The sequence below is a fragment of the Dufourea novaeangliae genome, unplaced genomic scaffold (assembly GCF_001272555.1).
Source record: "Dufourea novaeangliae isolate 0120121106 unplaced genomic scaffold, ASM127255v1 scaffold8, whole genome shotgun sequence".
NCBI classification, from domain to species: Eukaryota; Metazoa; Arthropoda; class Insecta; order Hymenoptera; family Halictidae; genus Dufourea; species Dufourea novaeangliae.
Genome location: NW_015373923.1, coordinates 904303 through 975835, shown reverse-complemented (window position 1 = coordinate 975835; position 71533 = coordinate 904303). Strand labels below are relative to the sequence as shown.

The 71533-nt window shown below is 45.6% G+C and overlaps 6 protein-coding genes across 6 annotated transcripts in view; 3 read left to right on the top strand and 3 right to left on the bottom strand.

Moving 5' to 3' along the window:
* Window positions 1–10788: 10788 nt before the first annotated feature.
* On the bottom strand, window positions 10789–13189 carry LOC107194797 (tubulin--tyrosine ligase-like protein 12). The gene has a single exon (XM_015584497.1). It carries the CDS (start codon window positions 13187–13189, stop codon window positions 11333–11335), a length of 1857 nt encoding a protein of 618 aa, XP_015439983.1. The 3' UTR covers window positions 10789–11332.
* Window positions 13190–13719: 530 nt separating this feature from the next.
* On the top strand, window positions 13720–16112 carry LOC107194810 (nucleolar protein 12-like). Its single transcript, XM_015584513.1, has 4 exons — window positions 13720–13787; window positions 14012–15430; window positions 15510–15802; window positions 15877–16112. Exons 2-4 carry the CDS (start codon window positions 14050–14052, stop codon window positions 16078–16080), a joined length of 1878 nt encoding a protein of 625 aa, XP_015439999.1. The 5' UTR covers window positions 13720–13787; window positions 14012–14049; the 3' UTR covers window positions 16081–16112.
* A 759-nt stretch (window positions 16113–16871) lies between these two features.
* LOC107194532 (putative transferase CAF17 homolog, mitochondrial) lies at window positions 16872–17990 on the bottom strand. The gene has a single exon (XM_015584174.1). It carries the CDS (start codon window positions 17988–17990, stop codon window positions 16872–16874), a length of 1119 nt encoding a protein of 372 aa, XP_015439660.1.
* A 40443-nt stretch (window positions 17991–58433) lies between these two features.
* LOC107194687 (unc-112-related protein-like) lies at window positions 58434–64321 on the top strand. The gene is made up of 7 exons (XM_015584347.1): window positions 58434–58662; window positions 59546–59814; window positions 60603–61022; window positions 61931–62359; window positions 62566–62778; window positions 62857–63093; window positions 63164–64321. Exons 1-7 carry the CDS (start codon window positions 58437–58439, stop codon window positions 63362–63364), a joined length of 1995 nt encoding a protein of 664 aa, XP_015439833.1. The 5' UTR covers window positions 58434–58436; the 3' UTR covers window positions 63365–64321.
* Window positions 64322–64613: 292 nt separating this feature from the next.
* Window positions 64614–66367, bottom strand: LOC107194950 (testis-specific serine/threonine-protein kinase 1). The gene is made up of 4 exons (XM_015584660.1): window positions 66284–66367; window positions 65718–65891; window positions 64891–65556; window positions 64614–64787 (listed from the first exon to the last, which is right to left on the bottom strand). Exons 1-4 carry the CDS (start codon window positions 66365–66367, stop codon window positions 64614–64616), a joined length of 1098 nt encoding a protein of 365 aa, XP_015440146.1.
* A 3625-nt stretch (window positions 66368–69992) lies between these two features.
* LOC107194531 (probable cysteine--tRNA ligase, mitochondrial) overlaps window positions 69993–71533 on the top strand; it is a 2156-nt gene continuing 615 nt past the window's right edge. Inside the window, exons 1-5 of the mRNA XM_015584173.1 lie at window positions 69993–70237; window positions 70309–70604; window positions 70685–70883; window positions 70988–71250; window positions 71319–71455. Of these exons, the coding sequence (XP_015439659.1) occupies window positions 69993–70237; window positions 70309–70604; window positions 70685–70883; window positions 70988–71250; window positions 71319–71455 (1140 nt within the window). The remainder of the gene's footprint in view (window positions 70238–70308; window positions 70605–70684; window positions 70884–70987; window positions 71251–71318; window positions 71456–71533) is intronic.

Here is a 71533-nt window from a genome sequence, read left to right as displayed (position 1 = left end):
TTCGTCCCGCGCGCACGTTCCCCCATTAGTCATCGATCGGATTGTAAACTAGCACCTGAATACGTTCTTATGCACCTAGCGACTCACCGTAAAATCGTAGCGAAACACACACACATAGAAACACATATTCAAAGACATGAACACTCACGCGCGCGAGTACACAGGGTAGTTTCACCCGAGTATATGTAATAAGCACCACGCGTATCAAGCAGCAATTTTTCCTTCGTCAATTACAAACGGTAAGTATCGTTGGCACGGATAGCATAACAAGCAAGGCAACAAGCTCTCGAACGCGAGCGCTCAAAGGCGGTGCTCCTATTTTTTGCAATACGAGGTCGGGGGTGGGGGCGCGTTTGAATAAGAAAAACCATCAAGGTGAAAGAAGGAGAGGGTTGGTGGAGGTGGGGTTACGCGAAAGTCTTGCCGCTTTTGCAAACAGAATGCATAGTGTTCCTTCTGCGAGCCTTTTTCCCGCGCTCCAGTCCTACATTCTGAAAGCTTCTTCCCGGCGGATGGTTACCTGGAAGCTGCGGAACAACGATTCGCCCGCGTATCACGAAGGAATCAAGCAACGCGTGCCCCGTCGTTTCTCTTTGAATACACGAAACGATTTCTTCGACGAGATCGCCTTTCCGAGATCCGCGTTCGCAGATGGACGAAGACGCGTGCTGGATGACGCGAACAATACTTCCGGTAGGACTTGCGTCATTGCACTTTCGACGATTTCGCGAAGAATCACCGTGCCTCACGACCGACGCGTGTTATAGGTCGCGATAAGATCATTTCTTTCCAATCATTTGGTAGTCGCACGGTTTTCCACTCGCGAGACGTCTCGATTCATGCTGCCCAGATAGACCAAGGAGTGGAGGATAATCAAGAAAACAGTGTGTTCTTACTATAGTTGGAATAGAATCAGTTGGTCGATCAAGGTTGCCCCCCCCCCCACACGTCGTGAATCAAGCCGCTCGTTGTGTACACTCGTAGTTTTACGCAAAGGCAGCTTACCTCTCTGATCAATGGAGACGAAGCGGCTGATCGAGGAACGTAGGGGGGCGGACAGGTGTAGCCTTGAACAGTCAATTCATTTTGCTGCAACTACGGGGCTGTACAGGCACGCGCTGATACATATACATACAATATACAGAAGCAAACCATTACTTATACATATAACTGTAAGTGTAAGAAAATGGAGAACTATTCGCGAGCGACCCCGTGTAAATACGAAGCAGGAAGCGAAGGGAGAGGTCCAGAGTGTATGTGAGAGAAAGAGAGAGTGAATGGGAGAGAAAGGGAGACAATGAGAGAATTCGGATTCTTCCGGTGTAGTATAGCTGTATCATATCGTTATCAAACTTTCTCGTGTGTGAATGGACGTTGTGACGTGTGGGACGTGTGAGGGAACAGAAATTGAATTTAATATATAATAAAGACAAAGTATATAATTTTTAAATTATTTATAATGGGCTACGCGATCTGCAGCGACTACCCGTGTACAAGGGAGCGCGAGAGAAAGAGGGAAGAACGTTTGAGAAACTGGCCAGAGAGAAAGAGAGAGAATGATGATTGCATTATTTAAACGGGCTGTCTGGATTGTTCTGGATTTCGCCCCCCCCCCCTACCCCATGGCACCTGCTCCCTTCAGCTTCTTGGTACTGTACACTCTTTAGATGCATGTAGAGCGAATACCTCACGACAAAGAAGAAAAAAAAAAAGATCACTCTGTTGTAAATATAATTTTATATGTACGACCCGGGGAATGAGGTGTGTGTAGTAGCGGAACACACTACCAGACACGTGCTCGCTGAACCTTGCCCTCTCGATCACCACCCCCTCTACATTAAACGATACTTCCCTCTTGTAACCGTGTACTCGACAAAATTTGGGATCGTCTTTCAAATCTTAATCTCGGTGAAAATAATTCGTGGGAAAAATCAAACTACCCCCCGAACGATTCAAAATTTCAATCGATAGTTTCGAACAAAGTTCAACGAGTCGCAAAACTACGTATCAGATAATTCCTAGTTCCGGGGCATCCGGAACGTCCATGTTTTCCGCGAAATGCGACGCGTTATCGATTCACAGGAGGGGGTAAGGGTGCTCGAGAGGGAGCGAATTCGCGGGCGAAAACTAAAGGTGAACCGTAGGTGGTGTTACACGTACTTATATCGCGGGGAACGAAAGCGCACGACCAGTCACGTTATGATCAAAGACGCGTACAATCAAAGAGTGCGAGAGCAGAAACGAGAGAGAGAGACAGAGTGTGAGAGAATGAGAGCACGCGGAAACGCTCGCTCGTAACACGGAGTAATCATGGAAAAACGCACGACGGAATTCGAAGAAGGACAAAACGCTTTTTGTACGATTTTACGTCCATGTTAGTCAAACACCGTTTTTCATGATCGTTTTTTATATATATATATATATTATATGCGGCATATATGAATATGTATACACGAGATTATACATACGCGTGTACAGTAGGTACGAGTGGAACCTAATTTATTATTATTGTTCTTATTTAACGAGAAATGGGGACGTCGTTGTATCCTACCGGCGGTCTAAAATTTATATTCGCCTACCACCGTACTCTTTGTCGCGATCGAAGAATTGTTATATATCGACGCTAATGCGATACGCGTGTAACGTATTAAGTATTATTATTATTATTATTATTATTATTGTGTCGCGACCGAGGAAGGAACGGAAGAATTTCGATATCCTTTCGTCGTTTTTTCGTTCGTTTCTGTCAACTTTTTTATTTCCGTTAGCTCCGAGAACGTGTGGAAACGAAGGTAATGGAACACGTTAACGTTAAGAAGGAGAGAGAGAGAGACGGAACGAACGAACGGGGAATGGGAGGATTTCTTTCTCCACCCCCGCTTTGGAACGCGTATACGAGTCGCGAAAATTCTTATTTATTGTTGGGTTCGATCGGGAGAACAGGGGTGTCGCGTTCCTCCCCTTCAGTCTCTGCTAATTTTAGCTGCGATTTAGCGATATAGGCAGAAAATAAAAACCAGAGGACAGAAAATAAACATAGGCACTAGAGTACCTCGGAAGAATAACAAGTAGCACTCTTGAAAGTTAGCTTGCACGGGCGTTCTCCTTTTCCATCGTGCCGCGTTGCAATCTAATCGTGGATAATCGGGGTGGGACGGGGGGTGAGAAGGGGGCTGGGTGAATCGAAGGGTGAATAGAAAAAAGAAGGGTGAAGATCGATCGTCTAAGAGAGGAGAAAGGGGGGGGGGAGAGAGAAGATAAAAGTCGGTGAATCGTTAACGTGATCGTAAAAAAGGAGCACGTGAAATCGGCCCGATCGATGGGGAGAACACCAGCTCGCAGAACAGGGTAACTAGCTCTAACATCTATCTCTTACATCACTTAAGAAACGGAAAAAAAAAACTACCAAGTCTATCACACTCGTTCACCTTATGGTATCACAGGTTCACTCTAATCACGAATGTCGGCCAAGGCTAACTCGAGACACTATCACACCTTCGTACTAATAAACGATTTACTATTCAATTTCACAGAAATGTCTACCGTCATTTCGTCACCCTTATCACCCTATTTCCCTCACAGCTCTCTCGAACGCTTCGTGAATCAGGAAACGAGCCTGTTGTTCAGCTGTCGGACGTATCCTGTCGCGATTTCGATATTTAAATCGTAATCGAACAGTTTCATCGGGGCAATAATTTAAAAATAAGAAACATCCGCGGGATCGATGTTTAAATATTCATTAATCGGTAGAAACAAAACGAGCGTGAGTAATCTGTGACAACAGGGAGGGAGGGGAATAACTGGATCGCGGGTTGCAATTTCGCGCGCATGTTTTCCATTAGCCATGCATCGGTTGGCACGAATGCAAATTTCATTGCGAAATCGTTTGTCACAGGAATAAACTTTTCATCGTTACGAATGCGTTTACGAAATTTCAGCGCGAGCAGGTGGCCACGTCGCCCGGCGAAAGTCCGATCGAAATTGCATCGTTACGGGACGCGAGATCGTGTTTCGAACGGTAGGTATGTATATCGAAAATCATTGTCGTCCAGCGATGTACAGGATCTCTGAATTTCCACGAGAAAAAGAGAAAAACGAAACATTGAAAATCGAATTATCCTGTGATTGCGCCGAACAGGAGCGTCGATCATAATACTCGTGATACCGATTCGTTCGATTCAACGGAATCGCATGAATTCGCCATCGACAAGAGCCACGGCGAAAGATCGTGGATAGTGCAGAACAAAATTAATTAGTCGCAGATACGACCTAACTTGATAAACGAATCAACCACTTCGCCCGTTGATTCCGCTAATTTCTTTTTTAAGGTAGCTTAGTCCCCGTAGATGAAAGCGAGAATTTTCTCCTAGCTCCGTGAAAGAACCGTGGCTCTGTCCTCTCGGTGAATTTTCATTACGATTCATGGTAGGCGACTTCGAAGCAACGGAAGATTATTAATTAAGGTAAGAGGAGAAAGAAATTAATTATCGTTCCTTAAGACAACACGGACGTCGGGAACGGTTCGCGCCCCCGGAATGAAAGGTCCGAAGCCCGGTAAAAGGTGCGTGAAACGGGCAGCTGGATGCAAACAAAAACCGCATGACTGAGCAGCAACCGACGGCGCGATGATCAATATTAATGAAAATCAGACGCAACGGGCGAACGCCAGCTACTCGCGCATAAAATTCCAGGGCCTCGGTTGCCTTCTTTCAGCCCCCGGGATTAACCGTAACACACCCCCCCTGCCCGCCACGCAATATTTCGGTTTAAATTAAATTTCGCGAACGACACCGTGGGCCGTTTTATTCGGTAGCTAAGTTTCCGTTTAATTAAATAGTTTGTAGTACCTTGTGAAACGTTTCTATTTAAATTAAACGCACGGCCAATTTTCGTAGCCTGATGTATAAACAGCGAGTGGCGCGAGCGCGGCAGCTTCCGTTTCCCGAGGTTTTCCTGAATTTTCTTCCCTTAATCAAATCAACCCCCGGCGAGAGGACAGATTTCTACCCCTGTAAATAGATTATATAGCCGGGGCAGTTTGTGCGCCTTTAACGAGCGAGGAATTACGTGGAATTAAAGGCGCTGTATTACATTCACCGTGCTAAGGGGAAATATAATTTCATTCGAGGAAAGAAAGGAACACCGAAACTTATGACGACTAGAAGAGATTCTTCGGCGTAAGAAATTACAAGAACCGGAGAGAAATGGTGAACAGAGTATCGAGCAGAAAGCGGACGAGGAATAGAGATAGAGAAGAAATATACACCGCCACCGGCTTGACGGTAGATGGAGGTGAAATTAAGAGGTCGCGAGATCCTTCCCTGAAGAAGAAAGATAAAGATTAAAGGGAAGAAATCTCAGGATTCAGCCGTATCTGCCACGGGCTTTCAGGAGCGAATAGCTCGATCTCCTCGGCCACGGATTGGAGTGCCGCGTTGGGACAAGTTTTTTTTCGTATGCAAAGCTTCTACATTTTTGAAAACCACCAGGGTGGCCTAGTTCTTTTCGTATTTTTTTTTTTGTCGTCGGTTCACCTTCACCCGCTCGGAAGATTAGAGCCCCGACGGCCGAGAGAGAGAGGGTTGGCCTGCAATTAACGCGCTCCTACCCTAGATGTGTGTGTACTAGCGAATGAATGCGCGCATCTCCACATGTGGCCGTTGGCTAAAAGCGAGGCCAAGACGAATGCGAGAGAACCCGGGTAGGAAGAAAGAAGAAAAAAAAAAAAGAAAAAGCCAGCGGCGCCGCTAATTGCGCAATGGACGAGTGGACCCGACCCCTTCAGAGAGGAGGCCTTCTCGCGTTCTAAGGAGAGCGTACGCAGAAAAGGAAGGTGACGGCCGCGCGGCTAGACGCCTTACGGTCCACCTTGCGGCCCGGTGTGCTCGTTCCGGCTGTTTCAAGTGCCGTGCATAATGTAACCGCGCCGGTGTAATGAAGCTTTCGGTACGTTTTCCCGCGATAATCACTACTCCAGGGAGCTCTCGTCCGTAGACGAGATGGAACGGGGAACCACGGGCTGGTTCTCTTTGTTCAGGGTGAAATGGATCCACCGACGACGACAGGGTGAATCGCCGAGGAATCCCAAAACGGCGAGAATCTCTGGCTGATGGGAGCAGACGATAAAGTTCGCTTTCACCGAGCCGTATGATCGTCTTTTATCAAAATGTAGGACAGCTGACGCAGAAGATACGTAAATGAAACGGTGTCTATGTCTCTGTGGAAATAATTTTAACCTTGAAAAGCCAATCGATTCCATCGTCCCGTTCTGCAACGACGTTCGTTGCATTTCCCATCGTTTATGCAAGTCGATACCGAGCGGGAAGAGTCGACGAAAAGGGATTTCGATGAAACGCAGCGCGAACGTGGTTTAATCCGGCGGATTTCGGGACGTTTTAAATTTCAATTATAGAGGGACAGCGAACGGGGGTGCGCACGTCCCTCGTACGTGTAAATATGCCAACCGATTGTCCCGAGTCGGTCAATAAAATGCCGCGTATTCTGAATATACATCCCAGCAACCGAGCCACGGTGAGCGCCAGGTGGGAAAATGTGCCGACCCCACTGCCGCCCCTCTGCTAATAATTAAATGCCGGACCGGAATGGTTCGAACGTTGTTTTAATCCTGTCATTACCCACAATGACGACAGTACCACCGGTGCCGAGGTCATTCATCGAGGCGAGTCAATTACGGAAAAGCATTAACGAGTTTCGAAGGGTGTAAAACGGAGAATAATGATATTTTGATCGGTGACTATCCTCTCGTCGCGGTTTCGATCGAGTTCCACCTATGCGAACCAGCCCGCCTTTGTCAAAGTGACGAAGTAACAGAGAACCGTGTGCAAACGGCCGAACGCGTAGCAGTTGATTTATGCACGGCGACAAGTGTTCCGAACGCAATTCCCGGCGACCGAATGACTCGAACGATTCGACGAGAATTTCACCCCAACCACCCGAGAACAAAATAAAGCCCTACGCTTTCGAACAGAATCGATGTGGTAAATTTGGTAAATAAATCCCTCGATCGAGTTCGATTAACACGGAAATTGAAAGAACACATTGGTATCAGGGTTTCGACAACATTCTGGTATAGATTCTCTGCTGGTTCAGTACGTCTTCCACACGAGCTACGTTTTTATTGGCATCTCGTGGTGGTAATTAATAACTGCGCGATGCCTACCGGTGGTCCGATGCGTACACCGTACATTGGTCGTGATTTATGGGGGCGTAATGAAGCCTGTTCCCCGCAGAAGTACCGGGAAACCGGTAGGATGTATGCGGTTGAAGGTCTAGGACGCAGGAGAAACACTGAAAGTTCCCCCCTTTCCTTTCGGTGCAATAACGCGTGTCTAACTAAGGAGGGAGATCAGGAGTCTGCTAAAGATGTCTAACACTGTAGGGTGCGTGCCGCCGGTCTAAAACTACCCCCGTCTATTTCACCCAACAAGAAGAGGGTGTCACCCTGGTAAGAAACTTCGTGCTACCAAGTCGATCCCTCCTTCCATAGTGTCTGCATAAATTACGACGAATGGAGCACCGACGTTGAACTTAAAATCGCGAATAATCAAACACCACCAGGACGATGTCTCTCTAGGCGATCAAAATTTGCATTCTTATCGGTCCCCGTGAAACAGACAAGACGTCGAACTTACGTAACCACGGACAGTAGGATGTCGGTGACGAGACCGCGCGACCACGAAGGCTTTAGAGAAAAATTCCCCTTGCAACAGGGGGAGCAGTCGGATGAAATTGGTCTGACGAAAATTTATGCAGGGTCGACTGCTCGGACACCACGTCCACCAGGACAAGACCGCATCGTGGCTTGTTTTATATTCTGTGGCTGAAAAACGCGCACAGTCCACCTCGTTCTGTTCACCTCCGGACGACTCTTTTTAATAATTCACTGGACCGACGTACACAATCGACGGTACCCTTCCGATCGAATGATAGCAAGATGATACGGGTACTGGTCCCGAACGGTGTTAAAACTTTCAACTTGGTGTGCGCGCCGTTTGTGAATTTCTCTTCCAGCGGGAATCGAGCGAACGTGTAAAAGAAACAACGGGGAGGATTTCGAAGCAGCTCTCCCGAGCGAGCCACGTCGAACATTAACGACAGGATCCCGCGCAAAACGTTCCGTGGAAGTTGAAATTACGAGCCTCCGACTCAGCCGCGTCGTTAAGTAACGCGGTTCTTCCTTCGAGGGGCCGGGCCGCAAGAAAATTTACATCCTCGAAAAACCGAGGCGAACGCGCGATGGGCGTTCTCAACGTCCGCTAGAGGGGGGAGGGGACTCAATAAAAAAGCCATTTCTCGCGGCGTGCTCCCCGGACGAGTTCCACCGGTTCCGTACACAGAGAGAGAGAAAGAGATACTTTTTACAGAGTTGTCCCGCAATTTCCTCCAGACAAACTTGCCCGTAATGGACTGTATACATCATACTTACCGCGCATGAAATAACAATTAAGCGCATTAATTAACAATAAACGAGGATTTCGGGTAGGGCGGAGGGCGTACGGTTTCGAGAACGGCCGTTCCGCCGTTGCGTTGCTCGAGGCGTAAAACGCGAAACAACATCCCTCCCTGGCTCCCGTTTGGCCGTCGAAAAAACCGAACCACAGAAACAAACGGTTGCTCGAGCACCTTGCAATCCGACCTGGGTCACTTTTAATACCGTGTCAGACAGGCTGCGGCGAGCCTCCGCAACGAGACAATGACTTTTATCGCGGCACGACGCGAAATTCGTGCGACCACCCCAAGCTCCCCGGTTCTCCTCTAATTGCGCGTACTTTTATTTCTACGTTTTTATCCCACGGCGGCTTTTCCGTGTCGCTCCTTCCCGCGCAATCCCTTCCGGGGGGGGGGGGGTGGAACGAAGAGAAGAAACGACCCGATGCAGGGTGCCCAGGCATCCCGGACTAATTTTGCGGTGCGCCGTTTTAACGGCCCTCTCGAACGACGACTCGAAATGGCATTTAGGTAAAACGGAGAATTGCTCGCGTTCTTCGCGCCCCGACGATTATTCCTTTTTATTTTCCCTCCGGAGAAGAGGCCGGAAACCTTCGAAGGGTTCGACAAGGGTGTTCGCGAATAATTGCTGGACGCTGGCCGGGCGAATTCTTTCCGGGACCCGGCGCTAAAGGTCGAAAGAAAATTACCAAATTACCCCTCGAGTCGCCGGGGCAAGGAGCACACGGAATTACCCAGCCGGAGAAGGGAGAGCCGATCGACGCTCGGCGACGAGATAAATAACAGGCTCGACGGTGGTTCGATGGAAATAAAAGGGCGAACGCGCGACTGCTATTCCAACTTCTCGATATCAATCTTCGAGGGGCAGGGGGGGTTGTAATATCGCGGTGTCGGTATCAACCACGAACCCCCGTCGGCGTCGGTCAGGCTGTCGTTACTGACGAAAACGAAAGAAAAAGACGATAGGGAAGAGGCAAAGGTGTAGAGGGGGGGTTGAGTCGCGACCGCGAGTCCTCACCCCCTCTACATTTGTCTCGAGCCCCGTGACGCCCTCGTTATCGACGTCCCTATACGCGGAACTCATTTGCTTAATTGCCGTGATTACCAGCTATGCCGACGTCGCATAAACCCGCCAGGAATTGAAGGTGGTTGCACGACGACGGCCACCTTTTCAAACGAGACGACACGTAACTCGCGGTGGCGGGAGGGGGCGGCGAATAGTCGCGACGTGCAGAAGCGAATGCGCGACTACCCCCGCGGAAAGTAACATTCGGGAATGCACGTTGCACAATGGAACGAGGCCGACTACCTGGAGCCGCACGCACACCTTCTACGACCGTCAGGGGGGAGGGTGGATTCAGGTTGAAAAATAATCGGTCTATCGTACAGTGGGCAAAAAAAACGAAACATGCATCACGGCATAGCATTGCTCTCGCAATGAGTCATTCGCCGTACCGATTGATGCATCGGGCACGAGGTTCTTTTTATTTTTTTTTTTTTTTTTTTTTTTGTAAATTCTCTGCCGTGGAACAAATGAATTCCGTGTGTATAGCGTTAAAATGGAAATGACGCTGCTGTACGGGATAATTCAGTGGAAACGGAAGGAACTGGTTTAAATGTTTAGCTGCGTAGAGTGGCTCTCGCGCAATTGTATAACAATTAAAATTCCGGTAACATCCGCTTTTCGGGTCATGAATAATTATTATCGTAAGTAAATAATTGAATAGCTTTTACCGTGATACGGTATTAACGTTTAAATTGCTCAGCGAACTCGCGACCTGTAATATTGTATCGATTTTTCAATCACGAATCGCGATTTCTTCACAACATAATTGCTCTTTTAACAGCGGTTAGATCGTTATTGAACGTAACACTTTCAGCGATGTGATATTAATCGGGCGGTAAAATAGCGTTAAACTCGTTCCATTCGAACATTCGATACGTTTGCATAATTGCATACGGTCGAACACTGCGTCGGGAAGTACAACGACAAACGGTTTTTAGAACAAGAACAAACCAGCATCGAATTCATGGCGATATAACATATAACCGACTAACGAACGCGACGGAGGTTAACGAAATACGGTGGCACGGTGTCATTGTTATCGCAAGTGATTGTCAGCTATGCGCGTGATTCAATCCGATGGGGGCGCGAAACAAAGAAACGACTGTTCCTGATTGATTATGGTATCGCTGGCGGAGCAAAATCGTGAATTACGAACCGATACGTACAATCTTCTACGCCAGCTCGATAGCGTTTAACGAGTCAGCAATTAAATAAAAAACAAATGAGAGAAACTACGGTACACGCTTCGTTCGTATGGATCTTTATTAGGAAATTCATTGGAACTTTCTCGAAGGATGTGACGTAACGCTATTAAATGATCGTAGAATGGAATTTCCATTATAGCCAGGTTCATGACCGTATTAGTTCGTATAATGGAGGACTTACTACATCGTCGTTCCCATCGTCACACGCTTCTTTTTGCATTAAGCATACGGCTGTACATTAGAAGCGAACATTACGCGGTGACCGAAGTGGCCCGACGTCATGAAACTGTTCCAATTGCTCCCTCGTTTATTATTCCATTAGGTAGCACGGTAGTCTTCCCGTTGCAGCGTCAAGTTATGGCAGGCGCGAATTATTTACGGAGCAAACGTACCCTTAACGTTCGGGCATGCAGATTTAGTGGAGCTACTTCTGCTCATTACCGCATACGAAATGCGGGATCCGACGGTTCTGAATAAATAAATACGTTTTTGGTCACCGTACTGACCACGGAACGATCGTTAATAGTTTCTCGATGTTTACGGCCCGTTCGGGCACTCCAAGCCGTCCGTAATTTTCTGTTCCCGGTCGAATTTAATCGCAACCGGAACATAGATCGTGAACCGTTTCCGGATTATTCTCGTCCAGGAAAAGGCATCGGAAGACGTCGTTGTAAAAATTCGGATAGTACTCGCAGGCCCGTTTACAATCGGGCGAGAAATTAATCTCCAACAGAACCGGCTGCACATCCCCTTTCTTCCATTCGAGCATAAGATCGACGGCGTATACTGCTCTGCTCTGAGGACTATCCGCGATACCCGTCGGTGGCTCTTCCGCCGTCGCCCCCTCGAAAACTTCCCGGAACATGCGCATGATTTTTGGGTCCACCTGTTCACTCCACGAGAACTCCGGATACTGTCTCTCCCATTCCAAGATAAAGTCCGCGCACTTGAGGTGACAAAGCGGCGTGTCCTCTGAATAATTCATAACCGTGAAATGTTGTTCGTACACGTCGAAATTATTTAAAGCGAACTCCTTATTTGCAAATCTTAGAAAGAAGTTTTTGTACGCGAACACCCGGAGGGGCTTCACGGACTTCAACAGTAACACGTATCGCACGTCAAATTTAACTTTGCCAATTTCTGGTCTCTCGTACAAGATCGGGTTGGCAATATACTTCTGAGCGATCTTTGGTCCCGTGCTAGGTAAGCGTAAAATATGGAATAAATTCTTAGTGACATGAGTATCTAATCCTCTGGCGAGATTCCAAGGTTTGCAAATCCAATGATTGTCCAGGCCCATCGATTCTCTTTGCTCGAAATACGCAACGAATTCCACCAGTTCTGTACTCAAATTGTAAGTAGTTGGTAACCACTCCGGATATGTTTCAAGAGTATCAGGATTGTACGATTTTTCACCCGATTTTCTTCTAGATACGATGGACAATAAATCTTTTACAGTCACAACGTATTCGAATGGAAACTGATTCACGAAAATGTGCGGCGACCGATCTCTTAGTTCTTTATACTCTTTGAAATGGGAAGTATACCATAAAATGTCTGCTTGCTCTTCATTGTCTACAATTTCAAATGCTGGATCGTTTAAATAATCATTTACGTATGAATATTGCGAAAAAACTTTCAGCTTTGAACTTCTGTCCTTCTGTAGTACTTGTGTACTTAAATTTTCAGGTAGACTCTCTCGAATGTGACCAGCCAGAAAGTAATTTTCATCAGGCTCTTTTTGTATAAAACTTTCACCAAAAAATGACGTGTCTAGCCATGGTAGTAATAGAGCTTGTCTTTTCTTTGGGTCAACTGTTTGACCTTCGACAAAATCTCTGGTAATTTCTTCTTCGCAATCAACATCTTTTATAGGGAATAACAAAGTGTAAGTAACACCTTCCGGTAGGTATAAGAAAGGGACTGTTCTAAAATTTGGATCATCACTGTGATTTATAGCTGAACCTACTTCATCCATGATATACCATATTGGCATTCTATCCTCTATAGACCCGCTACTAAGAGAGAATGACTGACTATACCTCCACAATTCATTCATTATAAATTCTACTTTTTCATTATCTTCTTCTTCAATGTCAAAACCCATTAAGGTACACATACGATTCAAAAGTCCTGGTATGCTTGATAAATTTTGTCTAATACTGCTGGTATTGAATGTCCATGCGTGATCTATTAAATAAATGTTACTAGGATCTTGAGCAGAAATATCTTTCTCAGCAGAAACAAACAGCTTCCAAACAGGATCTTTTGGACCTCTAGGTGCATCATCATAATCAATTTTTATCAATTGAAATGCGAGACCAGAATCAAAAGTTTGATACTGAAGTTTCTTAAATAGAACTTCCCAAAACAATCTTGGTACTCCAGATGATTCTAGCTGAGGTTGATGAATTTGAAGAAAAGTATTGAACAATCCAACTCCATCCATTGTACAAAAGAGTAAATGCAAGCTGAAAAATTAAAAATATACATATATGTATTTAGTCACATGGTTTTGACAATTGTTATTTACAGTGTTAAATGATTAATTCCATACAAAGTTATTGTTATTGTATGATATAATATCAATAAACAGTTACCTAAATTTGTTTCAGTATTCAATATATTAAATTTTACAATAATTCACTTGAATCCAGTAGGTGGAAGTACTTCAAAACATAACCTTCTTTTTGTTATTAAAGATTCAAATATAACAACAAATATTGTTGCATTGTTTATTGTCATGCCTCAGTCTATGAATTTGTTTTACATTATTGTTTATTCTTTTACTGCAATTTAAAATAATTTTTGAATTATTGCAATTTAGTTTCCTATCATAGGGAAATTGTACTACATTTCTAGGGAAGTGACATAGGAAGTTTCATTTTAAACTGGAGTATTGAGCTACAGGAAAAGTACAAACGCTTATGGCTGATTTTATCCTTCCTGTTGGCGCTTAAAGCGTTTTTTTGTTACGAGCCGGCATCGCCGGCATTTTAAAAGACAAAGTGAACTGAGACGGTTTGATTTGTGCAGTTCGACTTGTGGTAAGTAACTTAATTACATGTTTAAATAAACCGTACGCAATAACTAAAGTTTATTAAAATGTCATATCCTAATCATTAACACTGATTAACTGTTTATTTATCCGCTATATAAAGAATATCACCTAGAATATTAATTTCGTAATACCACGAGATTTGAATTATTTGGAACGTCCTTAAAAGTATCGTATATACAAATCATAAATTCTTTGCTTCTTTTGCGATAGTGTAGTTTTCGTAAGGTGATAGAAAAGATTCCAAGAAGATGGTTAAAGTAGTATCAGACGAGAACAAAGATCAAACTAACAATCTCCTGCGTACACCTAAAGATGGATTCATACACAAGAAAAAAAACGAGAAGTTTAAACAAACCCCAACAGGCAAAGTTATGTTAGTTAATGGATCAAAGACATCGAATAGTAGCAGTAATGTAAAACAGCAAAAACGGGATAAACAAAAAAGTACATTACCTCAAAAAACGTCAGATCAGAACAAAGAACTGAAAAAGAAAAACCCTCCAAAATCTGATAAAAAACAACAGGAAACATCTAAGAATCTGAAACAAAAGAATGAAGTGCAATCTGAAGAAGATGACTCTGATTCGGATGAGGATATCAATGAAGGAATTCTTTTAGAAGAACATAACTTTATGCGGGAAAGCAATGGTAGTGAAGATGAGGAGGATTCTGATGAGGCTGAGAATAAAGAAGAAAATATAGTACCAAATATCCTGGGTGCAAGCTTAGCCGATGATTCTGACGAATCAGATGAAGATTATACGGAAGATGAAGAAGAGGTTCAAATAAACAAAGGGGTAAAAATGTTTAAGGGATTGAAGTCAAAAGATGAAAGTAATGATTCTTCGAAGGATAGTTCAGATAACTCTGGAATTGAAAGTGTTGATGATGATGATGAAGATAGTGATCAAGACTTAGAAGCTAATGACAATGTAGAAGGAGAAGGGGAAGAAGATGACAATGATGATGAAGAATCTGAAGATGAAGATGAAGATGATGGAGATAAATCTATGATAGCATTGGAAGCACTCTTAGGAAACAGTATTGTAGAGGATGATGAAAGTGATGAAGACTTTGTTGAGACAGGAGAAATTGAAGATGATGATGATGATGATATTAGCGATGAAGATGAGGAAGAGGAGGATGATGAGGATGATGAAGATGAAGAGGATGAAGAGGAGGAGGATGATGATGAGGAAGAAGATATTAGCACAGTAGATAGAGCTAAGCAAAATAAAAACCATAATGAAAGTTTGGATTCTTCCTTAGAAGAATTGAAAGAGGATAAAAGAACTATATTTATTGGCAATCTTCCAAAAGAATTAACAAAGAAACAATTGAAGAAACACTTTCAGAAATTTGGAAATATTGACACTATACGTTTGAGAGGTATAATAGGAAAATCTATGAAAATGTCTAAAAGACTTGCAGCAATAAAGAAAGATATTCATCCCAGACTAAAATCAGTTTTTGCATATATTAAATACAACTCTGAAGAATCTGCAAAGGCAGCTTTATCAATGAATGGAAAAGTAATTGATGGAAATTATATCAGAGTAGATACAGCAGGCAAGTCAGACGAGAAACGTGACACAAAGAAAAGTGTTTTCGTAGGAAATTTAAGTTTCAGTAAGTATATTAATCATTATAGAATAAAGAAAGATTAAATATACAATGTACTGCTTCTAAAGTTTACTGTAATTTTTAGGTGTTGATGATAATACAGTTAGGAAGCACTTTAAAGATTGTGGCGACATAGAGTCTGTACGCATAATTAGAGATAATAAGACTGGTATTGGTAAAGGGTTTGGATACGTTAATTTCAAGACTGAAGATGCTGCAGCATTAGCATTAGAACTAAATGGAACAACAATATTAAATCGCGAAATCAGAGTAAAAGCATGCTCTGAACAAAAGAAAAAAGGAAAAAGATCACATTCCAAAGAAGAAGACGAGAATTCATTTAAAAAATTAAAGAACAATGATGAAGTACCTGTCTCTGTAAGCTTATTAATCATTTTTATCTAGTTTCTAAAAACACTAAAAGAGAAATTAAAGTATTATGATTCTTTCAGGTCCGTAATAAAGAAAATGCTACAAAGAGAATAAAAGAAAGAGGACAAAAGTTTGATGTAAAACAAACTAGTCCACAGCAGTCAAGCGCATTTGAAGGTCAAAAATCTGATGGAAAGAAGAAGAAGAAATCAAATAAGTTAGAAAAAAAGAAGAAGCTTCTGGCAGAGAAACTTGCTGCTAAACCTAAGAAACCATCAAACTGATGGAACTTAAGACATCTGTATTATTATTATTGTAAGGCATTCTATTATTTTAACTTTAACAGTTGAATTTAATTTATAAGACTTTCGAAAAAATGAAACTATCTGTTGTGATAGATAGCGAAAAGAGATATGTCTAATGGAAACAATGATTTTAATAAGGTGATATAGTATTTTTAGAAGTTTTATCACTGTACTTTTTAATGTAGATCGTAAGAGTGGAAGCAATTATTTAAAAATTAATAAAACACTATTTTTATGAATCGGTACTCTTTATTAAATTCTTTACTTTTGTATGCAGTTGAGATGGTAGGTAGTGTATATTATTAGACGCGCATTTGGAGCAAAATCGTTTCCCAAAGTAAATACTACATCCCAGACATACGGGTTTGTTACAAACACTACAATCAGCTCCAAGTACTAAAACTTCCCCTTTATTTGGTATACTAAAGGGATCTTTCATAACGTAACATTCTTCTAAATAAGTTATTTGTCGCGCAAACGGTGGTTTGACACCTTTGAAATCGAAACGTTCTTGCAATGAACAATAAGAACAGGTGAACACGCCACTTGTGGATTCCTTTGGCTCATGGCCTGTTGAAGTACTACCATGGCTAGGCTCATTACTCCCTGTTTGACTGACAGATGTACTTGGTATAGATTCCATCCTAAAAATTAACAAGGATGGGAAATACTCTATAGTTCTTTTAATAGTAAATTTATTTTACATCTAAATATTACATTTGTAAATGTAGGAACACAAAACTCTGTACACACTAAATACATGCCATTTTTTATGATTTTTTATTAGCAGAAGCACTTTCTTTTTGTATTTCTTGTGGCCACCATATTGGTTTTGATATTTTTAGTTTCATATCTAACATAGTAAGAGACTTAGCATTAAGAGCTTCAGTAATTCTCATTAAGCCCAAACCATGTTCTTTTTCATTTCCCCTAAATTTACCGACTACATTACCAGATTCGTCTATAATTTTTTCATCATATGAAAAAGATTTAGTAGAAAGCTCTTCAAATAATAAAGGCATTATACGTTTTCTAACTACACCAGTGTGATAAGTACGTGCTGTTAACTCTTGACCAATATAACAACCCTTATGAAAACTAACTCCATGTAAATAATCACAATTTACTTCTAAAGGTAAAGGCTTCCCCGGTGGCAAATCATCGACACCTTCAGATATCCCAAGTGTATAACGAAATGCTTTGTAACTTAATGGATTATTTGACATTAATGCATTGAAATTCAAATGCTTTTTTATATCACTTCTTTCAATGTTTGATTCTGCTAATATTCTGATACCTAAATCTGCAAGTCTAGGATCTTCATACATCATAATATTATCTACTACTTTGCTTGACTTATTATTCAGGGTACCACATGGAAATATTGCACCCTCAAGCTTTTGCCTGTTACTGTCAGCATCATTCTTATTTAAATATTGTGAAGTATCAAATAGTGCCCAAACATTTATGTTGTTTTCTATGTTATCTATGTCTATCTTCCTTCTGACACGGTACATTTTCAAGTGTTTTTGCAATGGATCTACAGCTTTGGAATCGCATTCAATATAAAATACATCATCTTCATGACTTTTATATATAATAACATCATACATCACTCTACCCTTAATGTTTAGAAATAGTGCATACAAATTAGCTGCTCCTTCTTCAATATGCTTCATGTCATTTGTAATTAATCCTTGTAGGAAATTTGAAGCATCTCTGCCTCTAATTCGTAATAAACTTCTACTATTTAGATGTTCTAAAACTTTAGACGAAGCTTGCGAAGAATCATGTCTAACGAACTGTGCACAAACCTTCCCAACTTTACCCACCTTGCAGAATGGTAAAACAAATCTTTTAAGTTGGACGATCATAGCGCCAAATTTCATCAAATTATTTGTACAAGTCGAACCTTTGTAAAGAAGAAAAATACACGTAACCAGAATACAATGAACGAACTTGAACCGGATTTAACCTCGCGTCATTTTTATCGTCATGAAAAAGGAATAATGAAAATTAAATCTTACGTTCTTATCTGTTTGCACAACACTGATTCACGTAACTCTTCTGTTAATATGTCATAGTAATTTTGAAATTCTTCTCAGAAATACATTTAACATTTTCATTATCTTACACATTTACTGACGCTCAAAGTATTCAGTTGTCCACTCCAATCCGACAATTCGGGTCATTAACCGAAATTAAGATTACGTATTTTTCCCAATGATATCAGATTGTTTCCTGAATCGATGTTGTACATTAACCGTCGTCTATTATGGTGATGCTTTTAATTGATATTTAATTTTTTAGTTATAATAAATAATTCAGAAAAAAACCCTATTTCCATCTCGCGACAAAGATGCAATACTAATCGACTGGTACCTTGAACATTCTGCCGTAGATGACGCTACTATTTCCCTTTACAATTTAAAATACGTGTGTAAACGACAAAATCAACATATTATAGTGCACAATATCTGGTCAATAGAATTCAACAAACAATCTGACATAATTGAAGATATATTCAATCAGAATTTGTACAGTTTTTCTACATTTTTTAACATACATAATTCTGTACATACCTCACTGTTCACTGGCGCCACAGCGACAAATACTTGGAGCACTAAACATCGCGCTAATCGGTAATACGACGAAATTTCACAAATTTAAATCGGGAGATTTTGAAATTTACATTTTTTAAAGCTATGATTATTGCCGTGTATATATAGCTATCTCTACAACAACCGAGGGAAATATTATTTCAAACATTTAACAGAGGTCAAAATGTATTCGACTAATTGTAACAGATCAAGTTTGATACTAGAGGTCAATTATAACGATATGGTAATCTCCATTTTTTTGACGTATCCAACATTGGACAGCACCGAATTCGAAATATCATTCCCGATTTGAAATTCGAGTAAAATTCGTTCAGCTCTGTTGACGAGAAACGGAATCGGAGATCACGGAGGGAAAGGAAACCGACTTGTGTGACGGGTTAGGCGAACGGAGGGTCACGGGGGACCATGGCGTCGAAGGTGTTGTGGTGGCGGGGACTGGCGGAGGGGAAGGGGAGATCTGCGCGCGCATTCCGAGCGCGCGTCACTTGTAAATAGTTCTATTCTCGGTAAGAGAACGTAGCCGAGCCGAGAGTGCTCAGCCGACACCAGTCAAGAAACCAGCTGAGGCCTGTGCTCGACGATTCGAGCGCCTCCGCACATTACTCGGAACACGAATTCGTGCAAGACCAGCTCGTGACTGCCAGTGTGTCGCAAGTGCGCCTCAAGTCGTGTTCGAAACGTTCGACGAATCGCAACCGACACCGATACGCGACACGATTTCTTTCTTATCGAGAACAACGATTAAATATCGCAAGTGCGTTCGCGGCGGAGTCGAGTGCCGCGGAATCATGATTTCCGTTCCCTAGAACGAAACTTTTCTCCTCTTGCGTGTTCGTAGTGCTGGGACCCGAAAAGTGCATACGCGTAGCCAGAGAACGCGTTTGTTTGTTATTTTTTGTCCTTCTTTTCTTTCGTTTCGCCGCTGATTTCTCGATCCGGGAAACATGTATTCGGACGGTCACGAGGTGGACGGCAGCTGGGTGCTGCGTGTCTACGTGACCGATCTTCAAGTGGAGAGGAGCTTACGAGTAAAAGGGGAATTGCACATCGGCGGTGTCATGCTACGTCTGGTCGAGGATCTCGGTGAGTCTTTCACTACTTTTCTCTTCTGTTAAGCGTAGTTTCCGTTGATTTGCACGCGATCGAAGGCGCGAATCGGGGTAACGCGCGAATATTAAAAATGTCCACTATCGCCCTCTATTAATTTACGGGCACTTCATACGGCCGGTTGTCACGTGTTATCTCGAAGTAAATCGAACGCGAGTTTCTATCGAGGTTCTGAAGGTGGAACGGAAGTTGTATGGCGTGTTCGGGGTATAAGAATTCCACGAAAAGCGGTTCCGGTCTTTCAAAATACCAGGTAAAACCGCTCGCCAGGGCGATCAATGGGGTCCACCGTGTCGGAGCAGCAACAAGTTGCGGGATTATTAGCGTGTCGCTGGAAGGAACGCGCACTGCTTAGGGATGTCGTCTCCCACCAGCGATGGGTGCACGACTGAAACGTGGACCGGGAGTGGAAAAACTGGACGGGCGAACTAGTTTCGCCATGACGACGGACGCACGGAGAGACGACGCGGCCAGGCGACTCGCTTTATATGCTAAAGGGAGCTCCCACAGAATCGAGACGACGAGAGAGAGACACGTGAGTCCGGCAGCCGATTCCCTATGGCTCGGCCGCACGTAAAACGAACACCGTACGGTCACTTTCGTCGTAGATAAGCGTAACCGAGCTGGTGTCTGATTCCATTCGCGAATCGCCACTGGAGAACGACTGGTTCTGTGAATACCTTTACCACCCTATAGCTAAATGTACGATTCGCTCGATTCGAGTGCTCGACGAACCAGGGCATATCCCGAGTTAAGATAGTTCCCGCAGGTCAATACACCGGCTAATTAATCACGTTGGGAGTACGATGGCTTCAGCCCTGACGAATTAGCCAATTTCGATCAATTGAACGGGGCCGTAACCCACGTACTATCGCGCGGTCGAACAGAACCAGGGGTATCGTGGATCATAATGTTGTCTCGTTGCAGCTGTCCTAAAAAGATACCATGGCAATTGCTGTTTTCAAATTGTCCGTGAAATTCAGGGAGGTCAATTTCTGCGATGACCGACTTCAGTAATAGCCTTGGCGATTATTACTGGCTGTTTATTTCCGGCCGTAAGCGATACACCGGGGGTAAAGTTGTGCCCTCGTGAACGGTTCCATAGAAAATGTGCTTTCGAAAGCGTTTGGTATATCTCTTCTACGTATTCAAAATAGACCTCGCGTTCTATTGCTTTATTTTTACAACGTGGCTTATGGGCTATCGTAATTCACACTTGCTAGGAGTATTGGTTCCTTTCTTCATCCCTTTTAGCTTGTTTGGACGAGCCGGCGTTGCACGTATAAACTTCTTGGTTTGGTGCGCCAGCGACTCGCCTTCTATTCGACATCAGTGTATATTTTCGGCGGTATCTTATGAAGACGACAGTTCCGTCTCTCTTCCCCATCCGGTGTAGGAAGAACGAGAGAGAGAGAGAGAGAGAGAAGAACGAGGCTTATTTTAACTAGACGTTTCTACCATACGATTTTTCAGGCCGGCTTTCTGCCCCGTCGCGTCGTCCATTTCTCCGATCTTAAAAGAGCCCCCTCCCCCGTATCTCCCCGGCCGTCCGACAGACCCTTTATCCCTTCATTAAATCTCGTCCTCCGCTCCGTAACGAAGTTACGCGTCCTCTTTTTCATGTCTGCGATAAATCGCGCGGAACGACGGTTCCCGAAAATTCTCTGTCGTGATTAAGCAGACCCGTCCTGTCCCACCGTCTTCCGATGGAATTTTAAAATCCTTCGCGTCGCTCTAGAATCGCAATATTCGCGAACGGGTGTCGACGTTGCTTCGTCGAGTACCTTTGTCGAATACATACGCCGTGTCACCCCAGAACGAATGGGGCGAGAAAGACGTACTTCCGGTGAAAGAGGATTCCAACCGCGGTGTTTATTCGTTGCTCGCGCGACAAGCAGATAACTCGTATCTAGAAAGATACGCCCTTCTCTGTGTAATAACGATAATTTCACGAAGACACCGATGCACTTCGGACGAGATCTCACCCCCGCCCCCTCGACAGGTAGGGCGTTCGAGACGAATCACCTTCGGTTCCTCTGATAAATTTATGAAATCTTTGTCTCTCTGAATGAAGATGTGGATACTTTCCGTATATCGTTGTTCAACAATCGCACAGCCTACACCCTGTTGCCTAAATTGAGATTCGGTGGACGAGGAGCAGGTAAAGAGGAATCCTGACAGAGAAGGAGAGAGAGAAAGAGAGAGCTTTTGTTACGTGGCCCTTTCTTGCCCTTCCAGCTTGACAGGTTACCCTAGCCGTACAGGTGCCCCGTCCACCGCTTCGAACACCATCGTCTCGCACCGCTGGCAAAGCCCTATGTAAATATACCGGGTGTCCCGCGGAGCAGATCCGTGCACGGTAGGCACGGAATCGCGCGTGGCTGGATACATTGGCGCGTCTGAAGGTCGACATTCTGCGTGCGAGAGGAGAGGAAACGGCCGTTGCGACGCCCGAAACACGCGACAGAACGCGTTCGTCCCGCCACTTAAACGGATCCGAGCGCTTATAAATGGCACGTTTAAGCGGGTGATACAAATGCAATCGCTGCATACGTTATGGGCGACGCTTTTCCCGAACATATCTTATGGTTACTACGTCTATCGGCTTTTTAAGACCGTCATTAGATAAAAACCGATCGCATATTTATATATTCGTATCGCTCATTTGCTGCGACAATGACATAACTCGAAATTAACATTTTTTTAAATGTAGCAGAAACGGTCGTTGTGTGTATTTTCTATGAGTTGAATCCTGTAAGCGAGCTTCCAAAACTTACCATGTCAGAACAGTCACTTTAATATGACCGTACAAAATTATAACGATCAAAACATTCAAACTCGTTTCCCCTAAAATCGCGATTTTTCAGTTATGTCGTTATTGTAGAAAACGAGCGATTGCGTCCGGGGCGTCTTCAACGGGGGTGGGGTCTGACGCGTTACAAGCATTTTTCCCCTTTTCTGGCGAGAATTTCGCACACTTCGCACGTAGGGAACGTCGCCGTTGGAATTTCACGGCGTGTGCAACGGGACACTCGTGTCGCGGAGGGAACACAATTACTCCACGATGAGATTTCTAAATTCCGTCGAGGGGACAAAACGGAAAAGGGAAGCTGCACAGCACAGGCGCGAAATATTGTCGGAAGAAAACCTGATGGTAGGCTCTTTACTCGCATAATTAACGTTCGCCGGGTGGGACACGTGCGTGTGCTCATGGGTAGAGGAGGAACGCGAAAAGAAGTCGAAGACTCGAAAGTACCGTACATCGGTAACTCGATGACAAGACTACATTCTTCTTGCGTCGCTTCTACGAAATCGAACGAGAGAGAGCCTGCAGCGTCGTTTGTTGCCAGGAGTCACGCTAGGAAGCTGATCGTCTTCACCTCGACGTTGTGAATCACGCGTTTAATTAACTTAAACTCGAATAATAATAATACATCACAAGCAGGTGTGGCAGAAATGTGTACATAATAGTCTAAAAATAAGAATAGTCCTCAATTTGTTCAGCTCTTGCACAGTCAGGCACCTTTCAAGATAACCATCGTTCACACAGGCCTTTACCTGAGACCATTTTTTCTCGCCTGAATGACGAAGGATCGAAAGCATCGCAGGATACCAGAGAAAATCCTCCTTTCGTGGTTTCTAGGATTTTCGGTTAGACGATCGTTAGGCGATGCAACCGGCGGCGCGCGTCGTCCTCGTGGTTTACGACCGGCAGAAAAGCAATCGGCGACACGGACGGCTAGAAGAAAGGTGACAGGCCCGCAGGTGCCGATGTTTATAGTCGGTTGCGACACGTACCATTCTGTAGGAGTCTGTACGGCAATAGGTAGGAAGAAGAAAAACGCCGACAGAAGGAAAGAGAGAGAGAGAGAGAGATAGGGCACGAGAGAGAGCGTGACGGCCGAGCGTGTGGGCACACACCAACACCGGCTCGGCAGTCGTGAGATTTTTACGTTTCACCCGATCGACGAGCAACTTCACGGAGGCGCAAAAGTCTGTACGGAACGGCGACTTTACTCGAGAGAGCCACTTAACTCGAATTATCTGCTCGGCTTACGTGTACAGGGCTCGGATTACCCCGCTTCGTAATTTTATATTCTAGCTACTACCTCGCACGGATCAGCGTTCGGAGCGCACGGCTTTGTTACGAAATTCTGCCCCTCCCCCTCCCGAGAAGAGAAAAGGGACACCGCGTTGACCGCAGAATCTCGAATTAATTCCAACGATCGCGGGAACGGCCGAGTTTTCGCAAAGATCAGAAGTGTTCGAGCCTCGTTTCGCGTTCAGTATCGACCACTTCGATGGAAATTCTTCTTCGTTCGTTAACGTTGCTCAAACTCTGTTAATTAGCACACAGCGATACCTCGACTCGTCGAATCGAGTTGATCGTTACGTGGATATATCGAATCGCTGTTGTCTCTTGCACTTTGATCATCGATTGGAGACTTTCGAAATTTATTATAAGAGTTTTCAAAGCTGTATTTGTGATAACAGAGTAGTATTTGGTAAAATCTAATGAAGATGTGATGTGGACGCTTAGATCTAAAATGCGCAGACCTGGACGTAATAGTTCGAAAACATTAACGACCGGACAGGGTCTCGGTGGGATTGTTTCTTGGCCGAATTTTCTCGTTCACCGGCGGCCTCGTCCCCGATACCGGTCATTTCTCTTTCCCCCGTATCGCAGTTACCAGGTGCTGAAGAATCGAAGGCATTTATTGTAGTGCACCCGGACCGTTTCGCCATTTGGAGGCAAGGTCGGTGTTACGGTACTCGGACAAGGCGCGCGAGGTTCTTTTACCTTGGAAAGCCTTCGCACGATCGGCCGCCACCTTCGTGCCGTTAACACATCGCCGACAATTATTCCCGTGTATCACTCCTTGATCGATCGTCCTACACCGCTATCTTATACGTGCATCTGGAACCAGGTTACCGCCTTGTTGTTCCAGTATACGTATATCCTGAATACCGTACAATCAGCAGCAATGGGAGTGTCGAAATCATCGCGCATAGAATGTTGGATTATATCCCTTCAATGAACCCGCAAAACAGAGATTTCTATTTCGCTTTTATAATTGATCGATTGAAATGTTATGTTCGGTATATTTACCTGTACGCCCCGTTACACGTATCTGATAAGGCACACAGATACTATTAATCCGGGTATTACATTGGTAATCCGTTCAGCAGACCGTGAAAACCGTATTGGGCGTTTCAGTAATCCTGTAGCAAAAAAGACATACTCTTGCTAATGATACCTAGTGTACAATCGTCGACACGTTTCTGTGCACTATTCTTTTTAGTACATTTACTCGATAATACGTGTCGTATCTACGGTTCCGCTCCGTCGAACGTGTTCGCAAAAAATCCACCGTCACGGTTTATCGTTCCCACTCGACTGACTCGTCGTATCTCTCCTGGAGTGTCTTCCAAGGTATCGCTTTGATCGTGGAAAGTAAGAAAAGCTCGCGAAGGATTCATCGTGGCTCGGGGGTCGCGATAATCCTATTTGCTCGAGACATGGGATCGGGGGGCGATACCTCCTGGGTAAAACCCCGGTCCTTTCTTGGAAGGGACTTAAGAAGATTAGCTGCCACCCTCTACACCGGAATTACAGGTCGTCGTAGAAATCCTACACCCCGTGGACCGACTAAAATCTAACTAGAAATGGTATTCGGATCGCGTTCCCTAGACTCCGAACAAGAGCATTCTCCCCGAAACGCGAGTATCTTCGACTACGTCTAGCGCTTGGTCGCGATAACCTTTCCGTTCTAGCCTTGATCTCGCCGGCGAATCGTGCGCGATTAGTTCGTTAAACGTTTCGAGAAGACGATAATTGCCACGCCGAATACGATCGATCATCCTCCGACCGTTAAGTAGGTATGCTAATAAGTTACAAGCGTTGCTACTCGATACCACTGCCACGGTGTAATAAGTCTCGCCCGTACCGATAACCATCGATCGCGCTAATTGAGCAGCATCGACGGACAATGTGTCGACAACATTTCTTACGAATACGACACAGTCGGGGAAACTGTTTCAGGCCCATACCTACGTGCTCCATGTGACCATATTATCGCCTTGCAGAGTTGTCTAATTACAAAATCAATATTACAATGTAATTGCAAGATAATTACAATTACATTCTAATTAACTATACTAAATTTACAATAAAAATTACAATGTAATTGGAATTTCGATTTTATGATTGGATTACATTTTGCCCAACTCTGTATCTTCGTCATTGCTGCTTGTCTCAGTGTCCCTTTTTGATTGCGTTTTCTCGTGAATATTCGGTGAGTCACGCCGGACACTTTACTCCAGTTTTAAGTTACACCGCCGATCCACCACGCATTTCTCTCTTGGATATGAATAATTCCCCTGGGGGCGAGCGGAGGTAGCGAGTTCAGTCAGTTTTTAGCATTTCACAGTCCGGCGAACGTGTCTCGGTGGGTTTTGTAATTGGAGGGGTGAATCATCCGCGTCGTCGCTCGGCCAGAGCAAGAGAGGCGGCGAAGAGAGCAAGTCCTTTTAAATAAATTGAGAACGAAGGATGCGCCAGCGTCGTCGTCGACTAATTATCCGGAGAACGGAGAGGATTCTCAGACAGAACAGAGATAATTGCGGCTAATGTGAAACGATCCCAGTCTGGTTAACCGGCCACGTTTCCGTGCTTCCGTTTTGCATTAAGTACTCTTGACTTGCAAATCACAGCGACAGACGAAGCTTTGGGTATATCTCATGTTTCTCTCTTCTGACCAGATTCTGAAAAAGGATTCCACACGATCATTCTGTAAAAAAAAAAATAGGCACTTCCAGACGATCATCCTGTAAAAAAAGAACGTTCAGACGAAACAAACGTCTTTCGTCCTGTGGTAACCTCTATTCCGACCCGCGACTCGTCTTCCCCTCGATATTCCTGAATAATGTAGTCGCGGACGAGTTCGAGCGACTGTTAGAAGACAGTAAATCGCAATGAAAGTTTCGCAAGTTCAATAGTACGGCGGATGATGGTGTCTACCGGGGATACGATTTCGAGGGAGTTTGTTCACCAGCCAGTTGGCGAGCCTCCAACCGCCCCGGGAACACGAAAAAAAAGTTGAGCCAGCGACTGAGTCATCGGACAGCTGTTGATTCACGAGTATTTGCTGTGTTTCGGAATCTCGGTGGAAATCCGTATCGACACTTTCCCAAAATGAAAACCTTCGCGTCAGCGGTATACACGAGTCGTCGAATTACACAGCGGCGTACAGAATATCGACCACTCTCATCGGGCGTAAAATATACTCGTGTTTGTTGAGGAATTAGCATGGAAATTTTGCAAGCGAAACGTGTGAAAGTGGCAAACGCAGTTGACGCAACGATCATGCAGCGAGGTTTATGCTCGAGTGACATAACGTTTGCGTATCAGCGTTTACGTCAGAAATACATATAAATAGCGGTCTTTTAATTTTCAGAGATATACCTTTTTTCTTTCTCTATTCTCTTTGATTGCCTGGGGTAAAATTCTTCGGCCGTAATCGAAGAAGCTACCGGAGTTGAACGAACGGGAACGTTCCCAAATTGAAATTTCTGGGATACGTCTACTAAAACTTATCGCGCGTAAAGGGTAGAAGCTTCTGAAGAAGAAATGACGTCGCGACTGGCCCCCCGGTCCTTGTTCCCTCGGATAAGATAACCAGTTCGATATTGTTTGGCGTCAGGAATCCGAGAGTGAATGGGTTCCTAGCAGTGATATCACTGCGTAACCCCAGATATTTTTACTTATCTTCATCGATTGCGTTACGGATGCTCGAGAAGGCATTCTTCGGGGCTCACGATCCGATTCAATAACAATCGGTGAAATCACGAGGTGAATAGACGTGATTTTATAAAGGTATATCGAAGGAGTCCTTTACGATCTCGTTTTCGGAGCAAGAAACGCGTGTCATCGTCTATATGAAGATCGACACGTACGAAACGACGAGCTCTAAATAGAAGTATTTAAACCGTCGACAACGATCCCACGACGAGGGAGCAAGGAAAGGGGGCGACGACGATTCCCGTCAGTGATGGAAACCGACCGAAACCTTGACTGAGTGACTTCATTATTGTGGTTTAACGGCACGAAGGACGGGCCTTATAAGGCTGCAAGTCGGTTCAACGAATTCGTGACGATCGGGAATGAACTCATGCCTACGCGGACGAGGATGGAGCGCCACGCGTGTAATAATTTACAACCGTTCTCTATCGCTCGTATTATTTCTCAAACCTTTCGAATCTTCCCTCGAGGCTCTGTTCGCCTTTTTCGCGTCGTAGATCGATGAACCAAGGGATAGTCTTACCGGTGGAAGGTATCGTGAATCCCGAGACACGCTTGGAAGACCTACTTCAAGGTCACTCCCTTTTGACACGGAGACCACCGAAGGAAATTTCCTCGATAGGTAACTACAGGCGTGACTTGGACGATGACGAGATCAAACAGACCGCGCCCCTGTTAGGTGGGATCTTCCTAAACGTTTTTCTGAAAATGACCCGTTCCATAGCTCGCATCGCGTAAGAGACAGTGATGTCACGTTATCGTGTAGATAGAATATTCATGACCTTACGTATTCCTGGCCAGTGTTCCACGAATTAAATAATAATCCATTTCCGTGACGAGACACCTCGAGATTCAACGTAGCAAGAGACTATTAGAAGCGCTGTCTTGCGTGTTGGCAGCGTGCTTTCGTGTAACCTTCTTTCGTTGGCGCCTCGGCAGGATGAACTAGACGGAAAATTGCATGATTACAGAGTCACTGTTGAGAAATAAGGTTAGGGGACGTATACTTTATTACGTGGCGATACGATAAATCGGCTATTAATGCATCTGAAAGCTTCTTCATCGTTCGAAGAGACGATCTCCAGTCGCGAAGATTAGCGAGAAGGGCATTGGCGATCGTAACCGTAGCAAGCAAACATTACCCGGGTTGGTTTTAAATGACAATTTATTTGCGACTCCTGCTAATCTTCTTCATCGGTCCAGCCGACCAATCGCGACGCGTCGCTCAAAAGGAGACAGGGTCAATTGCCACTTTGAATCCTGCAGCCGGATAAAGCGGAGAGCGTACTGCTCCATTTCGGAGCTGAACTTGTCGTCGGGAAGCCGGACAAACTCACAAATATACAATTTCGGTGCCACAGTGTTCTCGGCCCATTATCTCGACTTTTTTTTTCTTGGTCGATGCGCCATAACCTACGCTTTAAACCGTGACGCCAGCCGAGAAGAATTCCAAAGCTTCTCGTGAAATTCTGCCGTTACTTCGACGCAGAGAGTCTCTGTGAGACTCGGTTTGACGTCAACCGCCACGGCAATATATGTAGAAACGCTACCACGATGGCAGGTGGTCGATCCTGGTACGATGGAATTCATTACGCCGATACAACGATTAAGCAAATGCTATTCGCGAGCCTAAGCTTTCCACGTTAAACCTATTACGATCCGCAGCAGCACAATCGAGTCGTACGAAAGCCGTGAATAAGAGGCGCGTCTAGAAAGTACGGAACCGGTTAAGCACGAAAGAGGTTTAAAGGATATTTCGAATTTTTCTCGGTTTGCCAATTGGAAATATATGCGTTCTCTTATTCGAGGTAGGTACGTTCAACCAGAGTTGGGCACAATGTTGAATAATACAGAGTAAAAAGTAGCAGTATCTAAGGCAATCATCCTGAGCTTTAAACAGTTAATGAGATTAAATGATTCAATCGGAATTTCCACGTTTAAACCATTAAAAATGCGCACATTTTTTTCATCTTCTGTTCGTTATTCGAAACTACATAATCAATCTGCCCATTTCTGGTACCAACGAGCGTTCGTTAAGCTATCCGAGGGCAGAGCTTTCAATTCGACCATGTCGTTCCACGGTTGTGTTTCTTTCGAGGCCGGGGGTTTTTGCTGTCCATTCCATAATTACTCTCCGGGCCTCCCCAGCGGTTCTTTCAGGAGTCGCCGCAGCTCGCCCGTAATCCGTCACTTCCCTTCGAGAGTATCTGGCCAGCGCGACTATGCAGCCGTTGTCAGGACCAGAATACAGCCAGTCATCGATTCCGTTTTATCGTCGCTGCCTCGATATCCCAGACGGTCGTTTACGCCGGTTCCAACGGAAATACGTGAAATGTCAGGCGTGGGCAGACGCCTCCTTTTCGTCGCGTCATTTTCTGCTCGGCCAACGGAACCACGCTCTTCACCCGTGGACCTATATAAGGCGAGCTTTCTCCGTAGTTGTTTACGAAGTCGTGACGACGATTTCACGTTCAATCGGCGGGTCGAACAATGCGCTAGATCAATCGTGTATTAACGACCGAGCAGAAATCTTGGCGCGAGGACGTCGCGATAAGTGCACACGAGGCTGCCAGGAATGTTTTAAAGCCACGGTGACACGAAAAGCTGATTGGACGGGCCCCCCAATGAAATAACCACCGACATCCCCCTGTAACCGGAGTCGTTGATGCCTCGCCGACGATGGAGATCGTCACCGTTCCGATTTCAGGTCACCTACGATTCGCACGAATTGGAGCAGTCGCGACGAGAATGCAGCTGACCGAGACAATCGGGTACAGACACTTTGTAGACTTCTCGGAAAACACGGGGAATCAGGTTTTTGGAAGATAGCCACGTTACAAGTCAGTCTGTCCCGGCTGTCCCGTTAAATTGATCGTGATTGCGCAAAATGTCGGAAGGAGCTGACGCGATCGGCGGAAACACTGTCCGCAGTGGACATTAACCCTCATCCGATCCTAGTGTCAATTTCACATAATTTACTTTTGTTTTAATAAATTTGCAAATTTAACTGTTTCTGTCTACTTATATTAATTTTGTACCACCATGTCAATTTGACAGCGAGGTACACGTTAAGATGGAAAAATGAGAAACGGATAAGGGTTAACTCGCGACTATTTATGAATGTATTTGAACGTACCGTATCTTACGTCGCTGATAAACGGTGATTTAAGGATGTAGAGCCTCTTTCCCACTCGCGTACCCCCTCGTGGTCTTCGTAGAGAGAAATATAAGCGAAACGTTATATCGATCCTCTTGGCGTTGCGTTGTAAGCCGACTCTTGATCGCTCTTGTTCGCCGTACAATTATAACGGATATGTGCTCGCCATCGCGCGCATTACGACCGACATTCGACACCCTGACAAACACATTCGAACCCACGTAGTCGCATACCCGACGTATTTGCACGGCTCAGCCCGTAGAGCCTCCCTCCTCTGCTCAGACTGTCTTCGACATTAGAGTAGATCGAGCGAAACTCGACTCCCTCCAGGTTGGGTTTTCTTGTACTCAAGAAATATTTACGCTGTATGCTCGTTATCCGAACGGGATCGGGAATACGCTTTTGGTGAAATTCACGAACCACCCTATATAAGGCTCGACATACGAGAGAGCCAACCCTACCTATTGAACCTCCCTGAATAATTGCACGCCCGCGAACAACCGCTTCCCCGTAGCCAAGATGCCAGGAAAACAGAGAGAGGTACGCCAGCCTGCCCTTTTATTACAAACGTTTCCATGCACGGCCTTTTGCATGTATGTACGTACGTTCCCCGAATAGGAGCACGATTCTCGTTAGCAGCGAACGTTTCGCAACCGCGGGGCGCATAATTGACTGGCGAATCGCTTTTGAATGGGACCACTGTATACGGAGTTTTCGACGATCCGTTTTCTCGGGCACCACCGGCGGAGCCTCTCGATCGACTCCGTTTCGATCTACATGACCGATGAAGAAAAAAAATAAGATGATATATACACCTACACAGACTGGCTAGAAGGGAGTCACGCGTATACTCCGCTCGATCGACTTCGTTTGACCCAGGCGACTCCGCATGAACGGATCTTTGTCCCAGCGCTTCCTCGACGACGTTGCTGCTCTATAAATATATGTTGCAGGGTTGTTATCGTTACCGAGGCTCGGGGATCGTGAACGGGATATATCGTGATCGATTCGGAACGTGTTACGACATTCGATCGTTGCTCGCTCGTGCGGGACGATACAGTCAATCATCGATGAGTGTTCGACGGTTCCTTGGCACTGACAAGGAGATATCCCCAGATGTAACACTGACTTTATAACGAAGTTTAGCTCAGAGCTTGGTATTCGGAAGCCAGTGATAATTGTTTCAGCCATATATGATCATTAATTTATAAAATATTTAATGCCTAGGAGCTTTCAAACACTCATCAAGGATTGTATTTCGGTTTACTGATATTTCGTTTTCTTCGGAGCGAAATTTCGCTCGATCGTCAAGGGTATACGGTCCATTGATATACATAGAACCTAGGTTAGTTCGACGTGTGGAGAGTCGATTATCCGGCCCAAATCGCCGGAATATTATGTTCGCCCGGCCGAATCCCATTAACGGCAGGAAGAACCGATGATTCACGGGCGCACGCGGTCCCATCTTTCACCCTATTCGTTGCATGTCTTTCTCCGTCGATTGTCATGGGTTTTGCCACGGAATTGCATTATCCTGCCCTAGACTGGCCAAATTACGCGGGCCATTAAGCTGTTTTGGAGGAGGCGCTCGCGACGTCCCTCGATCTGTCGGCGACTGGAAAAATTGCCCCCTTTTGTTGCGTATCGAAGCCCCGTTAACCCCCTACCATACGATTTTTATTACGACTTCATTCTCAAGAATTATTTTATCGTTAATATTGTCACAGACAAAAAAGGAATTCTATTCTTATGGCAAATGTTACATTTATTCTGAACCTTAAATCTTAATACCAGCGAAACAGTATTTCACGTCGACTCAAACAAAACGAATAATGTTCTTGTTTGCTAAATTCAGTTTGAAATCTTTATCATGTGTCTGACTCGATGTTGTAAGGCAAGGGGTTAAGCTTTCTCAGCTCCTACTGTCGCTGTCATTATTCCAACATTCAAGTATACATTTCGAACGTCTCTGAGTTCACTCGTAGCCAAGTTTGTCAACAACGACGAGAAAGCTCGCCGTGAACTTCATCGTGCCTCGACGTTCGGTCGAGTTTCCCGCACGGAGGCGCAAAACCAGCCGGATGACTCATACGTCCGCGATTTCGCGGCAGGCAGCATCCGTGCTTGTGCGCCGCACACGTCTCCACTACGATATGTGGCGGTCGTATGCTCGCACGCACGCACGCCTACCTGCGGACGGGAGCAGCCCAGGAACCCACCGTGGCCTCCCGTAACGCTCATCGTGAAATGAAAGCAGTCTACGCGCGGGGTAAAGACGGGCAGACGCGAAAGAGGAAGAGACAATGGTACATTGTGCGTCGACCGGCAGGAGGAACACGCCAGCGGCCTGGTGCACGCACCGCATCCGTTTCTGATCCGACACACTCACACACACGTGGTCCTCTCTGTGTATACACAGAGAGGACCAGATACTAGGGAGTTTAAACATAGCGTGTGGCGTCAGTGACGCCTGCGAACCCCCCGTCACACTTGGTTTCGTAACTCTTTTCGAGCTCTGGTATCCACGGATACGTTTCGGCGATCGACAATCGTCGAATCGATCTGTTGGTACTCCGAAACTGCAGAAGATTGATCTAACTGGAGATCTAGAGGCCATCGAAGTTTAGATTGTACGCTATTTGTTCAACCCTCCCTGTCGACCTTCGCCTTTTCTCTACGCAAGACGACGGGTTTCACCTTTTTGTCGCGGTCGAGAGTCTTCTTTTTTCGGCGCGTGAGTCAGCCGAATGCATCGATCACGACGACGCAGTTGCCCCGTCGCCCTGGCCCTGTCGGTGACTTCGTCGTGTGCTCCGAAGGAGTTTATCAATCCAGGGTGGACGAGCGTTAGTGTACGGCATAGGGAGTAATCGACCTTTCGCATGAATGGCAACATTGACAAGCTGCTCGCGGGAAAAGTTTCCTCCGTAAGGAGCTCGCTCGATTACGCAACGGATGCACTTTGTCACGGCGGCGTATACCGGAGCGACGTTGTGTTTAGTCGGTGCATCCAGCTTGCAAAAATGTCCGATCCCGCTCGGTGAATGACGGGTTGCGTCGTAGGCGCTCCAGTGACTCTCAAACTGCGCTGTATCGCGTGGAATATATCGTCACTGTCAGGGTTAGAGTATAGTATCATGTACGTAGATCCGAAGATAATCGTCGTCGACGAAAATAACGTGGCACACGTGGACAGACACGTGGAATATAACGTGATATCGCTAGGACGACATCTGCTTGCTAAGTGCTAGTAGTTTAATACTATAATGTAATTACTCTCTTCCCTGAACGTGCTCCGACTGAAGCAGTTTTGTTCCGGTGACATCAGGAACAAGGACGGACGAACAGGTGCAACGAAAATTTGTTGAGCTCGTAACTCTGCTACTCGCCGATAATATCGGACCGTCTGTAAACGGAGCAACACAATTCCGTCCGTGTTGCAAGTGAATCGGTAGCCGAGAAAGCGCCTTTGTAACGCGCGGCGTAAAGCAATCTCGAGGCTCGTATACGATTTGAATACGACGGCCGATCGGCGTGACTCGCCGCTGGAGACGACCTTGCTTTCTGAGCCCGTGGACGACGGCCGAGAGAAGGATGGCGGGGATCGCGTTGAAAATCTGCATTGTACGCGATGAACGAAACAGAAAAAAAAGTACCTGAGTTATTTTTTCTCCAAAAATATCATCGTCGAGCCTTGGAACCGGAGGGAACGGGAACAGGTCATCGAGATCGAGGTCTCGACCGTGACACAGATATTGCTCGAAAAGTCCACCGTTCCTCTCCTATAATCGAGATAAAAACACATCACCTCGTGACGCCGTAGAGTATACATGTATCTTATATCGACTAGGAATCGAGATCTCTATGATTACGATTTTCACCACGAGAAATATGGTATTTTTTTTTGTTTAGAATATATATTTAGAATATAGACTCCTCTCGATTATCGTCTGGCTTGTTCTATACGATTATTGTCGAGGCGTTATTCCCACCACTGGGGGAAGTCGTGAAACCTGTCAAACGCATATTTTGTTGCTCAGGCTTCAGGCAAAAAACGAATTTACGAGGGTCTGAAACATTTCTCCCTATAAGATTATTGTCCCGTCGTGGACCCCAGTTCGAGACGATAATCGAGAAGAGTTTGTATAGTATAGAATACTGGAGGTATTCGTCCCCGTTACGGTCGCTTCGCTATTTCCCATTCAGAAATGTTCCCTTGGAGGAGCTTCTGTTTGCGCTGCTCGAGAAGGAGAGAACGACTACGATGACACAGGGAACAAAGTTCTTTTTCGCATTCGCGATTTCGGTGAGTGCATAGTCGTGTAGTCATACGCGGCGATCAGGTCCGGCACGGGATACGCGTTGCATTCGTAGTATCTTGGCAAGCCGCCCGAGTGCATACCTGGATTACAGTTGTTGATTTCACTCCTTTTCTTTTTTGCTCCCCCACCCCTATTTCTCCCGACAATCTCGTCGTTTATCTCAGTGCTGATACAAAGCGCGCGAAGTCGTTGCACCTCCGATACATTTCATCCTTTCCCTCCCTGCTCTTCGAGCTCCCGAGGACCGTATATAATCATTAATATTATTCGATGCTTATTAACGTGAACGGTGGAGCACAACGACGCCCAGGGATGCTCCGAGGAGCTTTAATTATTCAGATTCCGTGCACGGACACCACCCGGTCATCTTGGCCGAAACTGGTTCCGCGATGAGCCACGGCGATTAAGCCCAGGAATGCATATTGAATATTCCAACAGGGTATCCCTCTGTTCGGTTGCAGATTTATTCCGTGCACGAATTAACTAAATGCAGTGGTCACGCAGGTTCGGTATATTCGCGGGAAAATCAATTGTGTCGCAGATCGGTAAGCTGCCACGTTTATGGAACTTTTGCACGCCGATACGATTTCAAGTGCTCCGGTTGCCAGCAAAAGCGAGATAACCGGGCAGCATTTTAACTCCTTCGAACGATCTTTCGAAGGTATTATCAGCTTGTATCAATATTATGCTCCCCGTGTATCACGAGCACTCCGCCGCCTTATCGCGCCGAATTCTTTTTTCAGCGGGAGTACGCTGTTGCCCCCGCGAGAAGAACTCGCGCGCGTGTGAGATATCGTCTCGTTCCGCGGTTCTTTCCGCTAATTAACCACGCTGTGAGAAAGTTTATCCGACGATCTACGATCTTTTAAACGCTGCTACGAATCGATATTTTAAACGTATATCGATCATTTCCTTAAAAGAAGAAAGCGAGAATACATCTTGTAGAAAGCGCACGATTCCCTGGAGGAAACGTTTTTACTTTCTTAACTTATCTCAGTTATATTGCAGAATCCAATAAGATACTTAAGAAAAAATAGACGTTCCTATATTTGTTCTAGTCTATGCGAATTACTTTGTAAAATGTGATTTTGCATAAAAATCCGCAGTCTACTATCTACATATCTGATCAGCGACCACGTTCCGTGATCCAGCCTGTACACAGTACGCGTCGGCATGTATCCTCAGGACCTGTCTGCCTCTACGAGCCGTTAACGCGTAGGCGAAACTCGCCTCCTTGGTTTCTCCATTCACTCGAACGCCTTCTTGTCCATTCATGGTGTTTAGTGTATGCAGTGCGTCGGCTCTTGTCACGCGTATCGGTTCGTAGCTTGATAAATTAGAGGCCGAATTGGCTCCCAGTGTCTTGTCGCCGACAAAGGATCGATAGTCCCGATAACGACGCCAGTAAGGACAAAAGTGGGCAGCATACTATATTCCCTACGATTCTATCAAATGCGGTATTCGTACTATGCAGTGAAAATCAGGTAATTCGTACGTATTCATCGATGAACGTTTCGAAACTATTCCTAGCTCGAATCGTACAACGATACGGACCCCGTACAAAGCCCCTTATATTGTATTATCGGAGAAACGTAAAGCGTCTAGCGTATTTATAGAGGACGATAATTAAGTGTACGGTCTTTTACCCGCGATGAAAAGTCTGAATGGCGTATGAAAGGCTAACGGTTGACAGTGATACATAGCGAAGACAACGAGGGTAATAATAGCCGATAAGTCACTCGAAGTTACCCCGTGCGATCGACTGGTGCGATGTCTCTCTACGCCGTTGCATCACCGCGAAATCCGCGTGTATGGTACCAACATGCCCGTAAATTACGATTTCCTCGGCCCACGAGGAGGGGCATCGACCAGCCAGCGACTCTACGCGCACCGATCCGATTCGTTCCTTTGCGATCGTTCATTATGTATTCTCTTATTCGCGTGTACACGTGTGACACGCGTGTCGCCGCTGCTCCGTGGCGCCCGTTTATGATTTACCGCGATTGATAACGCCGATAACGCCCATACGACCACAGTTTATCTGCCCACGCGATTGAACCGTTCCTTGTGCCCTTAAAACGTTTCGTCGATGCTTGCTGCTGCTGCTTTTATTGGAGTTTCGTTCGGACAAGAAGAGAGGAACTTTATCGTCCTGGTAAACATTGAATTTTTTCACATTGGCCAACAGCAGGAGCTATATTTCTAGTATCAAAATTGGTCGTGAGATGTGTATGCTCCTAAACACGATCGGAATAGTAACTAGAAGAACAACTCGAGATTCTGACCGCCTTGTGCTCGAAGATTGCGTACAAATTTCTCGGCTAGAACCAGCCAGCCTCGATAAAACGGTCGTGAAAGATTTACGGATGCAGAAATGCACGCCTATGTATACGCCTAAGTATCTCGATACAGGGTAATTACTCACGATCGGTGGTAGTTTAACGAGCCACGGATACGGAACACTGCGTTTCCACCGGCGAGCGAACACGATTCTCCACGATTTTGTCGTGCCTCTCTAATAACGCATCTCGAGTCAACCGTGCGATTATCAACAGGATGATTCGTCGAGGAATTATTCTCTCTGCACACGTATCTCTCTGTTGCAACGTGTAAAAAAGCACGCGTAATGATTCATAAATGCGCAAACAGAGCGACGAGCAAAAAACACGAGTATTAAAATGATTTCATTTCGCTGCGACAGCGGCATCGGAAGATATCCGGGAGCATCGTGTTTCCGTTACAACGTCCACTTCAGGGAATTTATATACCCGTAGCGTTAAACATTATTCTTCGCCGCGGCCGATGACAAACAACCGTCGTCGCTATACTGGCTATACGCGTTTCAGCGAACCGTTCGGCAAGAAGCTCGCGTGTCTCCTGTATGAAAGGGAGCCATTCATTCCGATAGAAGTTCCACCAGGAGAAGAATGCACTGCGAGATTGTATAATTGCTCCGGGCGTGATATTATTAATGCGTATTTACACGATCGGACGGGGGGTACCAGGGCTTCGATCGTGGCGAATGTAACGGAAAGTGTACGAGGAAAAACTCGGAATCGCGAGCGGTCGACGCTTCCGGAAACAATCGCGGTCGTTATCTAGGTTCCTTCTTGCTTGCACAGTTGTTCGGAGTCCCACACTTTGTACTGGAAGAACAATATTTTCCGCAGAGTTGAGTACACGTTTTTATTCTGTAATTATTCAAATATTTCTGTCTTCACGAGAATGAGTCAGACATCGTTCAGCCACGGCAAATATTTTTGCAACGACCTGGAATCGTTCTCGAGGTTAACTCGCAGACAGATCGAACTTTTCAATTTTTTTTTATGAAAATTCGGTTGCATTCGGAACAGACTACTCGATTGTCTTGCCGAGGCGAGACTCGCGGATTCGCTTTCCGCGCGCCGGAAACGGCTGTAACATGGGGAAAGGGAAGAGAGAGGGCTGACGTCAGCGGAAGTCGCGATACTCGCGAATGTACAGAAGTTAAGGATGCACGGCGGCGATAACGCAACCGGTATCCTTGCTGAACGTGGACAAGGGAGATACTACCCGGGGGGGACCATCGTGGAGTTTCCTCTGTCGCGATTTTCTATGCCGTTGTCGGCGAAGGCGAAGCTAACGCTGTGCGCGACTTTCACTTGTCTAGGCGGAAACCACGGTCGGCGTCGTCACCGGAGGACAGAGAGATTTAATACGCGAATATTCCGAGCTCGCAAGACGTTCGTGGTATTTTTCCTCTGCGAACAGTATTCACGGAATGCTCCATACGTATGTCCTAAGGAGCAGTCGGACATTCCATCCGGGTCTGGGATCGTGATGGCGATACATTTGAATTGTTTCGATATCAGAGTATCGATACACGTGTATTTAGGGAATAAAATATCGATATTTATCGGTATGGATACTTGCAATTAAATTAAATGTAATAAAATCGAAAAATGAATATAAATCATGTATTTAACCATCGAAGTACGGACTTTTTTAACGTTCCTAGAGACAGTGGTGTATACGCACCTTTACATTGCGTCAAATGCACCGATTGTATCGAAATTTCGTTATTTATGGACTAGGTATCGATACCGGAATATATCGTCGCATTAAATATCGATATTTTAATTCAAAGGTATCAATATTCGAAATATCGATACTGTATCGGTCATCATTACTTTGGGAACGTGTGTCGATCGTTTTGTGATCGCTCGTAAACTTTTCCAATAAACTTCCACGTGGAACGATAACTTTCGACAATGGCAAGAACAGTGTCGTCTATCGCGATAGACCGTGGCCTTCCATGAAACCTGTCCCTCCTCCGCGTTTGTTTCCGGCGAAAATAAAGCATTAGGCACCGCGCCGCCACCACCGTCGCGGCTTTTCCTCCCGATCGATCCACTGGTCGGGACTCCTCCCACGTCCTTTCGATACTCGCGTGGAATCGTGCACACACACACACAAAGACACAGAGAGTTCCTCTGTCTGGAAGCCACCCCTTACGAAGGACGAGCTGTTGGAAAAAAATTATAGTCTCTTCACGGTTAAGGAAAAAAAGAAACGCACGCAACTCGATGGAAGGCACTCCTCGAGGCCGCGGTGTATATCGAATCGAGCAGCATTCGTTTCTTTGCTCCATCGAGAGCTAGCCAGCTAGAAGGCGAACGGATGGCGGAGACAAATTGCTCTTTGGTGTTCGATTGCCGCGGGAACGCGGCAAGAAGGCGACTTCGTTCCCGCCAATATACACCAGAAATAGTTAATGCGTCTAGAAACTATATATTTCTTCGCGAGCACGTTTTCTCTCTATTAGCCATCGTCGAGAGCCGCGAAGAAGGGCTTTGCTCGTTTTCCAAACGAATTGCTCTCAACTTCTGAAGCCGGTCCTCTAGATCGTCGGTGAACTCGACGCGTGGGCTTTTGCCGACGTGGTTATATCGCGATCGAACCATCTGGGAATTTATCGAAAGCTAAAGTATTTGCGCAACGGGTCAGATAATAACGGCAAACACGGGGCACGTCGTCGTATTGGGTATTGGCGGGAACGGTTATCGCGGTCGACAAATGTCGCTTAGCCCTGATATTCACGATACGCACGGTGACGTTCCGGGTTTCCTTTGCGATATTTTTTTTCTTTTGTCGGGCGTTTGCATTCTTCACGAGCTCTCGATTCAATGGTACCAGTGACCACGATATCTTCGCTGTGACGCACGGACAGGCGAGAAACTGCGATTTTACTGGCCATTGCGAAATGCAAATCCGTGGCGCCAGTCCACTGCGGTGCAGGCCGGTTACGTCATCGGACGTTTCGCGCGTCGTCGCGCCGAATTCGGACAGGCGTACATCTTTCGATATGTTTTCCTTGTTTCCTCTCTAGATTGTGAAAATCTGTAGCTTCGAAATCTGATGCAGTTTTCAGCCTGTTCTTCGTTCACGAAAGAAATACAATACTCGATCCTCGTTGTTGTTTGCGCGCGGAACAGCGGTTCCAAGAACCGGAAACGTCGCAGGCGTGTTGATCACAGGGAATATATCAATCCCGAGCGTCGTTGGTCGTTCATTCACGAGCAGCCAGAAGCGCCAGACGCGACCGGACATCGCGGCTACGCATCAGAAAGACCGACGACACACGGCCCCGAAGACGGATATCACGAACGACTTAATTAGCCAGCCGACATATGGTATCCGAAACGCCGCGTATCCACCTAACGAGTACTCCACTTGTCCGTCATTCGCAAAAACCACAGTGCAGAAACGGGCCCCAATTCCTCCCATTAAAATTCTCCCCGTCGACTGTTCCCGCCAAGAATCGTGCGCAAGCTGTATGATTGATGCGCGACATACATTAATTTCTCGATGAATGCGACACGAGCAACGGTGTTATTTCCACCACTGGGGTTGTCCCCCTCTGGAATCAATGAAAACTAGAGATGGCATGCAAAATCACTAACAGAAGCTAAGCAGAGATTCGACTTTGGGTAAAAAACAAATTTATGAAGGGCTGAAAATATTTCTGCCTTACTCCGAAATGGACCTGAGTACGTCGCACTCATCGAGACATTACTGTGAATACAAGCGTGCGAAAATTAATACTGTTTCAAGTTCTGAAAGTCTCTCACAGTGGTGCATTAATTCAGATGGTTTCTCGTGTTTCGCATTAAAACTCGAACGGCAGAGCTGTTTTATTCAGCCGCCAGTGCAGCGATTCGAGAGTCGTTCAGCCTCGAATTATCAGAGCGAGTCGACGCTTCCCGACGCGACCGAGTGTGCAGCCAGTCGAGAACGACAAAAAGCAGATTCCCCCGACAATGGCCCGGGGCGACGAAACAATCGACGTATGCATCCACCCCCCCCCTGCCACCCCGTTCCTCGAGAAACCGCGGAAATTGTGCATAATGAAACAAAAAGAGGATTCAACTTCTCTCTCACGGCGGGGAACGTCCCGGAAGTGCGAGGAAGCCGGTCGTGTCTCATTACCGCGAGCGTTTCCCGTGGAACGACTAATTGCAACTCTCTTGCCTCTCCTGCCCCTCCTGCGCCGTCTTTTCGCCACTTGAATCGACGCTTGCTCGACGTTTTCCGCTCGTTTTCCTTCCCATCCGAACGGGAAGTTGCACGGCTCGTTAAATCGTGCGATCTTAACGAAGAACTGGTAGCTCGGCCAAGGATGAAATCGATTTGACCCAGGCGATAGTACAGTAAATCATCGATGAGTGTCCCTAAAGGGTCTTGAATGTTCAAACGTCATCCCTACCACTGGGGGAGTCGTCATGAAACCAGTAAAGCGCCCAGTGGTGGGGATGATGTCTAAACACTTGGGAGTCTTCAAACAGTAATCGATGATTTACTGTATATACCCCACAGAAGTGTTAATTAACGACTTGGGGATGACCAAATCATGGATTAACGTTTAGCTGGGGCATAACAGGGTAGGGAAACAGAAATGACACGATAACGAAGGGGGTAAGTCGCGAGTCTCCTCGTGTTCCTCCAGAGTCCGGTTGCTGAAGAGACGTCCGCCGGGTGCGAATAACCCAGCCGACTCCATTAATAGTTTTCTCCAGTCGCCGCGCGCGGCCCCACTCTTTCTGCACAACCCCCGTTTCGGGGCTCTATAAATACGTTCTCGTGACCCACTTTTCTAAGGAGGGGGAGGAGAATGGAACCAGAGACGTAAACCAAAATTATCGCGTGACGCCATGCTCTTGCTCTCTCTCTCTCTCTCTCTCCGTTGTTTTGAGAATGGACCAGATCGGCGAATTCACGAAGGTCGTCCCCGTTGTAACAAGAACTCGGGTGGCTGCGTTTCCGAGAGTCGATGTTACTGAGAACCACGAAGGATACTGATCTGGCGAACGTGAAATGCAAAACGACACAGTCGTGTGACGGACAGTGACGTTTCCATCATCTTGCCTCCGTAACCCCTCATTGTTTTGTAACTACCTCGGTTAATGTTCGGTTAATACAGTAATGTCTCGATGAATGTGGGAAGGCAAAAAGGGTTTTCAGCCCTTCATAAATTTGTTTTTTGCCCGAAGCCGAGCCTCTGCTTGGGGGACTACCCCAGTGGTGGGAATAACGCCGTTGCTCGTGACGCATTCATCGAGGAATTACTGTAATCATAGTTATAGTTATAAAGTCCTAGGAAAACTCTATTAAAAATGGTTTGTCGTCTCTCAGCGAGAAATTGATGGATCGCGAAAATAGGAGGGCAATGTCACCACCATTCCACCGGAAGTTTAACGTCCTCGATCCTTTCTCCGATCGGCCATCGATCGTCGCCGACACACCACCGGCATGACAATTCGCCAGGGATGGGCCATTGTGTCCGCGGAACACTTGGCAGCCATTCACCATTGGCGAAAGGATTGCTGTATCGTGGCCGAATGATGGATAGAATCTGGCAGAGGGCGTCATCGCCCCGTTTTTCACCCGAAATCATTGCAACGTTGAAGGAAACGCATTAATCTGGGTGACGACGAGAAGGGTGGGTGGCGAGTTTCAGGGGTTGGAAACCTGGAAATGGCGATCATTTCACAGGGAATAGCATTTGGTTCGCGATGGGCAACGATCCGTTTGGCCGACCAGCCGTTGCGGGGTCGTTGTTCTGACATTTATTGTGCCCTCCCTCTTCACCTCCCTCTCTCTCGTCCTCTCTCCGTTGTCCCCTTTCCTTCTCCTTCGTCCCTCACGTCTTCTCTCTTTTTCTTGTCCTCTCTCGCCACGCTGAACCGCTCCCTTCGCTTTCGTCATCTACGTAATTGAGTGCGCGCGAGAGCGTCATTCGCGTCATCATTGTCGCGCGATGCTTTCGTCTCTCTTTCGTTTGTTGCCTCGTCATTTCGTGGGGTTGCGGAATGCATATACATCCATACAAAACGACTCCATTTTCGTACGATAGACAGCTTACTTTTCTGTTGTTCCATCGACAATCCTTCACTAGAAATAAGGGATCACGTTCAACGACTCTTCTTGACCTTTCATCTCTGTCGATAGGTCGCGTGGGTGGTGTCTTTCGATCCCGCGAGAGTGCCATCCGCGATGACCCGGCTCGTGTATCTCGATGCACTTTTGTCTGCCGTGTTTCACGGGAACGTAGGTGGAAAGTGTAAGAAAATCACGCGTCGAGGCCCCATTATGTGCAAATCACGCGGTGGTGCTGAATCGATCTAGGAAAACCGGAAGTGCCGTCGAGAAATGTAAAAGTAACTATTAACAACAAACCACTTTGTGTATTCTATCGTGAGAGAGACGCGATCGTATTGGACACACGGTCCTGAATCAAAGCTTGATCAAGGGGAATTCGAAACGATTTAATTCCGTCGGTTTAATTCCAACGACGCCCGTATAGAATCGTCGCTGAAAAAAAAAAAGTCGGTTCAATTCGTCGGACACGCCCGCATAATGTATCTGCGCCCACGTTCGCGTAAAGGCCAACGAAATCGATACACGTGCCTGCAGTGTTATCTCGAGTCGATTCTCACCTACCACTACGCACAAGCTCATCGACACCTTTTTCTATTTTCCCCGAGCGACCACGACGCCTAGCATCCTTCTGTCCTCCCGACGTTTATTGCTCGTTACCACTCGGCCCTGCCTCGCGAGCACGAACCCTGTCGTCGGGCTGCCTCGTAAGATACACCATCGAGCACGGATTTATTATCGAACATTTTGCTGTGGCTCGATAGAAAGTACCGAAGATTGCTCGTTCGAACGTTGCTACGTATTTCAGATCCTGTTCGAAGTCGAAGATCGTGGATCCAGCTATACGGTCCTCCTACAGGAACCTAGTACAACGTTATCGTGTATCGATCTCCGTATTAGATACGTGATATCGAACGAAGGGAGTGCTCTCTGTCCTGACCCGATTCGCCGGCAGAACAAAGACCAAGGGGGCCACCCACACTCGCGAAATTCCAGCGTTAATCTTTGCTAGGATCGTGGAGGAGACTCCTGGCTACTGGTGTCGGTACCGATTAGGGAAATGTTCGATTCCGATTCGATTCTTCTGAAGATTAATTCCCTTTGGTAACACGTCACTGGTATGTAGGTATAATAAATACACTAACGACCAAAATTATGTGACTGGGTCTGATAATTAAAGAAAGAAGAAAATATTCTATAAAGAGTTAATGCAGGTAACGTGTTAAAACTGATGGGAAATGATTTATATAACTTTTATTTATCGTAACAGAATAATCAGTTACTGTTCCAGCAATTATGAACTCTGATCCCATACCTTTTAAACGACAGCGTATGCGTCATACATGACAGTGGTTACCCAAGGGAATCGAACTTCTGAAGAGTCGAATCGAAAGCGTACATCCCTAGTACCGATTCGCTACCATCGTTCTCCGCGATTCACGCCCCCAAAGAACAAACTAAATCGAACACTGCTGGAGCTTATTACGTTGTGTAGTACTGGCTCTGACGCGCGAACAGGGAAATATAAATCGCTTTAGGAATGCCTGTATCGCCCGCGGGGATCGGCATGCAATCGTTTCGAGCATTGCGAACGAACGTGTACCCGGATGGCCGACATAGATACTCGCCAGGATCATACGGTGGTATTTCTTAATGGCTAAAAAACACACTTAAAATTCTCTCTATGCAACTCGACAAAATATAACTCGAGCAAAAAAAGTGTCAGTATTTCAACGCGCTCGACGATTCACAATCGGTACGGGAGGTGAATACTTCGCGGGTGTCGCGAAAAGAAACGAGCACGACGACGACGACGACGCGTTTGCAACGGAAACAGTTACGGCCTTGACTCGTTAATTAAATTCCGCATACATATTCATTCATTCGCTCGGAGGAAGTCCATACAGGTAGCGTCATCGTTGTGTGCCACGCGTGTTGCTGCCGGTTTCGTTCCTTCGGACGAGCGTGGAGAAGGCTCCTCGAGCGCGTACGACGTCCGTGCGTCATCGTTCGCGGCACACGTTTTCGGTAAAGCGTCTTATTACGATCGTTCTCTGCTCGCGCCCATATAGGACGGTCTCGTGGCGGTTTGTCTAAAAACGGCGGACAATCTTACATACGCAGACGCCAACCCATTTATGGACGGAAAGACAGTTACACGGGTTCGTTCGTTTTCCTTCTTATCGGGTCACCGTGGGTCCGCGAACGAAACACAACAGAACGATCGATCACCAGGACATTTTCGACCGAGCACCTGTTGCACGCGGTACGATAGATGTATCCACGTTGGAATTTTCTTCTCGCGCCTTCTTGATTCGTTGAATTTTCCATTATGCTACCAGGACATTTCCACCACAGACTTCTATACATGGGGTGTAACAAAAATGTTGCTCGTCTCGGAAATGGGACACTCGGGGCGTGAATGGAACAACCTTTTTTGACTGCTAAGTTCCTTATATATCGCTTATATAAAATGTACCCAAAAAACATGTACACCCACGAGCAAACTCGGTTTCTGCTAGGGGAAAAAAATTATAAATGTTAATACCAACGAAACAGTATTTCACGCCGACCCAAAGAAAACTAATAATATATATGTTTACTAAATTCACTTTGAAATCGTTATCACGTGTCTGACTCGATGTTGTAAGGCAAGGGGTTAAACCGAATGTTAATTTGGCATAAATTTCAGTAATTCCCAAGACCAAGTCTCTTCCCCTACGCCACTATTTCCCGTAACGGAAGCCGAGTTTGCTCGTGAGTGTACACACGTTCGTGGTCTGTCGGATGTAGAACGCGACACTTCGTCTTCGACGAGGTCGCAGATGTACGTCCGATGGCAAAAATGGATCGAAAACGGGGACACCAGCAGCGGCCGCGATAGACGATATACGCATCCATGTACGCGGGCCGCGTGCGTAATTAGAAGACCGCGTGTACACGCCCCCCAGACGCCTCCGATAAGAGAGCCGATCGCGCGAGTTATTTAAAGCCTCCACCACACTTGAAAGTCTGAGGCCTATTTAGGCGCGATGTCGGTCTGATCTTCCGCGGCCAGAGAACCTCTCGAGATGCTGCGACGGTGTGGTAGCCTCTCGGTAGTGAGCACGAGACGTTATTATGTTAATCGCGACCTCGTCTCGAGACAGTGTGTACCAGTTGCGTGCTTTGAACAGTAGCCTAATAATCCTAATAATATTCAATGTTTAACGATGTCGCACGTGCGCCACGTCGCGACTAACAAGTTATTTTCAGTCGTGATATTTTCGGTCAAACATTTGCAACGGTGTCGGTCGCAGTGGCCTTTTCTTTGGTGAGAAATTATAATTAGACGATGACGGATGAAAGTACGCACAGTTTCCTTCAGTTATGCTACTTTTTCGTTCATTGAAATAATTACGAAGGACGACCTCAGTTTTCGCCAGCTGTGTCAGAAGCGACAAGTAAGGCCAACAAACCAAACGGCCGAATTGACCCTCATTGCTTCCGTATAAAAACCGTGGACAACTGCTATCACAGAGGAAGGACTCGGTTACCCACGATAGAATTGCATAACGCCAATTGCAATTGCGCGATAGAGCACACCGAGCTCCCGCGTAACAGCCGTTTAAGTCGTTCCCTTTTAGTCCGTTGTGCATCTTCTCACGGATCATCTAACTGTTTCACTGCCGGCCGCGTGAAACGGTCGTTCGACGACCTCTAGCTTCCGCGTGGAATCCTTAGTAGCTAATTATCCCGCGATCGGCGATACAGAACAATCGCCACAACCATTTGGGAATACGATGGAAACATAAAAGAGGATACGCGTCACAAACCTTCGATTGCTTCCTGAACTCCACGCAAACAATCAACTGACCAACGTGAATTAACGCAGACTGGTTACGCAGCATTCCCACGTTGATTCAACCCTTGTGTAGGCAACCAAAATATTCACAGTTATTGAATAATCGGAATACTCCTATTCTGACAGATCAGATAAACATAAATAATTTTACTTTCATACTTTTCCGAAACTCTTAGTTTTCCCTTAATATACCATGTGCTGTTTTAAACAAGAACATAAAAAATTGTTAAAGCAAATTTACAAATGAGCACCTAAATACCCGGTTGCCTACACAAGGGTTAAGGTTCAACAAAAGGAGCATGTTCACGAAGACACAGGCAGAATTCAGCCGTCTTCTGGAACGCAAGGGGCCTCGCGTGTGTAGGATCACGGCTTAACGATCCGCCGGTTCTGGAATCGGCGTGACGGGAACCACGCGAACGGATTAAGTCCAGTTAAAGGTGTTGGGGCTTGAGTCACCGTTTATTTTAGAACAATTAAGGGCCGTCCCGGCGATGCTCGCCGACGCGTTTCGAATTGCTCGCGGAACCAGCACTCGTGCATTAACCATGGCGAAAGGTTGCGCCGTGACAACTGCACTTGGCGAGCACCACCGTCGTCGCTCGATTGCATAATCCGACGCTCAGCGGCGGCTGGGCTTAGGATCATTATTTCGATCGGAATACGATCGGTTACCCCGGCCCCGGGAAAGTCGATTAACGGCTGGGCACGAGACTGACGCTTAACCGTGGACAACGGGCACCCGTTACGAATAGAACGCAACAGGTAACAGGTTCGTCGATTTGCATACCGCTTATCCTTACTCGGGGCATTGTAGCTATTCCTGTCACAGGGAAATAAAGGATATGTATATTATGTTGCGACGACGCGGAATGTTGCTCTTGCATTTCAGTGAACCGACCCTTAGGATCTATCTATCTGAAGATAATTCAGTTGAAAGGAATTAAAGAAGAGGTCGTTCAGAATCAGCAGGAGAGTCTTCGATCGATAATCTTGCTAAAACACACGTGTCTTGAATCTGTTATATAATTACTGTTTTATATTGTATTAGAATTTCTGTTATATATTGACCAAAGTTGTATTAATAAATAGTTAGTGTTTCGCGTTAGAATTTCAAGGCAAATAAATAGCAACATATAAGGATGGGAATAAGTGTTCCGAACGTCAGCATGGTTTTCAAACGGCGATCAAACCACCGTGAAAATTACGTTACGATTCGCCTCGTTCGTTTTTACGCCCCTCGCTCTCGTCGGTTACACGCTACACCATTTCTGGTTCACCACTCGCGGCCGTTCAACTCTCGTTTTCGAGGAACTCGATGGCTTCCTACGAACTCGATCTACTTGAAACGTTCTGAAATCGTCAAGTGTGTACAGAGCTTCTTGAGCCCTCTCGAAGCTTCTGTACCTCTCCGTTTCGAAACGGAGAACGATGGTAATCGCGGTACAATGGGGAACAGCAAGTTCAACTCGCCTGGAATTCCCTGATTGGTATCCCTCGGAGTCGCAAACCGTTCAGGACACCCGGTACACGCAGAGTGCGACGCTCGGGATTTAATTGCGTTGTCGGCCCACCGAGAACGAGTTTCAGTTACCGCCCGATAAAATCGTAGACGAGGGCGGTCCTCGTTAACAAAATCCGCGGGGAGACGCGATGTTTGGCCTCCCTCGCGAACAACCCAAAAGGGGCCGGGAGGGACGGTGGGTTTCGCCGTCTCGTCGCTTTGATTTCACGGCATTCGTCTCGAGATCCGGACGGGAGAAGAAGCAGCGGAGGCGCACTTAATCGGCCGAGAAATCAAAGGGGCGTCGGTACGAGGAACTTCCTTCTGGGCCCGGTTCCTGCAGTTTTCGCTTGCTTCTCTTTGTGCACTCGCTCGAGGGGTGCCTCGACAATGCTCGAGCTCGCCAAACAGCAGGCTGGGGGGGAGGAGGTGAAACGAGAGGCAGAAGCTAAGAACCCGCGAAGAGGGTTGTTCGACGCCGTGCGTGCGTGCTACTCGGGCACGGAGACACCACTGGCTTCTCTTCCGGTTTCTCTGGTGGTCGTCGAGAGAGATCATCGGTCATTGATCCTTGAAAACAGTAGTTTTTCGCTAAACATCCAAAGGGTCCCATAGACTATACGATTTGTCGTACAAGTTGCTCATTGACAGATTTTTAGCCTGCCGTATTGTCTACAAGACGTCGCTCTAGCTCTTAATTCTTCTGTTTTCCCAAGTTTGTTGAAGATTACGAAGTTTAATATTACAGAAGCAAGGAAAGTCGTGAAGTAATCACACACACTAAAACATCATCTACTGAATAGCTATTTATTACAATATTTAACAAAATTTTGATCTTAAAACTATTCCACGGTAACAGCAAAAAAAAAGCATCCACGAGTTCAACGGTGTACGTACAGCTTTTCAAATTCTCGAGCGTCGAATCCACCCCTGTGAGCACGCCGCAACGCTCTCTCGTTGACAGAAGCGCGTGCACGAGACTCTCTCGCGTCCTTCACAGAATCCGTGCTCACCCTTTCTTCCCACTCAATGGCCCACATTTCCGCGCACAATTGCTTCGCTGCCACGGAGGGTAACTGCGTTCCCGGAACCCCTCGCATTTTTCGCGCAGAAACCTCGTGGAAAAAGTAGAGGAGGGCATAAGGGGTTGGAACCCTGGGTCGGCTTTGACGCGGCGGTCGCCCGGTATTGTCGTCGCTCGTGCTCTCGCCTAGTGTTCCCCATTATTACATCATAATATTGTATCGCGACTTCCGTCGAATCGTTTGTTCCCCCCCTCCGGTAAAGGGGTGTTATGCGTGTGGCCACGTGCGCAGCGCCAGTTCTGTCCCCACCCCTTGTTGTACACACGCGTTTCCAGTGCCTCCTCTCCGTGCTATGAGCAGCGGTTGCAAGAGCTCGCGCTGGTTCTCCGTTTATCCCTTGAACGGTGGCGGTTTACACAGGCCGCACGTGCTTCTCCAATATTTACGTGTATATTAGACGAGCCAGATAATCCTGTCGCTTAAGCGGCTCTAGTATTTTAAAAGAAAACACACCGAGCCGCGATAAAAACGATATATGTATGCGGAAGGGGGCAGCCCTGGATCAAGGGGGAATCTAGAGTGGGGAGCTGTATCTTTCATTTCGTTATGAAAAAGGTTATCTAATGTTATTTAAAATAAATTTCAATTTTTTACGATTTATGTATTTTCTTGTGCTGAATTTAAAAAAATCCCACCCGCTTTTTAACCAAAGGGGCCCCCGAAAATCTGATAGCCCTGGACCACAAAGAAACCTTAATCCGAGCCAGGAAGGGGGTGAAGAACTGGAGCCTATGCAGGATCGATTGTCGAGGATGCTTCTTAGCGTTCGTGGTTCGGATTATTTTTGCACGGGGTCAGAACGAACTGCTTGGTCAGCTGTTGACACACTGTTCCTCGTGCTCAAGATCAACAACGGGTCGCATCGTGGAGAGAGGCCTCCGTGCCGGCTTCGGCGGCTTGATATTCAACGAGCGACGATAATGAGGCTTGTACCGAGGCGTGCTCGGTCGCGTGTATGCACATACCGCGCGGCGTACATAAGCAATTTGACGCCGAGGATCGTTTCGTCGCTGGTATTCGACGCGCGAACCACAGGCCAATGGGAGGGGAGGCATCGTAAACTCGGCCCAGTTTTGGTGTCGTGCGCGCTTTCGAACGGCCCGGCTCGTTGATGATCGTACGCGAAAGAAACTTAACGACTCTGCTCTCTCGAGAGCTGGCTGGATCGCAACAGGTTTAATTGTTTGCGTTTGTTGAACGCCAGCTGGGTCGTCTCTTAAGTGTTTAGGAATTCCACTCGAAGCGGCACTCGGTCCAGTTAGCGTTGATATACAGGGTGATTCATAAATGCATATCAATACTTGAGGGGGTGAATCTACATTGACATATATATATGAATCACCTTGTATAACGGGTGGGCAAGTTCTTCGATAATAAGAGCCACACACGGTACTTTTCATAAATTTTTGAATGTTCAAAGACAACATAAATAAAATATTCTAATATCGGTACACCCAATATTATCCAGGGAACCCCAGTTTGCCCATCGTTGATACATATATTCCACGATGCCTATTTTATACGATTGCGCGAAACGGCGGGATGCTCCATTAAAATATACAAACAGGATTTAATTACGAGCAATCGCAGGACCGAACGGTCGAGACACCCTGTTCCGTCGAGCAATTTCGAACGAAGCGTAAGTTACGGACAATAAAGGGAACTGCAAATGAGATCCCACACGGATTACCCGGCACGATGCTCCGTCGCGTCTTTTTGATGTTTCATCGAGAGTCGGTAACGAGAGAGGGGTCTGTCCGCGACGCGATTTCGGTAAAAGGATTCCCCGCGGCGGCGCTCTTTCGCGTCGCCCCCCCCCCCATCGGAGTAAAGCGATAAATTTTCGACTAAGAAGCGACTTTAATGACCGAGCCTCCGTCAAAGCGCCAATTTGGCCGGGTTCTCGGGGCTCTTCGGATGCTACGGGCGGCGCCGATTTCACGCCAGGGGGGCAGAAGGGGGGGGGGTTACGTTCCATCGATTCGATCGCAAAAGCATTCCTCGAGGCGGGCACAGGTGCCGCGTGCAATATCAATGGGGATCCCCTCGCCTAATTATTCAAATTGCCCACCGCCTTTATAGAATTCTTAATCGGACCCGTTTAAGCACGTGCTCTTTCCTAACTACGTTTCGCTCTGCTGCCTTCCCTCCACGATTCCGGTGGCCTGGCCAAATTTTCTCCAATCTATCATAGAAGGATTGAACAATTTTTTTCATGATTTAAAACAATGAAATTACGATGTATTATATTTGTTTGTGATGTTGGACTCCGAGTCGAATAGACTGAGGTTCATTCAATGACACGTAACAGAGTATCGTAAGAAGAGTCCATTGATAAGCCCAACGTTTCAGAGTTCTCAAGTATCTGAATGAATTAGGTCCGAAATTGCACAGGGTCTTATACAAGGTATTCAGGTGGCTCACCCTGTTTTAGGTGTCTCACCCTGTATACTATCGTTCCATGGTAGGAAGAGGAAGCTCGTGGGGCCTTAGTACAGGATTAGTAAGTAGGAATTTGGACTTTTGGGAAAATAAGGGTGACTAAGTTGTTTAGGACAGACCAGCGTGAGGTCGGGGTTATTCATAGAGTAAATCAAAGTAAATAAGTTGGTCATCCAACGTTGATCTAGAACAATGAAATCGAGGATGCACTAATTTCAAATATTCGACGCGTCGACGAAGCTCGATACCCTATCCCGTTCGTCGTCGACGTGCATTTCAACGGAATTTCCCTCGGAATCTTTGGCCTCCCGTCGAAATCCACAGGGACCACGCCGGTTTCTTTGGAATTCTTCCGGTGTGTTTCTGCCTCGATTTAACAACCGTCCCGTAGTATGTATTTACTTCGTGGCTCCAGACGCCCGCGGTCCTCACCGAAATAGATTCCCGTTCGGAGCCCGTCAAGAGCACCAGGAAACCGGTGGTGTACGGTCTCTGGTCCCGTCATCGTCGACTTACCCTCCGCGATATTACACGCCGGCCGGGAAAAACGTTACCGTAACGCAACGAAAACACACGCGTTCGCTCGCTCTCGCCATTTTCGTGGCGGCCGATGTCACTTTTTAGAATAGCTACCCACGGGCACAGGGTGTATAAATAGCGTCTCGGTGCAAATATCGCGGCCGTTGGCTTCTGTGCTCGCGTGAAAACCAGACGCTCGTCGCCCAAACCCTTCTGCGCTGGCTTTACGAAATAAAATACCCGTTTCGTAAATTCGATATCAGCTCTTATCGAATTTAGTTTCTTTTAGATTGAACCTGTGGAACAGAAAGGAACGAACAGTAGGGGGAAGACATATGGAAGACAGGAAGTGTAACTTTTTTCCTTGATAATCCACGTTGTCAAAAACGTCTGGTCTGGGGTATACCCAGTCAGTCAAACCTGCAAAGTTTTGTCCAGTGCCTGTTATAACGTTATGGCTACAAGTTTGATGTAAGATTTGCAACATTGGTAGCAAATTGGCTTGCGCCAACCTTGTTCCCGTTTTGCCCTCGATTTGACATAGGTTATGTTGCAAGATTTCTGCCAATTTGCTTTACCATTTTGTCAGCTGGCGTTGCCTGCAAACCCCAAGTCAAATGCGGATACAGATGGCTGTGGTATTTTAGACAACTTTTATCATTTATTGCTGGCAATTTGTTCGAAACTTGTACACAACTGGTTATCAGGGTATCGCAAGAAAGACGTTCCGCTCGCTGTCACGAGCTCCCCAATAAAACGACGGTGGTCGAGGCTTCGTTTTGCTCGTTAGTGTGTCACCGTGCCACTCCTAGCGGTACATCGTGCTCGCATCGGGATCCTCGTTGTTATGCAAAGAACATTTCCTTGTCGACGAATCGACACGGTTCCGCCTCTTCGTTGACCCCTCACGGTCTTCGCTCCGTTCGCTGCACTTTCCGCGGTTGAACTTCCCTGACAAGGAAGCGCCTTGTCTCTCGACGCTGCTTAAATGTCATCCTGGAAAAATCGACGCGGTCGTCGATCCCAGTTGACCGCTTGGAAATATCAACGAACGTAGCATTAAGATATTCCAGAAGGATCTGAAAGTAGTGAAAGATTACCTCATCCCGTTGGGGATTCTAAGAATCCTCTCGCGGTTACCCAACAAACGTCGGCCCCCGTTTACATAAAAGCTACCAGTTCGCGACCGGCGTACAGTGAACACACTCTAATCGAATATTTCACTTCGTCGACAGAAGAGGTGGTTCGTGTGCAGCGCAGATGGTAGAACCGTCTCCGGGAGCTTCTGCTTCGCTGGAGTCGTAACTGGAGACAATGCATACTAAACGCGTCGTGGGCAGTTGTATCCCTCGTGTCGTAACATCGTGGCGTGTCAGAACCGAACCGAGGGAACGGAACGCGAAGTCTAAACCGCCAGGATGAAATTTCTATGGTATCTTCTCACAGAACCTCGCGGAAATTCGTCTGTTCGAGAACAATCGAGCAAGAGAGGAATGTATTCCTTCGGCTCCGCGGTTCGCCGGTGAAAATCGCGTGGGTGGCGTCGAAGGTCCCCCGAGTTCTCGATAGGAGAGCCTCCGCCGGTGGTGACTCCTAAAATTCGCGAAATATTTATAGTACGCAGCTGCACACAATCGCACGCACGCTTCTTCGAACGCCCCGATCTTCTTCTCACCTCTGTTTCTCTTCTTGCGTTCCGCAGACACGGGCTTTGCTTTTACCCACCGATGTAACGTAACGGTGCGTAAAATATCCGCGTGGCACGTCGGGTCACAGCTGGAGAAAAAAAAAGAATCGTCCCATTAACGGTACCAACAGCGCCGCGTCGTCCTTTTGAATTCGTCGCGCGATACGTCTGCGTCGCATAGAAAGGCGGCTTCTGAACGCAGCTAGACTCCGTTGCGATTTTGGAACACCACTATCGTACGAATGTTATCAATCTCAATTTTATAGTACTTACGGGGACAGGTACAAATGAACCTATGTACCTCATCCAAGGAGTCGAATCAGTAGCTATAAACAAAAGGAGATGGTATGACCGATTGAGTTCTATCCTAACTGGAACATGTGAACTCCTGTGCGAAGAAGAGAAGTAAAGGAAAATGGAAACCTATCCTTTTTCTTCCTATTATCCCCTCTATATGTACCATTCTGTAGTACATTCACGTGTAAAAGGAGTATAGACGCTACTCCGTGATCTGTGCATGTGCATAAAACCGAGTTACAATCACTCCATATCTTCTGCCTCTCTCGGACCACCTCTTCGCACTCCGTTTAGAATAGAACTCAATGATATGACCATTTAGACAGGACAGGAACAAAGATATTTGCCAGCCAATATCTGAGCTCAGCATGCGAATGCTTTAGTTATATTTACCGACTACTTTCATTGAACCATACACAGTCTCAGAATGTTATCCGTTCAGGGTATTCGACAGAGAAATTCTCAAAACCCATCCCCCGACGATCACACCGATTCCAAATATCCCTTTTCACCGTTAACCGACATGTGTTCGGTCTAATAGTCATTTTAAACGACGTCGAAGCTAGCCAGCACGGATTTTCGGTGTCGTTAAATCGAGCGGACACGAAACCCGGGGACAGCTGTGAAAATTTTGTTTTTCATCGTCGTGTCCCGGTGCACGTGTGTGTATTTGTCTCGCTCTCTCATGTTTCCCTCCTTGTCGCGCGTGTTTCCCCCGAACCTGCACAAACGGACCGGTTTTTCCCGGTTTCGAGAGCGAAGGGATGAAACCCTCAAACCAACGCCGACACCCTTGTCGACGTCTTGCGCGCAAAGGGGTTGTGTGCGTCTCACTCACCAGCGGGAGGGTACTCGGGGGGTCAGAGTGGGCCGCTCGTGCGAAAGAATGGACACAAAAGGGGTGAGAACGGGGGTGCGCGAAGGTGTATACACTACCGGCCAAAAGTATGAGATAGGCCTAATAATTAAACAAATAGGAAAATATTATTGTACAATGATTTGATAAAAGTAATTCTCTGAAATTGATTGGAAATGGTTTGTATATCCAGTAGATAGAATCAGTATTCAGTAACTGTTATTACATCGTAATAATAAGAAAAGTTAATAATGATGAGTTACTGTTCCATCAATCATGAACTCTGGTCCCATATTTTTTCTTGCTACTGTACATACTTTGGGAGACACGCGTGTACGAATTCTACTGGTGTGTACACGCGGGCGAGTCTGCTCCGACGATTCTCAAAGGTTTCGTCGTTGTATTGTCGAAGTTTCACGATGGAAGCCAGGGTTCACAGGAGCCTCGGTGCGCCTAGGCGAGAAGGGAAAGAAAGGAGGAGGTGGGCCCTCCACGCGACAAGAGAAAGAAAGAAGAGGGCGTGCTCTGATATTGTCGCGGGTCTCGCCGTGCAGAAACAAACGTTCGAGGAAGTCTTTTCAAGCTCGAGCTCGCCTGGAAGACATCGGCCCTTTTGTGTCGCACCCCTCCGGACGATTTTATCTCCGCAACAGTTGCCTCGAAAGAGAGGGACCCGTAATTAGCGTATCGCGACGATCACCGTGACTCGCGACAATTAAGCCAGATTCACACTAGCGGTCACGGTACGGTCAGATCACGTCAAATCCGGCAACGGTCTTTATCGTTCATACGTCATCCAATGAGGGAAATATAGTTTACATTCAGACTGATAATGATCTGATCGTGCTTTTGACCGCTAGGGTCAATCCAGCGCAATCATATATTAATTAAAAAATACTGCTACATGAATTTCATATTCGGAAAATCAATATTTGTTGCTAAACAATTCCTCTTTATGGGTGAATTTATTTTGAATGCAGAAATTGCATCCTTGTAATGTATTTAATTAAATAAAAACAGATGTTTTTGTCTATATATTTGTGAACGATTACGTGTCAGTTAAAAAACTTTTTTTTAATGATGGTTTTAATACAGAGGCTCCATAATCGGGACAGGATCCTTAATTTAGACATATCCTAGTGTGAATCTGGCGTTCTAAAAACCTGCAGAGTTGGCTCTACGGTTGCCTCGTCGATTTACGGTGGTCCAACCGATCGAGTTATCCGAACAGAGTAAATCCATTTGGCTTCGAACCAGAATGTTTAGGCTGTGGGAACTGTTTCGAACGTGTTCCACGACGATCACCACCCACGGATGTTAAAGAAACGTCGTAAAGAATCGAAACGGAGTTCGTCGGAATCCACCGACTTGGAAATTCGATACCCGGTCACCGGAGAGAGATTTCGTGTAATAACAACGCGAACAGGACGCAACCACACGTGGTACAACGAGTCTGTCTCGCGTAAATCATCGAACGTATATGTATGTACGTAACGGGGCCCGGATAGGGAAGCGTCCCCGTGCATTTTCTGACGCACATGTCCCGGATATACGGGCCCGCTAGCATACACCCGTGGAAAGAAAAACACGTTCTTCGTGTGACGACTCTTGGTGCGTCGCGACTCCGTCGAGGATAGGGGTTTTAAGGCCCTCTCTGCGGTCAGAGACTTCTGTGGGAAGTCGTACATTCGCGACCGCAAGAGAAATTAAATATCCACGGCGTCATCGTGGAATGCTGCGTGTCTCCACGGATATCCAGGGAACAACGCGTTGCCTGCCTCTTAGCCGAATGTTAGGTTCGAGATATTATTATGCAGCTTGTTTATTTCTTTGTTACCTGAAGGTGTGTTAGAAAAAGGCATATATGCTATATGCTATCGTAAAAATTAAATAAGCGATCGAATTTATCAAATGCTGAAATCAGCCAATAAATTTATGGATAAGATCGATACTTGAGAACTTCTTACATTAGGGCACTAAGAACTGGTTAATTTAGGTTAATGTTGAATTGAAAATTATCTTTTATGATTCATTTTTTAATATATTGTACTATCCTGCTGTAGCTGTATGTGTTTTTATTTTTATTTTTATTTAATTGTTATGTATGCATACTGGGTTTATCCCCGTATAACAGCTAAATAAATAAATAAATTATTACCATTTTGCGTCGGTTCTGCTCGTTCGATTCGGTCCCCCCAATCGTGTTCTATAACTCCACCGACAATGTGTCCTCATTGTTGTTTTAATAGACTAATTTATAGCCATCCGTTATCGTCGTCCCTGTGCAACTGAAGACAACCGTCCCCCCTAGGTCAATCCCTCCCCGAACGTAACCGGCAAATTGGGGGTGTTTTCTGTTTCCGGGATCGTCGACGAGTCGCGAAACTGTCAAAGGGGCCGACGATGAAGGCAATAAACACGCGCGCCCGTAGCGTCTATGAACCGTCGTGTTGGATCTTCATTGATAAATTGACGGTTGGTCCCTGCCTCCTTTTAAGAAGCATTAAATAATGAACCCCCACCGAGCGTCGATCAATCGACCGTGTCTATCTTCGCTGAGGTCGTTGAATTGCCACTGATCGACACGTCGAGATAGGAACTACGTCCTCCATCGAAACGAACAATTTTCAAACGGATTCTCTTAACCGTTCCTATATCTTCTGTTCGCAGACATCGCCATGGACTGGTCGGACCACGCTCTTTGGTGGCCTGAGAGGAACCACTGGCTGACCAGAACGAGAAGCACCCTCGATCAGTATGGCGTCGCCGCTGACGCTCGTCTTCACTTCACGCCGATGCACAAAACTCTCAGAGTCCAGCTACCGGATATGCGTAGCCTCGACTGCAAAGTCGACTTCTCCGTAAAAACGTTCAACGCAGTGATCAATCTCTGCAAAGAATTAGGCAAGTCACCTATCCTACGTTCTACGATCAAAGATCAAAGAAACCATTCGATAAAATCAGAAATGACGTAAGTGTCGATACCGAGAGAGGTGTAAACAACCGCGAAGTCGCGAAAAATTCGACGGCGCTAAATGATTTACAAGGCCGACGCTTTAGAACGGGATTCCTGGATATACTAGCCGAGCCGACACGTGACAGCGACGGCCCGTTAATTAGTACCTCTAATGAGATAAAATTGTTAAATTCTCCGTCACGCGAAGGCCACACGGTAGGTCCCATCGTGGCCTGAACTTCACCGAGGCGGCCTAACGGGCTGCTTTTTAATCAAGGAAGTGGTTCACCGCGATAATGACGGCACTGTGTATCGCATCGCCTAGTTTTACTGGCTGACAAATGCAGGAAAGAGCTTCGTGTTTTTTTTTTCTTTCTCTTACATCGTGACGCGCCACGTAAAATGATAAACCGACGTGTTCAGCTCGGTTGTTTTCCACTGTTCGAACAGAAACTGAAAAGACACACAGGCTAAAAAATACCGTACGAAGCAAGTGGCTTTCCTGTTGACGTAACGATTATTAAGCCGTGGATTCTTACATTTATTTTCTTTTTTTTTCGTCCAAGTAGTGGCAGACAGATGACCTCGCCGATAGCCTTCCGCGTGTCATGCTCGCAAATAGACTGGACGGCGGTGAGCTCCGTCCATACCGTTGATATTATTGCCTTGTGACGCGAAAAAATCGAACGGAAAACAAACAGTTACGTAAACGAAGAACAAAACAAAAAAAAAAAGAATTATCAAAAAACCGACCGTCGCACTTCGTGGAAAATGTTAAATGCAAACAAGGATGCTTTTCAAAAACCCTATGGTCTCTGTACACTCTTCCAGGTATCAGACACCCCGAGGAACTCTCTTTCTGCAAGCCGTTGGAGCCGAACCATCTGAAATACAATTTGAAAGACCTCCCGGCGAAAAAGAAGATCGACAACCACAAGAACGGACACTGGAACGTTCCAGCGGACACGAACACCTTCATACCGGTCAGCCAGAGTCCCAGGGGATCGACGGGCAGCCTGGACCAGAGCAACCCTTTCATGTGCGCCCCGGTCACACCCAACAACAGAAATCACAGCACTCCGATCAGCTCGCCGGTATCGGTGAGTACGAATCCCGTACACGGGCCTCTGTATACATATATATATATATATATATATGTATATACATACCTATATATCCTGGTAGATACACACGGTGCTTAGGTCGATCGATAGGATCGGAAATACCAGAGGAGCCAGGCAGGCAGGACCTGTTATGGTAATAAATAATCCCCCACCGATCGACCTCATTGCCGTGGCTATGATTTATCGGTGTCGGACTATCATTACCGCGTACGGAGTCGTTCATCTCAGAAAACTAATTTGCTTCTCTCTCGTCGAGAGACCGAGGGGTCCCCGTTTTTCAGTAGTGGTCATTAGACGTATTTATTGCTCGGCTGGCATGTGCACGAACTCGCTGCAACATCAAACGACTAACTTACTTATACAGGTTCCTCTCGATTATTGTCTGGCTTGTTCTACGCGATTATTGTCGAGTGGAACCTGTCAGGCGCATATTTTGTTGCCGAGGCGCGAGGTTCGAGTAAAAAACGAATTTACGAGGGTCTGAAGCATTCAATTCTTATAATTGTTATATCTCATTTACCTCATTTGATTATTATTGTATTAGTGTGTCGTAACGTTTTTGAATGAAATATTGTAAAAATGTATTCTCACCCGTATGAATTAAATTAAATTAAATTAAATTAAATTAAATTAAATTAAATTTCTCCCTACCCGATTATTGTCCCGGCACGGACTCGGCTTCGGGACAATAATCGAGAGGAATCTGTAATACACTTGTGCTCCGTTGACGTTGTCCATCATAGAGCTTGTTTTCGTTCTACCAGCAAACCGGCACGTGGAAGAGGAACAACAACTCGTCCGGTTTCGGTAGCACCGGCTCGTTCAACGCGAACAACAGCACGATGAGCCTGGAAGCGATGAACGGCGCGTTGTCCGAGTCCCTGGCCCAGAGTCCGACCTCGATCTCGCCGGAGGTACGGTCAAAATTGGTCAGGCCGAAGAATCTGGTGGAAAGGGCCCGTATGAACGTCGCGTGGCTGGACTCCTCGTTGTCGATCATGGAGCAGGGGATCCGCGAATTCGACACCCTCAGGCTGAAGTTCAAGTTCTACTCGTTCTACGACCTGAACCCGAAAACTGACGCCGTCCGGATTAATATGATTTACGAGCAGGCCAAATGGCAGCTGCTCGCCGAGGAGATCGACTGCACCGAGGAGGAGATGCTCATGTTCGCCGCACTACAGGTACAAATCTCGATCGCGTGGATGTAAGCACAGACGAGATATAAAAATAGACCTAACATGCAATATAATTTTTTGTCCTATGCTTCGGGGGCATCAGGAGCCCCCGTACCATTTCAGTATTCCATTCCTTGCTAGCGAAACCGAGGCAATGAAGTGTGTATGTATCACTATATGAAGTCACGGGTGTCTGTGTGCTTTGCGTTATCACGGTGTCGAAGGTAGTTCCTGAAATCGGACACTTTTATGCAGAGGTGCGCTCGAAACAGCGTGATTTTGGTGGGACACCAAGTCCCATAAGATGTTAGGTCTATTCTTATATCTCGTTTGTGATGTAAGTACCTCGCTGGTTTCCTGTGATTCGCGAGCCGGTACGCGATCCCAGCCCATCTGCGCGCGCGATTGTTTACGACGGTGTTAACGTTTCCACGGTCCAAACATCCGGTGTGCCTGCGGACCGGATCGATCTACCGTATACACATCGACGGTCGGTAGACGGAAATAACTCACGACGACAGGAAAGAATCTTACCCCCGAGTGCTCGTTTATGTGTCCGTCCGATGAGTGCGTGCAAAGTGTTTCTTTCCAACAGGATTGCCATTACCTTAATACTAGAAGATTCGCTTAAATTTAAAAAAAAAAAAAAAAAAAGGGTACAAGAAAATCACCGTGCAACCGTTCTACCGGTTATAGACATTCGCTGAAACCTCCCACGCGACACGATTCGCATGCAAATCTCTCCTCGCCGTGTGTCTCCGAGAGAACGTTCCGCGCCACCCGTCGTTTTTCCGATATACATATATCGTGCACGCCTACCAGCTTCGTGGCAGGCGAACATAACGATAAAAGGAGCGTGTACCTACGTTCTCGGGTGACGTCGACGTGATCGGTATGTATTCCGTGTTCTACAGGTGCAAGTGAATCTCCAAGCAAGCGTGCCGCAGCCAAGTTACGACAGCAATGGCGCCTCATCACCAGTCGAGGACGATATCGACGCAGCGTTGACGGACCTACAAGTGACCCTCGAGGGTAGCAACATCAGCAACGGACCCAGCGATATTACCCAGGTTCCCGAGCTTTGCGACTATCTACGTTTCCTGAAGCCAAAGCGTTTCACGCTGAAGGCGTTCAAACGCTACTGGGTCACCTGTCGGGACCTTCAGCTCAGGCTGTACAAGACCCGCGAGGAGACGAACAGCACCGAGTCACCGGCCCACGTGATCAACCTGCGTGGATGCGAGGTCACGCCCGATGTCCATCTCTCGCAAGGACGCTACGGCATCAGACTCGAGGTGCCCAGCGCCGAAGGCATGACCGAGATGTGGATCAGATGCGACAACGTAAGTGTACCCCGTGGGCTCCGCCTTCGTTCACGCCGACACCACCGTGTACCACCGGCCCTGGAATGCAATTAATTTCGATTAGAGTCGCGGAATGAATATTATCTAGTAATCGTTGCTCGTGTGGTGTTCAACCGGATCGTGACCTATTTCCATTTCTTGGGTTACCATTGTGAAACTAATAGAATTACGATCGCCTGCTACAGGAACAACAGTACGCAAAATGGATGGCAGCGTGTAGACTGGCGGCCAAGGGCCGCACCCTCGCCGATTCCTCCTACGAAAGCGAAGTGAATAGCATCGCGGCACTCCTGCAATTGCAGAGGCCCGCCCCAGCGCCTGCGATCAATCCGAGCGCCCTGGATATCGCTCCCGATGACTACGTTGCGCCCAGATTCGCGAAGAAATTCAAGGGAAAGGTATGGCATCGCCAGGGATATCGTGAGACTTTGTTAACATTTTTCAATTGGTTAAACCCGTTTTTCTTTTTCGTTCAGTTGGTTCAGAGGATCCTGGAAGCGCACGCTAACGTCAAGGATCTTCCATTGGTCGAGGCTAAACTGAATTACATAAAGGCCTGGCAATCCCTTCCAGAATATGGTATCTCCCTGTTCGTGGTCAGATTCACTGGAAAAAGTAAAGACGAACTGCTCGGTATCGCTAATAACAGGTTGATGAGGATGGAGCTTCACAGTGGCGATCACCTGAAGACTTGGAGATACAACACGATGAAGGTAGGCATTGGAATATTATTTGTAAATTTATATTGAATATTATATCTGACACCACCGTCTTCTTCCGTAGGCGTGGAACGTAAACTGGGAAGTGAAACACATGATGGTACAGTTCGAGGAGGAGAATATCATTTTTGAGTGTCAGTCCGCTGACTGTAAAGTCGTTCACGAGTTCATCGGGGGGTACATATTCCTCTCGATGCGGTCGAAGGAAGCGAATCAAACGTTGAACGAGGAGATGTTCCACAAGTTGACCGGGGGATGGGTTTAATATATAACTATTTGATACCTGGTTGAACGAGGAGCGATAAGGAACATCTGTTTCTAACCGATTTTAACGCCCGACGAAGCGTCAATTCCATTACTGCCGGGAACAGTGATACAGAGAGAGAATATTCTGATCCGAGGAAAGGACGCGACACTTGTTGGCTGACATTTGTAAAAAAAACAAAAAGGAAATACTTAAATTTATACTTAGAGACGCTTTATTGTAGGATTTGTAAATAGGAGATCGTGTTGTCCGTATACAACCACCGGAGGAGACGACGACGACGACCCGTTTCCAGCAGATTCATGGTTCGCGCGTGGCGTATGATTGTTGACGATCGATCGACCGCCAACCCTGAGATAATATTGTTCATAACGCTTTACTTTTGTACATGACAGTAAATACGCAATCCGCCGCGTAAAATCTTGTAATAGAGTACACGATGTTGCATCGCGTAACCGAGTGAAACACGCACAACGATCGACCCGCGAGAGATAAGAGCGTAAACCGCGCCCTTTTCTACACGTGAACGCCGTTGATTAAGGTCATGAACGAGTTAAATGTTTTATAGGCAACAAGCATGCTCCCTTAGAGCTACGTTCACCCTGCCTCCCCCCGCCCCCTCCGAACCCTACCCCTAGAGAATGTTTTCGATCATTTTTACGGCCGCCAGGTCAATCTCTCTCGGGCAAATACATGTATTTTTTAACGGCATGGGGTGCTATGCCGAGCGAGATTGACTTCTGTACGCGGCTACATACGTATATGAATCGTGTAAATTATTTGTTGTTTTAATGTAAACTATATATGTATTAAAAAAAAATATTTACTTGTACCGTTGCATATTATCTAATCTACATATGAAATGTCACGTTGCCGGACGTGTAATCAGAAAACTATAGTTTTGTATATTGATAGATGCTAGTTGTACAATAAACGTAATTATTATTATTCCGTGGACTAGTTAGTTATTCGCACGTAAGGCCGCGATGCCCGACGATAACCACCTGTACGATTAAAGGATCGAATGATCTCGCCCCGATCGACGTGTGCACGCAATAAGCGAAATTCGATAAGATCATGAATTTCTTTATTAAAGTATGCATTATTAAAAACCATGTATAGATCGACAATAATCAGGAAAGTAGAAAAAAAAATTGAACTACAAACATCTCAACAAGAGTCTCCTTGGGCACCGTCGACGTTCGATCAACAAACGAAGCTGGTTCATCCTTGTCGGCCAGAATTCTCTTCACTCGACGGCGGACAGCTGCGTGTTCTTCCCTGGATTGTCCGTGGACTTCACGGCGGTACCCTGGTTGTGGTTGTCCGAGTTCTTGAACGATGGCAGACCCCTCAGTACTACAGGCACGTTGCAACCGCCTGCGGCTCCCGCCCCAACTAAGTTTCCTCCGCCTCCGCACACCTGAGACACAGTGGATGTCTTTGCTAGTACCTTCTGAACGTTTGTGTGTGTCTTAAATTCTAAAAAAAACCAACTCGAGAATAAGAAAGATCGAGATCATCACCTGCGGATGAATGGGCGGTGCCGAATGCACCAGCCGACCAGAGAGGGATCCTGGCTTCTCCTTCTTAGTACGGACCCATTCGTGGCCGAGAACACGTTCCAACGTCAGCCGCAAGGTGATATCCGGCTCGAGGATATGTTTGACGATACTCTTGGCCAGCGCGGAGACCGTTTCACGTACCCGTGACCGAAACATCCAGTTTCGAGACATCTGATCCTTGAGCAGTTTCTTCAGATTCGAATCGTCGAACGGCATCGACGCGTTCAGCATGATGAAGAGAATAATCCCGAGGGACCAGACATCGGCCAGTTTAGGGTTGTACGGCGTGCCGGAGACCACTTCCGGTGCGGCGTACGCCGCGGACCCGCAGTACGTCTCGCTCAGGACACGTCTGCCGTCGTGATCGATGCAGAACCTCGCGAAACCGAAGTCCGCGAGCTTCACGTTGAACTTCCTAGAGAGAAGAATGTTCTCGCACTTGAGATCACGATGAGCGATGTTCTTGCCGTGGAGATAATGGAGACCGGAGGCCATCTGCCTGAACCAGAGCTTCGACTGCTGTTCCGGCACGACGCCATTCCTCTTCACGAAGTCTAGTAGATCGCCGTTGTCGGCGTAACGCATGAAGATAAACACTCTCGGGCCACGTTGCAATATACTATGCACCTGCAAGTGTTTTGGGTGTTCGATGACGTCTTTTTTAATTCTAAGTAGAGTAGACTCCTCGTAAAATTTGTTAAAAGACAATTTCTGATTCCGTTCCCGCTTTGATCACTGTGTGTGTGTGTGTGTGTGTGTGTGTACACGCCGTGTGTAGTATCTCTTACTTGGATGATGTGCGGATTCTCGATCTTTGTTAGGATCTCGAGTTCACGGGGAAAGAACTTGTTCAGGAAATCACGGGGTGCCTTCTCTTTGTCGAATATCTTACAGGCTAGTCGCAATTTCTTCGAGCTCGTCCCGTCCACGTACTCAGCCAGGTGCACGGTCGCGTACGAGCCCTAATTGTTTGTGAGGTTCCAACAGCGCCGGATCAATTTCGTCGTCGAAAAGAACGGGAAATAAAACGTGTCGATCGAAAGGAGGCATAAGCACGGAAGGATCATTATAAAGATTGCAGAGGGTAAGCTAATCGTCCAACAAGAAGAGAATCGAGCCAATGGGGTACGACCGCGTAGCACGTACAGGCTAAGACTCGCAAAAAAAAAAAAAATAAACGTGCTTTCGTTAAACGAAAGGAACGAGAACACCGGGACACATCAAAGGCAGCCAGAAGTTAAAAAAGAAACACAGGGAATAATGTTACAGAGTCGAAGAAGGAAACAGGGGGGGAATAGAAGTGGAAGAAGAGGTTAACGAACAGGTGGGGTACAGAGGGTTGAGGGTAAATAACCTGTCCGATCTTTTTGCCAATCAGATAGCCCCGCTGCTCAAGAGCGTTCACCTCCGAATTTCGGGGGCTGAGTCGCGTGGCCATGCCAGTGGATCTTCATTGGACTTTCGAGACTGATGACAGATAACTGATTCTTTTTTCTATTTCTTTACACGCTCCTTATCCTCCTCCTTTCAGTTTCTCCTTATCACTTTTGCTGTTTCTTATCCTGTAAATAGGCGAAAACGTTTTTCCTTTATAGTCCACGAACGGTCTGCACGCACCTTCGATAAATTCGAGCGAATTTCGTTGTGACGGGATGTACGGTTCGCGCTCCTCTCTCTGGAGCTGAGAAAAAACTCATGGGATATTTTACGTCGACGAACCCGTCTTGGGGTTCCGTTCTGTCATTTCAGATGGCTGCGTGAACTAGAATTTTGAGCGTCGACACCAGCTTGTACCTGGTACGGAACGGGGCAGAGAAAAAGATCCGTGTCTCATTCGAACACAGCCATTATACTTAGAAACAACGAACAGTTGACCCGCGAGTGCGATTTTGACGTAATTCGTGTCGATTTTGAATTGCCTTCAAGTTATACATCGATGATCAAAACAACTGTTCACCCCACTACACCTGAACCTGAGTGATCAGACCAAATAGAATGGGCCGTTTATATTGAAAAATACAGAAATACCGAATGAATTGCAATTAAATATCTTCCTCGATTGTGTCAGATCATTTGTTGTAATAAATATCGATTGTGTTGGTATCCAATTACATATGTAATATCAGGAAATGACAATGCTCACGCCCGGGAATTCGTTGTCCCCGAGTAAGTATGAACAGTACATCTCACACACACGGGGTCTCTTACGCATAGTACCGGGGTTCTATGACCCCAATTTCTCACACACACTTCTGCATGTAATACATAATATTATATATTATGTATATTATGTATATTTAGTATACATAATATTATATATTATGTATATGCAGATAGTATTAGATAGTTAAGATTTAAGTTATTTATAAGGTTTATTGTGAAAGGTGGGAAGATTTAGAACTTGTGATTCCATCTACCTGCCATGGGCCTCCACTCGCAGCAACCTCCTCGTGGTGAGGCCTGGGCAATCGGTATTATCATCGGTAAACTACTGTAAACTGATAACAATATCGAGCCAATGGCTGTGAACTTCGAATCTATCTCATAAAACCACGTTCTATATTACATCGAACTAGGATTATTTTAGAAATCGATATGAGATTCAAAGTGTAAAAATAGTACTTTGAATGTTATAGAAAATTATTTAGTGGATCTTGTAATGAAGCTTTATAAACGAATAACTTGTATTTTATCATAAATTATTAAACAACAACAACCGTCTTAGTATTTATGAGAAATAATGAAATATTAATTATTTTATTTAAATGATTTTAATTACGTTTTGTGCTTAAGTTCAGGACAGAACTGTCCTAGACGTGCGGCGCGAGAAGTTTTGAAATTTGTATTTTCATAAACGAAGTTAGAAACCAATACTTGTGAGACCGGGCATCATTTTTCTTCGTCACGCATTAAATTCGAGGTTTAAAGAACGTAGAATAAGACTCTCTAACGGCTGGGAACCCGTAATTACAAGAACATTGTTAAAATCACAATTTATTTGCAACGGTTGACACTGTATCTCGTCATGCGTACCCCGGTTAGTTCACTTTGAATACCTCTTCCAACGTTATGCTGACAGCTCGCGTATTGACCAAGCATTCAGTTTGAAGCTGAAAGAACGTAGATTAATCCGCTGCCATTGAAAATAATAATAAACGATCAGAACACTGTCAAAATCGCATTTAATTGCGGAATACCACTATTTTTTCGACCGGTGGCGCCACCCGTGGCGATTCGCTCAAACTGCTAGCCAAATCATACCGACAGGTGAGTGAAAATTCATAGTGATGGAAAAATGCGAATATCTCAGCAATTCAGCGTTCAAAATGAACGTCATTAGTCTCAAATTGTTCCTGAGGGCTTAACGCATCGACTCAATACTGCAGAACCGCAGAATTAGTAAAATTATTTATGCCGTTATTAATGTTGACCCTTATGGAGCGACAACCCTGTTTGTACAGATTTCTATCGCATTTACACAGCTAAACGGGCATGATTCTTCTTCGTTTTGCAGTAGATACAACGTTTAAAGAACGTAGATTAATACTCTCCAACGGCTGGGTACCAGCAACTACAAGAACATTGTTAAAATCACATTTATGTGCAACGGTTGACACTCTATCTCGTCATGCGTACCCCGGTTAGTTCACTTTGGACAGCTCGTACATTGTTATACGGACAGCTTTCGTTTAGCTGAAGCACTCAATTTGTAGCTGAAAGTACGTAGATTAATCCATTATTATTGATAATAACAATAAACGACCGGAACACTGTTAAAATCGTATTTAATCGCGGAATACCACGACTTTTTTGACCGGTGGCGCCATCCGTGGCGAATAGCTGAAACTGCTAGCCAATTATATGGCTACCAGTTTCAGCGGGTCACCACGGATGGCGCCACCAGTCAAACAAATAGTGGTACTCCGCGATTAAATGCGATTTTAACAGTGTTCCGGTCGTTTATTGTTATTATCAATAATAATGGATTAATCTACGTACTTTCAGCTACAAATTGAGTGCTTCAGCTAAACGAAAGCTGTCCGTATAACAATGTACGAGCTGTCCAAAGTGAACTAACCGGGGTACGCATGACGAGATAGAGTGTCAACCGTTGCACATAAATGTGATTTTAACAATGTTCTTGTAGTTGCTGGTACCCAGCCGTTGGAGAGTATTAATCTACGTTCTTTAAACGTTGTATCTACTGCAAAACGAAGAAGAATCATGCCCGTTTAGCTGTGTAAATGCGATAGAAATCTGTACAAACAGGGTTGTCGTTCCATAAGGGTCAACATTAATAACGGCATAAATAATTTTACTAATTCTGCGGTTCTGCAGTATTGAGTCGATGCGTTAAGCCCTCAGGAACAATTTGAGACTAATGACGTTCATTGTGAACGCTGAATTGCTGAGATATTCGCATTTTTCCATCACTATGAATTTTCACTCACCTGTCGGTATGATTTGGCTAGCAGTTTGAGCGAATCGCCACGGGTGGCGCCACCGGTCGAAAAAATAGTGGTATTCCGCAATTAAATGCGATTTTGACAGTGTTCTGATCGTTTATTATTATTTTCAATGGCAGCGGATTAATCTACGTTCTTTCAGCTTCAAACTGAATGCTTGGTCAATACGCGAGCCGTCAGCATAACGTTGGAAGAGCTATTCAAAGTGAACTAAACGTGGTACGCATGACGAGAGACAGTGTCAACCGTTGCAAACAAATGCGATTTTAACAGTGTCGTGTAATTACTGGTATCACGGCGTGACGCCGAAAATATATGTTTATATTACATGCTCTAAGAGGTTTGAGTACATAGTATAGTATATAGAAGCTTATTTAAATTTTATACATTTTTATTCCAATCATAAAAAAAGAAAAAAGATTCACTTATTACACTGTTTAAGTAGATTCTTGTTTTCTTTTTCTTATGCATTATTATCCACTTTTAACAGAATAATAGTGAATAATGAGAGTAGAGCGGTTATACCACCCGTACAAGACAGACGTGATAAATTAATATACAAGTGTGTGTTAATGTTAAACGATATAAAAATCTAAAATGAATATATCTACAAATAGTTTGAAACACGAACTACGTAAAATGTACCTTCGTTTTACGCATATTGACATAAAACAGAAACAAATGCCACAGTGGATAAAACCAGTTGGTCATCCCACAAAAATTGAAGTGTACAATCCAATAACAAAATGTACAGTACCGTTAATTTTAAGAAACAAAGATTATTTGACTTGGTACGTATGTGGTCCAACTGTCTATGATTCTGCACATATTGGACATGCAGCGTAAGTCATTCATTTAATTCCTTTCACTATTGATAACAAAAAATCTGTAATAAACGTATTGCATTCTATAGGACTTATGTGAAAACAGATATCATCAGAAGAATATTATCAGACCATTTTAATATAAACGTTGTAATGGCCATGTGTATAACAGACATAGACGATAAAATAATAAACCAGTCAAAGATAAAAAGTGAAAGTTTCAGTAACTTAGCACAGCACTATGAGAAAGAATTTATCGAAGATATGAAAATGTTGAATGTAGCTAAACCCCATTTGTACTGTAGAGTTACTGACTTCATACCACAAATTATTCAATTTATAAATAATATTGTGAACAAAGAGAAAGCGTATGTTGGGAAAGATGGTAGTGATGTTTAATATAATAATCATTTAGTCATTAAGATAGTTAATAATTTCTTACAAAGGATAATTTTTCATTTGTAGGATCAATATACTTTGATGTAAGCAAACATAACATGTACGGCAAATTATCAACTCCAAGCCCAGATAGCAGCCATCCCAACAAAAAATCGGCGTTAGATTTTACTCTGTGGAAGGCAGCTAAAGAAGGGGAACCATATTGGGAGTCCCCATGGGGTAACGGAAGGCCAGGATGGCACATAGAATGTAGTACAATTGCAAGGTAGGTTGTACATTTTTGTAAAACACAATTGTTAATTTCATACAAGTACAAAAAAAATCTTATTACATGATTGTGAAGTCAATAAATATTTGCATTTTAAATAGCACAGTTTTTGGAAATTCTATAGATATGCATAGTGGTGGAATCGATCTTGCCTTTCCACATCATGAAAATGAAGAAGCACAATCGTGTTCTTATCACAAAGTGGATCAATGGGTAAACTACTGGATACACTGCGGGCATTTATCCTTAGAAAATGTTAAAATGTCGAAAAGTTTACAAAATACCATCGGTATACGAAAATTTCTTGAAAAGTATACTGCAAAACAGTTCAGAATGCTTTGCTTACTTACAAATTATAGGAATGGTATGTTCGACTAATTTTTGAAATAATTAAGTTAAGCATGTTTAATTACATGGTTTCATTATTTCTAGAAATTCACTTTTCCGACGATATAATGGACAATGCAGTAAATTTACTAAAGAAAATTGAACACTTCCTTAGTAATTGTGATAATTACGTTGCTGGAAAATGGATTAGTGGAAATGTCGACGAAGTTACGCTGCTTCGCGTGAGTTACTTCATTATTATGTTCTGTTATTCAAACAGTCTTAATTTTCAATAATGTTTAAAATACAATTTTGTTTTA

Excerpts from the sequence above, each read along its gene's own strand:
- LOC107194532 (XM_015584174.1), bottom strand. The coding sequence starts at position 17,990 with ATGAAATTTGGCGCTATGATCGTCCAACTTAAAAGATTTGTTTTACCA.
- LOC107194810 (XM_015584513.1), top strand. The coding sequence starts at position 14,050 with ATGGTTAAAGTAGTATCAGACGAGAACAAAGATCAAACTAACAATCTC. Across the intron at positions 15,431-15,509 it reads CGTAGGAAATTTAAGTTTCA|GTGTTGATGATAATACAGTT; the intron begins GTAAGTATATTA and ends TGTAATTTTTAG. Across the intron at positions 15,803-15,876 it reads ATGATGAAGTACCTGTCTCT|GTCCGTAATAAAGAAAATGC; the intron begins GTAAGCTTATTA and ends TGATTCTTTCAG.
- LOC107194687 (XM_015584347.1), top strand. The coding sequence starts at position 58,437 with ATGGACTGGTCGGACCACGCTCTTTGGTGGCCTGAGAGGAACCACTGG. Across the intron at positions 62,360-62,565 it reads TGTGGATCAGATGCGACAAC|GAACAACAGTACGCAAAATG; the intron begins GTAAGTGTACCC and ends CGCCTGCTACAG. Across the intron at positions 63,094-63,163 it reads GGAGATACAACACGATGAAG|GCGTGGAACGTAAACTGGGA; the intron begins GTAGGCATTGGA and ends CTTCTTCCGTAG.
- LOC107194797 (XM_015584497.1), bottom strand. The coding sequence starts at position 13,189 with ATGGATGGAGTTGGATTGTTCAATACTTTTCTTCAAATTCATCAACCT.
- LOC107194950 (XM_015584660.1), bottom strand. The coding sequence starts at position 66,367 with ATGGCCACGCGACTCAGCCCCCGAAATTCGGAGGTGAACGCTCTTGAG. Across the intron at positions 65,557-65,717 it reads AGAATCCGCACATCATCCAA|GTGCATAGTATATTGCAACG; the intron begins GTAAGAGATACT and ends AAACACTTGCAG. Across the intron at positions 64,788-64,890 it reads CACCGCCCATTCATCCGCAG|GTGTGCGGAGGCGGAGGAAA; the intron begins GTGATGATCTCG and ends ACTGTGTCTCAG.